The 72,089-nt window shown below is 40.5% G+C and overlaps 3 protein-coding genes, 1 long non-coding RNA gene and 1 other non-coding gene across 5 annotated transcripts in view; 1 reads left to right on the plus strand and 4 right to left on the minus strand.

Annotated features, from left to right (window-relative positions):
- Nucleotides 1-1,606: 1,606 nt before the first annotated feature.
- Nucleotides 1,607-2,406, minus strand: LOC115796963 (uncharacterized). Its single transcript, XR_004021371.1, has 3 exons — nt 2,338-2,406; nt 1,931-1,966; nt 1,607-1,740 (listed from the first exon to the last, which is right to left on the minus strand). It is a non-coding gene; the product is annotated as an uncharacterized LOC115796963 (long non-coding RNA).
- A 7,448-nt stretch (nt 2,407-9,854) lies between these two features.
- On the minus strand, nt 9,855-30,298 carry LOC115797051 (low affinity immunoglobulin gamma Fc region receptor II-like). The gene is made up of 10 exons (XM_030753530.1): nt 30,223-30,298; nt 28,799-29,092; nt 13,727-13,997; nt 13,099-13,331; nt 12,787-12,888; nt 12,572-12,640; nt 12,326-12,376; nt 12,158-12,223; nt 11,984-12,046; nt 9,855-9,907 (listed from the first exon to the last, which is right to left on the minus strand). The coding sequence occupies exons 1-10, from the start codon at nt 30,296-30,298 to the stop codon at nt 9,876-9,878; spliced, it is 1,257 nt and encodes a 418-aa protein (XP_030609390.1). The 3' UTR covers nt 9,855-9,875.
- Nucleotides 30,299-34,471: 4,173 nt separating this feature from the next.
- On the plus strand, nt 34,472-34,545 carry trnai-aau (transfer RNA isoleucine (anticodon AAU)). Its single transcript has one exon. It is a non-coding gene; the product is annotated as a tRNA-Ile (tRNA).
- Nucleotides 34,546-35,397: 852 nt separating this feature from the next.
- Nucleotides 35,398-55,505, minus strand: LOC115797052 (uncharacterized). The gene is made up of 16 exons (XM_030753532.1): nt 54,926-55,505; nt 52,269-52,535; nt 51,472-51,744; nt 51,075-51,353; nt 44,804-45,076; nt 44,395-44,685; nt 43,952-44,059; nt 43,834-43,849; nt 43,652-43,743; nt 43,434-43,484; nt 42,560-42,625; nt 42,337-42,402; nt 37,668-37,727; nt 37,477-37,515; nt 35,799-35,855; nt 35,398-35,579 (listed from the first exon to the last, which is right to left on the minus strand). The coding sequence occupies exons 1-16, from the start codon at nt 55,503-55,505 to the stop codon at nt 35,575-35,577; spliced, it is 2,523 nt and encodes an 840-aa protein (XP_030609392.1). The 3' UTR covers nt 35,398-35,574.
- A 9,661-nt stretch (nt 55,506-65,166) lies between these two features.
- LOC115797053 (Fc receptor-like protein 5) overlaps nt 65,167-72,089 on the minus strand; it is a 10,364-nt gene continuing 3,441 nt past the window's right edge. The window contains exons 5-12 of the mRNA XM_030753533.1: nt 71,254-71,514; nt 69,418-69,726; nt 69,008-69,283; nt 68,603-68,899; nt 67,551-67,811; nt 65,860-66,108; nt 65,539-65,646; nt 65,167-65,270 (exon numbers count right to left, since the gene is read on the minus strand). Coding sequence (XP_030609393.1) covers nt 65,167-65,270; nt 65,539-65,646; nt 65,860-66,108; nt 67,551-67,811; nt 68,603-68,899; nt 69,008-69,283; nt 69,418-69,726; nt 71,254-71,514 — 1,865 coding nt within the window. The remainder of the gene's footprint in view (nt 65,271-65,538; nt 65,647-65,859; nt 66,109-67,550; nt 67,812-68,602; nt 68,900-69,007; nt 69,284-69,417; nt 69,727-71,253; nt 71,515-72,089) is intronic.

The following is a 72,089-nucleotide window of genomic DNA, read 5'->3' on the forward strand; positions in this document are numbered from 1 at the left end:
GTGGTTTGATTGTGTACTTTCCATTGATACTCCCACTCAGTGGGTTCTCCTCCTTCCTGCACCTCACATGTCAGAGTGATCGTCTCACCGCTGAATATCTGAGGCCAGTTGTGTTGTTGTTGTTTTACAGCAACTTTATTGGAAACTGTTTACAGATGTTAACAGTTGAGATACAAACAGAAACATGAAATCAACAGAGAAAACTTAACATTGTATGTTTGCTAATCATGAGTGAATGTTTCAAACTAAATTACTGAACTCACAGGTTATCTCAATGATGACTTCATCACTTATATCAGTGTAGTAAACTGGGTTTCCTCTTCTTCCTCTGCATCTGTAGATTCCTCCTTGAGATACTCTGATAACTCTGTTTGGTTGATCATCTCTTCTGATTTGAACTTCAGTGGTGCTTTGGGTGCGTCTGAACCACTCATATTTCCACTCAGCAGATCTCCCCACAGAGCAGGTCAGTGTCACACTGCCCCCTACTGGTATGATTGTTGTTCCTGCTGTCAGTGTGGCCCTGGGTTTACCTGCAGTTATGAAAGAGAAGGAAAAGATATGCACACATGATTCATTATTGTAAGAGCCATTTTATTTCTTTCTTTGTATTTTATGCATTTGGACACTAGGGGGCACTTACTTACCTTATGAGTTACTGCATTTATACGGAAAGGGGTTCATGCATTCAGTGGCATTAATGGGGAAGCGCAACAGTTTTTGACCATGGTCTGTGTCAGGTATGTTAGTATTGAGTATGTTAAGCTGCATAACTAATGCTCATCCAGACGGACAAGAACTGCATATTGTCTGTAATAATAAAGAAGTGGTGGCAAAATTTGGACTTGTCAGTGTTTGAGCGCACAGCTGTGGAGCACACATCAGAAAAGGTAACACCAAGTATCGGCTTATTGGAAAGCTGATACAATTATAAAGGCATTAAAAAGTGCAAATTCATTATAGTATTTTTCTTTTTTATGCAGTTTAAGATACTTTCAATTTTCCTGGTGTCTCTCTCAGCATGGTGACAGAACTACAGTAACTCAGGTTGCAGATCTGTAAATAAACCCAGTTTAACTGTTTGTCCATTCTCTGACCTGAAGAAGTCACACTGAATGTAAACTAATACAGTTCACTGAAGGACACACAGTGATGGGCTAAGAGGGCTCTGTCTTGTTTTAGTTAAATGTAATGGTTTTGATGTTTCTTCTTTTTGTTTTTTTATTTTATTTAATTGTATCCACAGTTGTTGTTTTACATTAAAACACACACATGTAGTAATGATGATCACAGAGTCTGTGAGTATTTTAGTGCTGTGTACACTGTGAGCAAAGTAACAGGTAAAATACAGACGTCCTGGTAAGTTTCACAGCATCAGAAAAAAGTTTCCAACATTTCAACATTAATTAAATGTATTTTATAATTCAGGTGAGTATTTGAACAGAGATCATAAATTTATGCTATTGGTCACAGAGGACTTACCTGATACAGTTACAGAGACAGTGTTACTGCGCTTTGTATCATGTGAGCTCTTCCTGCTACCAAAGCACTGATATTCACCACTGTAATCTATTGGTAATCTGTAGTCTTTGTTTGTGTTGTAGGGGACATATTCTCGACCATCCTTGTTGAGTGTGTAATACCAGTCAGTGTCTGCTCCTTCATTCATGTCACACATGAAGGTAACAAACTCTCCAATGAAAAAACTGGACCAGTTGGGTTCAATAGTTAACACAGCATCTAGAATCCAACACAACCACAGCATTAACAATCTAACACACTTTAGCTACAATTCGATGGACAATCTCTATAGATGTGTTCCTAAAATAATACATTTAATAAATGGTTGATGATGAGGATGCAGTAGTTTGAGATGAATCTTTACTAAATTAAAAAAAAGAGAAAAGAAAAAGTGAAAGTGTTCAGTCACCTTGAGCGTGTCCAGTGCAGAGGAGCGTACAGAGCACTACAATAAAGGCAGAAACTTCAGACATCATCAAACTAAAGACACACTCAAATATGGCAGAAATAAAACACTTGGGCTTTTAGCAGTGGCTGCTGTGATTGGCTGCATTTTAGATTAAGATGTAAAATACATCAAATGATCACAGATGAAGAAACAAACCTTTCTTAGATAAACTAAAGCAGCTCCACTCTAATCTGAGTCAGTGCACTAAAATCTAATCCAGGCTACAAACAACCATGTTGATAACAAACATGAGAGTCCTCTGTTCAAATGAACTGAAATGCTCCAAATGACTGATACTCTGTTCTTCTCACTGAAACATGTTTATCAGTCAGTATGAATCAAACTATAGAAGTCAGTGATGTACTCACAGAATAGGCCCAGCTCACAGAGCAAAGTGGGTCCCATCCTCACATCCAGCAGCGACACGTCTGAAACCTTCCTGTAAAGAGAAAGAGTGAAGCAGCAGCTACGACACACCAACAACTGTGACAACACAAAGACTTTTTTAACTTCTCTCTGCTTCCTTCCTTTGACTCAGAAATAACACAACTGAGCAGGTCTGACCACAGCATGCGTGACATGTTTATCCTCTCCTGCTGCTGCAGAAACATGTCAGGCAGATTTTTATAAAAAGGCCTGTAATGCAAATATAAACAATAATAGGCTGACAGTTAGTTGTATTATACATGTGTGAGCTTGACTGTGTGGCCAAAGAAGCAAAATGAGGAGATCGCTAATTTTAAATGTGAAGTACTTAACAGCCCAGAAACACAACAAGAACACAACTCTGGCAGCACCTTCCCATACCACACACAAATTGATTGCACCATATATGGACATGGTAAATACTCTTTTCATGAACCATTAGTAGCATTGTCTCAAAACAATTTGTTATTTTACAAATCTCCAAATACACAGAAATATAAAATAAATAAATACTATTAAATAACTATATAAAGTTTCACAAGAATTAATATGTTATATATAAATAAATAAACAGGATGTGGAACAGTTTTTACCCCTGGGCCAACAGACTGTTTAACACTACACAATAATACACAACAATAGCTTCATGGACTCACTGATCACTTCTTCTTCTGACTCTCTCACTGTATTATATTAGTATGTTCAGTATATCATAAACCTCAACAGTGCAATAACTGGCATTTATGCAATACTGTATATTTTGTGTATTTGTCACATATTCATTTTTTTGACACACCTATACATACTGGTTTAGCAGTATTTTTCTTATTTTCTTGTTTAAGTTTTATAAGGAAAGGCACTGAACAGTGGCAGCTGCTTCATTTTCATCATTCTCTGTTTGATTTTGTTTCTATTCTATTCTATTCTGTTCTATTCTATGCTATTCTAAAGGTGTTTGTGCCTCCTGGGAATTCATTTGAACACTCTCGGTGGTGGAGAAAGCTGGAGGTTATACTCTCCTGATGGAAACTTTTTATTTTACTGGTTTCCTGAAGTTTCTTCTGCAAATTACTAACAAATATTGCGCTAAAACTAAGTAGCTAGATTAAGTACATTAGACAATCCCACAAGTGCGCATACCAGCTATTCCCAAATCATCAATTAACCGATGGCAGAATAAAATTGGAAGATGAAAAAGTAGAGAGTTTAGGACTTAGTAATAAGTTTATCGATGATGCTGACAGCGCCCTCTATGGACTGTTTGTTAAGTGCAGTTAAGGGTTTTGATCTGTGGGACCTTTTTCAACTTTTACCAAAATACAAATTATTAGAGCCCGAGCACAGTCTGTGCGAAAGCCCTACTGTAATTGCTTTGGACATTCAAGCAAATTAATTGCTTTTTTGAGGGCCTAAACACCCTCAAAAACTCACGAATTGCCCTAAACCCAACAGGAAGTCCGCCATTTTCAATTAAATGGCTGATTTTAGTGATTTCCTGCCCTTATACTTTCTCTAATAACTCAGAGGTTTTGGATGTCATCAACTTCATATTTGTTTTGTCTTATCTACATACCAGAGGTAATCTAAATTTAAAAAATGGTGAGTTTTCACCAGAGGGTGTGGCCGTGAGACCACAGTGCATTTCGATCATTTGCCAGGATATTTTATTTGCCTGTCATTCAAACCTGCATTATCTAATCTGGATCAAACTTCCGCAATATGATGACGGTCCGCCCCTGAACCCATACATATGATAATATTTACTAACAGTCACAGCGCCACCTAGTGGGTACAGGAAATGTCATGTTTGACACTTTGAGGTACAGCTCCAAGGTGGTTGAGCAGAACCATGTCAAATTTCCCCTGGAAAGCGTTAAGGAGTTGGCCTTACATTTTTTTTCAAAACTGTGAGTTTTCGCCAAAGGGCGTGACCTTGGCGGAATGGCAAAGGTCGATGTTTCGCCATGAAAACACAAACGGCTGTAACTCCAAGTCACATTGCCCAATCTCAATAAAACTTTAGTGGATTGATAAGCCCCCCCCCCGAACACAACGATAAGCATAAAGTTGCAAAATGTTTGAGCACAAATACCATGTTTTTTGCGTAGCCCTGGAGCTACATTTTATCTACATATCTGAAATTGTGCAGGCTCATATAACATTCTAAGACATACAAAAAAGTCTCTTGGACTCATACCCAAAACCCTACAGGAAGTTGGCCATCTTCAATTGATGGTGTCAATTTTTGCCATTTTCAGGCCTGCTATTTAAATCAACTCCTTCTAGGGCATTTGACCCAGTGAGACCATAAAGGCTCCAGATCATCTAGACAAGGAGCCCATCAAAAGTTATTCATGGTTTTGTAGAATATTTAACGGCCTTGTCACACCAGGCCAATCAATTTGGCTTTCGTTTTTCTCCCCTGCCACAAAATTGTTTGTGCACTTGTTTGCACATACTTGGCCTGATTAGCCTAAAAATGTAATTACTCATGTACAAACCCAGGCTGAACCCATTACTATGGATTCAAGGCTATAGGTGCAATAGTAGGAAATGTGTTTCATTTATATTTGCTCATGAGCAAAATGTTTTTTTGGGTAACCACCCATAATAATTACTAATAATAACAGATATATAATTCAGATGGTTTCAAAGTGATGTAGATGTTAAATGAAGAAAGGAGATTAAAAGCATCAGCGAGCAAAAGAACAGACCTTTCCTGTTTCCTTCCTGCCATAGAGATAATCATCCAATAGGCTGCTGCTGCTTTGCAAGGAACCATGAATCACTGATGATAAACTAAAGGTGGCTGCAAAAAATCATGCTTTAATTCTACAATAAACACACTTCCATCTACAATGAATAAAGTGTGTACAGGGTGTACCCGAGGTGAGATAGACTCCAGCCCACCTGTGACCATATTATTTTAGCAGAAAATGGATTCGTGAAGAAATATCTGCAGATAAACAGAGATGTCATACTCACTGATAGTAAATGTTCACAGCAGCTGCTGGTAATCTACGCACTCTCACACAAAAGCTGTAACTAAAAATATGTAATTTTTCATTGTAATTAAAGCCAAGCTTCAGTAATTTAAAGTATCCTATTACATTACTGCAGATTCTGGTTTGGTCCTAAATTCACCCACAGGAAGTGAGCAAAGTGTGAGTTCAGATGAAGTCCGGCCCCCTCTTCCAGCTCACCTCTGTTGCCTTAAAAGTTCCTGTAACTGTGGCATTAATAGAGATGTCGTTGTATGACTGCTATATTTGTGGTTTCCTGGTGCATGTCTTTATATAGTTCTGAAACAGCAGCCCAACAAAGTGACAGAGGTGTGATGGTGCCATGCTAGAATTCACACTTTGTAACCACAAAGTTGAAAATTTCTTATTTTACACTTTATGTGGACAGAAGTTGAAGAGGAAGAAGAAAATGTGTAAGAAAAGACAGAAACATGATGAAGGCTTTGCTGCTTGGGGCCCAGTTACACTTGTCGATTTAGTAGATTTAAACAAACAAATAAACAAAAAAATCAGTAGTTGCATTTAAAGCTTGAGCCATGCATGCTGTGTAGTTAAAGCAACATGATAATTCTCTATGTTCACAATATTGTATAATATAATTTAGGTAAATTATTTCATAGTTATGTTTTACAAATATGAGGCACAACAGCAGGATGCAAGAAAAATTCTGTGGCAAAAACTCCCTAAAATAAATATAATATACATTTAAAGTCAAGAAGCTGCTGTCTTTAGAGTGTGTGGGACTTGACTGGGTTTAACTTTGTAATTAATTAATTATTATTTAAATAGCCATCTGCTATCATCAGAACACGCCCAGTATTAAAATCCCCAGCCAGCAGAGCTGTCCACAGATCACGTCAGAGTCATGCTGCGCCCTTCTGGTATGACTTGTCATCTGCTCTCAGTGAGGCCTGAGGTCTGCATACTGCTCAAACAAGTCCTCCAATCCAAGAAATGATACAGCTCCTACCCTCCAATATGACCCAGAGGAGCCTTTCCAAAATGATCATAAACTGAACTGTCATAAACTGTGGCAAAAACAAATTTTATTAAATAAAATAACTTACATGAGGGCAGCCCCTGCTGCTGTCTCAGTCACCAACACACGGGTCGGTCAGTAAACTCAGTCTGAGCTGTTTCTCCACATTTTTATCTTCACTTTCTGTCTCCTGCAGTTTGTCTGTCAGGCTGCAGCTGAATAATTAGATTTTAAAAATCAAATGTGAAAAAAAAGGATTCAGCTTCATCTGATGAAAATTCAACTTGTGTAGATGAAGACAGCAGACATTATAAAAGAAATTATATATGTTATAACATACTTTTATTTTGTCTATGATGATCACAGAGTGGCCCAAGCTGATTAAAATAACTCGTCAGGCTCCACGCTGTATAAAAGGTATTGTACAGATGTATCACTGGTTTTACAAATAACATATGGGCTGCACAATTTTAAAATGCAGTAAACTGCCTGCCACAAGCCGCTTTGTTTTGTTCTTTTTAAAAATAAAATGTGTGCTCTTAAAACGGTACTCGACAAAAACAAAAGGGTCCACATCTCTGGATAAAATTAATGAACACTACACATCTCTAGTAAATTGCTACAGTAATTTCAAGGCCAAAAAAATCTACCCTTGCAGACAGTTAAGAGCCCAGACTATCATTAGCATTACAGTGGATTCTTTTGTGGCAGGTATTCGCGCAGATTCATTATTATAATACTGTTTTTGTTCTGTAATTGTTGTTTCACTGTGAATGACTGTGATCACTGTGAAATCTGCAGGTTAAAAACTGCATCCAGCTCATTTACTACAAACTAAAAACAAACTGAGTGACACAAAGACTGATACCAAGTTGTGAGAAGGAATGTGTTCTTTACTTACATGAGAAAACTAAACAAATATTGTCATGACCGGGGAGGAGACGGGCGAGGAAGGGCAAACACGAAGGACTCCGGAGACATACATAACTCAAAAGGTTTATTAAAGATGGGGGGAAAGAACACAAAAACCTTTCAGAAGGGAGACGAAGGGAAACCACAGGGAGCACAGGAACACACGGGCACACAACGTCAACGACACGACAAAGAACAGATGGAAACTGAGGGCTTAAATACACACTGGGTAATCAGGGCAAGAGAAAACAGCAGGGAACAACAGGTGAGGCAAATGAAACTAATTACACAGGGGAAGCAAAGCTAAACACAAAGCACAGGGAAATCACACTGGCAAAATAAAACAGGAAGTGATAAACCAAAGAACACGCAGACGAGTCACAAAGGATAAACACAAAATGCTGGGCAAACGGCCCAGGAGATGACAGTACGCCCCCCTCAAAGGCCGGTGTTACACCAAATTCTGCGACCCATCATATTCTGCGACCACAGGGGGCGATAGCGTACATCCCTCTGCATGTACGTGCTGAATGTGAGCTGAGCTGGGTGGCAGAAAATCTTATAAATCGTTTGAACCCCTTCCCAAAAAAGTGCTTGGAAACATTTATTTATCGTTTACCAATTTATTGAAGGATGGGTAGTAGTGGGTTTATGTATTTCAAACGATAGAATAAAAGCATTCAATGCAACGGTCCGTCCAGCTGTGTTCAATGTCAAATAAAAAAACGCATTTCCTTCGTCAATGCGAACGAAATAATATTCCGTAAGGTTTACAATCTCCTGTTTTGGTGCTTACACAGTTTACGTAAATAGTGTCCTTCTCGCTCGTATTCAGCACGTACATGCAGAGGGATGTACGCTATCGCTCCCTGTGGTCGCAGAATATGATGGGTCGCAGAATTTGGTGTAACACCGGGCGTCGGCTCCGGGGAAACGTCTCTTGGCTTCCTCCGGGATCTCGTTCTCCGTGGCCGCGGTGTGGAAAACTGCGGTGTGGAAATCCGCGGCGTTATACCGCCCGGCCCCGGGGATGAATCACGCGGCTGCTGCCGGGGACTCCTCTTTCTCCATGGCTGCGTCGACCGAGGGAAGGAGGGGCCAGCAAGCGGAGTGGCAGGTGAGTGACGTCGCCGGGGACCGTTCGAAAAAGCAGGTCCCCCCAGCGCCAGGCGAGTACCTCTGTAGGGGTCGGAGTCTGCGGGGTCTTTAGTGTGGTCGCGTCGTTCTGTCATGACCGGGGAGGAGACGGGCGAGGAAGGGCAAACATACAAACGGCCCAGGACATGACAAATATAATATTGTGCAAAAGTCTTGAACACCCCCTTTTTTCTTAAAAATAATTTACTTCCAAGGAGCCAGTCTGCTACATTCTACTCTTCATTTACTGTTTTAAGCTTTTCTAGCAGCTTTATTTAGTGTAGAGCTTTAATTCTGTTCTTTGTTTTTGGCGCTGCATCTGGTGGTTGCCTCTAGTCACATAATGTGAGGTCACTCACTTGCAATTTGTATGTTTAGTGTGGTGTTTGTGTTTTACTGTAATTTGCTCAGTAAAAGAGGGTCCCAGGGTCCCAGCAGTGGGTGATTGGCTTCCTGCAGCCTGTACTATGACTGTCTTATTCTTTGCCCTTTGCAGGTTTGCAGGATTGACATGTTTACGGGATTTAGATACAGCATTACTAAGGTTTTAATAAACAGACAGATATGGCACCTAAACCACACTGACTGTTGTGGCCTCTTTATTGAAGCCCCTACATTATTTTAGTGCTGTCACACTCTGCTATGAGATCAGAAGAAAAATAAACATAAATGATGAACATATTTGTTAGTGAGGCTGTTCGTGTTTCCCATAAAATGGACCAGCATCATCATTAAATTAAAACATAATCAGCAATCACTGCTTTGTTTTCTGTTACATGAGATTAATGCTAACTTAGACTTAAAATGGACTGGGAACCCCGACTCACCCCATGCTGAAGAAAGGGCCAGGAGCACAGAACAATTCAAGGTATCATCACTTGCACAATTGAAAGTTTATGAATTGCTTCAGGTCCATAAAAAGAAATGCATCATTAACAAAAAAGGCTCATGAGCAGTCACATCAAGATGAAATACATTAATCCATGTATTCAAATCCATGCAGTGTTCAGCTGAATTTAAAGCTACATTATCAGATACTACAAATCATGTCTTTCAAACATCTTCTTGCTAGATCAAATGTTATTCAATCAAGATTATGTACAAATGTTTAAACAATAAACACAGAATAACTGATTACTTCACATCAAAGAACAAAAACAACAAAATCCAGTATTTTAGTATTAGTAAGAAAGTATTCTAGATGTTTAACTAGAATGTAATACCTCAGAACCTGAAACCTTTATAGTGTGTTTGCTATCATTATTATTACTGCAATAACAAAGTCATAAAATATTATTTATTACAAACACTAATCCTTGTTTAATGTTTTCTCTCTATGGTCAAAACTCACACTGACACTCAATCACCATCTTTCTTCATGGTTTGTGAAACTTCTTCCATATTGTCTCCTCAAAAGAAGATGCTGTCATTAGACATTTCTCCTGTGTTGCTGATAATGACCTGAAACACATAAAAATAATATACAGCTTATATATATATATATATATATATATATATATATATATATATATATATATATATGTACATTGCAGACATTGAGGACAGCTACAAGTAACTTGAAATCCCACAGGCAAATGTCAAGCATGAAGAGGCCTCTAGGAAAGCTGCAACCTCCAAGTACCTGCAGAGAGTAAGGCAAGTACTGAAGAGTCAGCTGAATGGGAAGAACAAGATCCGGGCAGTCAACACCTATGCCCTGCCAGTTGTCAGATACCCTGCTGGGATAATAAGCTGGCCAAAGGAGGAAATAGAAGCCACTGATGTCAAGACAAGAAAACTCCTTACCATCCATGGAGGGTTTCACCCCAAATCCAGAACCCTGATACTGTACGCTAAGTGGAAGGAAGGTGGCTGAGGACTAGTGAGTGTCAAAATCACTGTCCTAAATGAAACAACGAAGATCCATGAATACAGCAGGAAGATGGCCGCAAAGTATCATGTGCTTAGTGAGTACCTCAGGCAGCAGAAACCTGAGAAAGAAGAGGAGGAAGAACAGGAACCATCATGGAAGGACAGGCCTCTGCACAGCATGTACCACCAGATGAAATGGCTGACATAGAGAAATCCTACCAATGGCTGGACAAGGCTGGACTGACAGACAGCACAGAGGCACTAATCATGGCAGCACAAGAGCAAGCGCTAAGCACAAGATCAATAGAGGCTGGGGTCTACCACACCAGGCAAGACCCCAGGTGCAGGCTGTGCAGAGATGCCCCTGAGACAATCCAGCACATACAGCAGGGTGCAAGATGCTAGCAGGCAGGGCATACATGGAACACCATAACCAAGTGGCCGGGAACATCTGTGCCGAGTATGACCTGGAAGTCCCGAGGTCAAAATGGGACACGCCCCCAAGGGTGGTTGAGAACAACAGAGCTAAGATCCTGTGGGATTTCCAGATACAGACAGACAAACTTGTGACGGCTAACCAACCAGACATCATAATGGTGGACAAACAAAGGAAGAAGGTTGTAGTGATAGACGTTGCAATACCAAGTGATGGGAACATCAAGAAGAAGGAACACGAGAAGCTTGACAAATACCAAGGGGTCAGAGAGGAGCTGGAAAGGATGTGGAAGATGAAGGTAACAGTGGTCCCCATGGTAATCGGAACACTCGGGGCAGTGACCCCCAACCTGGGAGAGTGGCTCCAGCAGATTCCTGGATCGACATCTGAGATCTCTACCCAGAAGAACACAATCCTAGGAACAGCTAAAATACTGTGCAGGACCCTCAAGCTCCCAGGCCTAAGAATTTCCACAAGGTTTAAGAGTGTGTTTATGGGAATTTTTTGCAGGACAGTTCAGACACAGATGTTGGACGAGAAGCCCTTGCCCACAGTCTCTGCTATAATTCAACCCAAAGGTGCTCTATCAGGTCAGGACTCTGTGCAGACCAGTCATGTTTCCACACCAAACTTGATCATCTAGGTCCTTCCATTGTGCACTGCTGCACAGCCATGTTGGAACAGGAGGGATTAAGAAGCATTAAGAGTTCCTTTAACTGGAACTAACAAGGTGAGCTCAGCTCCTGAAAAATAACAGGACACCATAATCCCCCATCCACCAAACTTTACACTTGGCACAATGCAATCAGACAAGTACTGTTTTCCTGGCAACCAACAAACCCAGACTCATTCGTCAGATTACCAGATGGAGAAGCTGGAGTGATTCGTCACTCCAGAGAACACGTCTCAACTGCTCTAGCGTCCAGTGGCAGTGGGCTTTACACCACTGCAGCGGACGCTTTGCATTGTGCTTTGTTAGGTAAGGCTTGGATACAGCTGCTCAGGCATGGAAATCTATTTGGCATTATAGTGCACACTCAGTTCTTTGCTTTAACAAAATTAGCACATTAAATCCACAACACTGAAAAGCTATAAAATCAACTCTAAGGCTAAAACAGGTCTGCAGGACATAAAAAAATATAATTAATATTTTGATTATGTTGAATTATTATTGAAATATTATTAATATTATTAATAATATGTAAACAGAAGATGATACAGCTGAATACCTGTGGCTGATTTCGGATTCACATTTTTGTAGTCTGAGCTCTCCTCTGGGTCATCATGTTGCCCTGTTAAGGTGATCAAATGAAACCATTTAAAAACAAACGCCCTCTGTCACATTTAGTGATCACAATTATGAACTATTTTTAGCTTTAATATGTCTTGTTTTGTTCACTCACTTGGCTTGTTAATAACTTTGAGATGAATCACAGATGAGACATTGGCGTAATCACCTTCTCTTTGATCTGAAATAATGTTATTGTTGATTTTAATGATAATCAGTTGTTTTACAATCACACATTTTCCAGAGCTATATATTAATTAAATAATTAAAGTGCATACTGTACCATTTTCAGTGTTTTCAGAGCCTCTGATCGTCTCATAGACAGAACGATCACCTGCAGGTCAGAGAAAATCAGTCACCTCATGTCTGTGATACTAATTTAAACATAAGTATTCTTGCCAGTCACATTTATATTAAATTTTATTGTTTTAACTTTATTTAATTTAACAGTGTTAAAGCTGCAGCAGATGTAATAAGTACAGTCTTGATGCAAACCATCAAAATATTTTAAACTAGATGAAAGACTAACCATGAAGAAGAGAGGAGTACACCTGCTGTTGAGTTTCATGCTGACTGACCCTCTGATCCTCAGCCGAACCTTTATGAAACATTTGAAATAAGACATATGCTTTTACATGGTTATCAATTATACATTACTGGGAAGCGTTTTAAGACCACATGTTGCATCTGTGTATTTCAATATTTAAAGAGTAAAATATCTCATATCTGAAAAAAAAGTCTCACCTTTGCACTTTTTGTACAAGAGGAGGAAAATAAAAATGATTCCAGAAATGAGCCCAACGATCACCAGAATAAGAAATGAAAGGCTTTGAAGACTGGACACAGCTATTGGAAATAAGAAACATTAACTTTTAATAAACTGAAGTGAATTTGGAAGCTGTTTCATTCACATATAACTACATTATTGATGACAAACCATGAAGCCCTCTTTTATGGTCATATTATTGTGCAATAGAGAAGGTACCCACTGCAAACACTTTTGAACAAGCTGTTTACAATAAGCCTTGTAAAGTAAAAGTTTTTAATCCTGCTCACCTTTAACTAACATCCAGCTCTGTGGTGACTCTCTTCCTGAGTATTCACACTTGTAGAAACCTTCATCAGACTTTGACACTGCAGAGATGTTCAGCTCCTCTCGGGTATCATTTTGAATAAGTTTGTCATTGTGGTAGAAAAACACATTGGAAAATATTTTTTGTGTCCTCAAACTGCAGCTCAGACTAACAGAAGCTCCTTCAGTCACAGGATGAACAGGACTCACCAGGATAGGAGCATCAGGATCATCTGTGAAACACAGTTTATGAATTGGCTCTGCTCTGAGCTCTCACAGCAACTTTATGAATGAGGAAATGAAACTGAGTGTCAGTCAACTGGAATAGGCTCCTGGGCTTGTTTATTAATTTAGACTAAATTAGAATAATGCATTAAAATCTTATTGGACTACAATTTTTAAACAGTAATCTTAATAAATAAAGGTCTGATAATGCAGATATTGAATCTATTACAATACATATATAGTAATATATTGTAAATTGAGCACTAATTTATGGGCAGTCAGAGTGCATATTGTGCTGCTAGGGCCTAAATCTTCTGAACAAATGATGAAATTATTTTGATCTGCTTTATCAAATTCAGTGATGTACACCAGGTTATTGGGACAATCAGTAACATACCCTGTAAAGTGATGTTGACCGCTTTGCTGAACTCTCCTGATCCAAACTCACACCAGTACACTGCAGTATCTGACTGTGATGTATTGATGTTGCATGCAGAGCCAGTCATTGGCCAACAGTCAGAGTTCAGTCGGCCGTCCTCAGCGAGCTTCCTCACTCTCCACTCAGCAGAGTTTCCCTCACAGGTCAGTGAGACAGAGTCAGAGGTGAAGTGTTGCACTCTGTCAGGACTCACTGTGAGAGACGCTGCTGAATGAACATCTGGAAACATGCAGGGAGGAGACAAAAGTCAGAAATTTTAAATATTCCTTTATTTTATTATTATTTATTTATTTATTGTATTTTCTGTAAACAAGTTAACAAGATGCACTGTTTAACTATCTAAGAAATTTAGATGCATCTCTCAGGTCCTGTGTCAGGTGTTTGCTGGATTTCATCCTATAACTTAAAGTTACAGTGTGTCAGATCTTCACTGATAGATGTCAGTAGATGGCAGATAGTGCATAATCCTAGCTATGGTGACTGCTATGGAACAAAAATGTTTTAATTAGCCAAGAGAGATCAAAAACATTAAATTGAGACTGTATCTCCTAATGGGTGCGGCCGGCGTGTTTCCTCTACTCTTTAAACCGGATCCCAATCTTCTCTACAGTTTTTCACTATCTCTGGAAGGCTGTCAGTTCACTGTTTACCTCAGCTGTCAATGCTGCATGAGAAGTGTCCACCTATATTTACTCTTACGCAGATGTTTTTGAAGCTGTTTTTGCTGCTATTAGAGAAACTGTCTGTGAACAAGATGCAAAACCTTTTGGACTCTGACACAAAATGCAATTAGACATAAGGGAGATGTCCTTCCTACCCACTATATACAAATATGGTGGGGAAACATGGCACCTTCCACAAACTGATGCCTGCTTCTATGTATTTATGATAATGCCTTACTTTGTTGAAAGACGTAATTAAACACTAGTCAGTGTGTATTTAAACTCCAAAGCCAACAGTTAAATCAGGAAACAGCTGGGTCTACCCTGGAATATTTTCAGTGTTGGCCTGGTTGGGAGGAATGCACTGCAGCTGCCACTGAAGGCAATCCTCCTGGGGTACAGACAGGAGAAGGCGAGGCAAGGCCTCGAGCTGAAGGACTCATCGGATCCATCTGTATAGGAACACCAAGGCACCAATTCGACCAGGTGTGTTGAAGCAGAGACACATCTAAAACCTGCAGGACAGGGGCTCTCGAGGCCTGGAGTTGAAGAGCCCTGAGCTAAGATGAGTAGGCATGTGGCATGACATACATGAGTGAGGCCCAGAAAGGGATAGGCAGAAAGACCAGGGGACCAAAACACCTGCTACTAGTAGATACAGCAGTGATTTGAGACTGTAAGACCCGACTGACCAACCTGTGCAGCACCTGGATTGACTACAAGAAAGCCTATGATTCGATGCCGCACACATGGATCCTGGAATGCCTAGAATTGTATAAGGTCAATGGGACCTTAAGAACCTTCATCAAGAACTCAATGGGGATGTGGAGAACAACACTAGAGGCCAACTCCAAGCCCATCGCACAAGTCAACATTAGGGTTTAATATTTTTCCCGAAAATGACATGAATCAAATCCCGGGAAAAGACGAGCCATTTCCCGGGAATCCCGGGAAAACGTTTTTTTTTTTTTTTTTTTTTTTATTTTAATTAGGCCTTCTGTAGCCTGTGTCAGGCTTAACCTATTTTGATATTGTAGAGGTAGCTTTCCAGCTATGTCCTGTTATGCCCAGTAGGGGGCAACGTTGGCTTGATTAATGCAATAAAACCTACGTCTCGGCATTTGAGTGCTCGAGCTATGCGGTGTTGTATCGTTCCTTAACACTCCCTTAACAAATATAATTTGAATATTCCTGCATTGTACGTGGAATTATACCAAGATATTTTACAATTGCTGGTGAAAAATAATACGGTTCATCTCCACACAGCATTGATAAAGGCTCAGCCACTTGCACTGTCCACAATGCACACTGTTCCACCAGTGGAACGCTGTAATAGTCATTGAAAAGTTAACTACCATACTACACTATAACATGACATAACACAGGGCCTTGAGTAATGCACTACGACTTGGTCATTGCCATTCTGGCAACAGCAAATTTAAGGGTTAAGGGTTAAAGTAGGTTCGTTGTGAATCATCTTTTAAAAAACTGGCCAATCCTTATAGCCTAAAAAATATACATTTTACTCAACTCCATTTTAAAAGCGAAATATGTTAAAGTAATCTATTTCATGATACTTTCTTCACACATTGGGCCCACATCCTAATTCATGATTGTTAGTAAGTGGCTGCAAACGAGGAAAAGAAACACTCGAAGTTAAACAGATATTTCTTTATTGGTCAGGGCAGGCATATTTTATAGGCTATATAATGCAATATAACAATATAAAATAATATAAAATTATATAATACAAAATACCTTAGGCTAAACACATTGCCTACGATTTCAACAAATTAAAGAGGAAAAAAATACAACTGTGTAATACCTCTATTAAAACGCTTGAGATGAAGGCTGAAGCCAGCCTTAAACGGAGGCTGAAAATGCCTGAAATGAAGAGAAATGCTTTTCGCATTAAGCAAACCCTTCCGAAGCTTTCTTTTCTTTTCTTTCACGCGTCTTTTTTCCCAGTTTCCCGTCTTAACGTTTCCCGGGAAACGGGAAATGGTTCTGATTGCATTTCCCGGGAATCCCAGGTCCCGGGATTAAACCCTAGTCAACATTAAGTGTGAGATTTACCAAGGAGATGCTCTGTCCCCGCTGCTGTTCTGCATTGGCGCGAATCCCCACAGCCAGATCATCAACAAGACTGGCTACAGATACCGACTACGGAATGGAGCAAACATCAGCCACCTCCTCTACATGGATGACATCAAGCTGTATGCTAAAAATGAACGAGATATTGATTCACTGATCCACACCACCAGGATCTACAGCAGTGATATCGGAATGTCATTCGGACTGGAGAAATGCAGTTGGATGGTAACTAAGAGAGGAAAAGTAGTCAGAACTGAGGGGATTACACTACCAAAAGGCAACATTGCAGACATTGAGGACAGTTACAAGTACTCTGGAATCCCACAGGCAAATGGGAACCATGAAGAGGCCTCTAGGAAAGCTGCAACCTCCAAGTACCTGCAGAGAGTAAGGCAAATCCTGAAGAGTCAGCTGAATGGGAAGATCCAGGCAATCAACACCTATGCCCTGCCAGTTGTCAGATACCCTGCTGGGATAATAAGATGGCCAAAGGAAGAAATAGAAGTCACTGATGTTAAGACAAGAAAGCTCCTCACCATGCATGGAGGGTTTCACCCCAAATCCAGAACCCTGAGACTGTACGCTAAGTGGAAGGGAGGTGGCTGAGGACTAGCGGGTGTCAGAACCACTATCCTAGATGAAACATCATGAATACATCAGGAAGATGGCCACAAAGGATCATGTGCTTAGTGAGTACCTCAGGCAGCAGAACCCCAAGAAAGAAGAGGAGGAAGATGAACAGGAACCATCATGGAAGGACAGGCCTCTGCACGGCATGTACCACCAGCACATAGAAGAAGTGGCTGACATAGAGAAATCCTACCAATGGCTGGACAAGGCTGGACTGACAGACAGCACAGAGGCACTAATCATGGTAGTACAAGAACAAGCTCTAAGCACAAGATCGATAGAGGCTGGGGTCTAACACACCAGGCAAGACCCCAGGTGCAGGCTGTGCAGAGATGCCCTTGAGACAATCCAGCAGGTAACAGCAGGGTGCAAGATGCTAGCAGGCAGAGCATGCATGGAACGCCATAACCAAGTGGCTGGAATAGTATACAGGAACATGTGTGCCGAGTATGACCTGGAAGTCCCGAGGTCAAAATGGGACAAGCCGTCCACTTTGCATCAGGGATCAGGGAGGGCGCTATGCTGTAGTTACGCGAGACTTTGTGAATCTCGGCAGTATCATCTATGGCGTCGTGACTCTATCTACAAACGTCTGAGTGATTAGCTTTTTTCCCACCAATTTATAACTAGACAGGCTTAAAACTAAGAAATATAGGTAGTTTCTTAGCTTAACTTAAATCATTTTCAGTAATCTGGAGGACGGTGAAGAGGATCTGGACAGTTTGCTGCATTATATCGACTGTGTTTTGAGCGAGTTGTTTTGGGGAAAACTGACAAGACACCGACTCCATCCACCAGCAAGGCAACTCCGTCCACAAAAAGAAGCTGCCCTGAAGATTCCCCAGAGGCGATATCGCCACCTACCACCAATATTGTGGGCATTTTGAAGTCCATAAACAAGAAGCTGTCAAGCTTTGATGCCCGCTTGGCCCTGGTTGAAATCCTTCACAAGGAGTTTCAGGCCCTGCGGGAGTCAGTCGAGTTCAGCCAGCAGCAGGTGGAAACACTCGCTGCGGAAAATGCTGTCCTCAGAGAGTCGGTGAATTCCCTCACCGAGGAAATGACCCGGCTCTCAGAAGAAAATAAGAAAATTAAAGAATTGGTTATTGAGCTTCAGGGCCGCAGCATGAGAGAAAATCTTGTTTTTTCAGGTATCTTGGAGAAGGCAGAGAGTTTATCCAAACTCACCTGATGCTCCCGGAGGACACCGTGAAGACCATCGCATTCCATAGAGTCCACCGCCTGGGAGGAAAGCGACCCGGAGCATGCAGACCCAGACTGATCGTGGCCAAATTTGAACACACCAAGAAAAAAGAGCTGGTGAAGAGCCGCGGCCGGGAGCTGAGAGGGACAGACTTAAGCGTTAACGATCAGTTTACAAAGGAGATACTGGAGTGATGCAAGGTTCTGTTCCCCATCCAGAAAAAATTCATGCAGTGAGGCTCCCGGGCTGTGATCACAGGTGACAAATTGTATGTAAATGGACAGCTTTACCACAAAAAACACCACGCCATGGCTCTACTGATCATTCAAGTGATCTGTGTCCACATTAATGCTTTTTTCTGAGGTTTTCTTTTCTTTCTAATTTCTCTGCAGTTTTCAAAATGTATATTCAATTGTCTAAATAGGATCATTAATGCCGATTAATCAGCATAGTGCCGTGATCGTTTGTTTGTTTGTTTTGTTTTCCCCTCTTCTTATTTCGGTCTTATGTCACTTTTTTCACGTCTTTTTTCTTTCTGCACTCAGCAACATGTTTATGTCACTTGCAATGCTACAATTTACTACACTAACACACAGCGCAGATGCACACACAAACATACAGAGCATATACACACACACACCAGCATACAGTGCATACACACACACACCAACATACAGCACATACACACAAACACACACACATCTTTAGTGAGAACACAACAGTCCATCAGTTAGTTTAAACATGAGCACACTCACAGATTTGTTTCATGAAATGTACACGGGGCTGGTTCGAGGGAAAAGAGACTAAAAATTTTTAATCAGTTAAAAGACTTAAAAGCAGATTTTGTTATTCTACAGGAGACACATGTCCAAAACATCTGAACACACACTCTCCTCTCCACAGTTCCCTCACATGTACTCAGCCTGCTATAACTCCAGACAAAGAGGTGTAGCTATATTAACAGGAAGATAAACTTTAACATTAGCAACACTACAATAGACCCTGAAGGTAGATTTATAATACTTAATTTATCTATTCACAATACAGATTTATGTATCGCTACCATATCCACGGGTTACAATATACAGCCTACACAAAGCTTAAACAATGCGTGCCTTCCACATGTAAACACGTAGCAGTTAGCAAGATGACAGCTGCGTGTCTCCCCGATCACAGCCTTCAGCCAGTTCAGTGTTTCTGTTTCAGTGATCTGAACACTCTGATATCCAGATAAGTGATATACCTTCCACAGAATAGCTGCTGCATCACTACATGATTTCCCTAATCCGCGATACAGGAACAGCTGACTGTCTCCACCACTCCACATTCCTATAGTATGACCCATGCTAAGTGCTTAGCTTGGCCGATGCTCTGGCTCGGCTCTACATCTGCTTTAAGGAAAACAACGTCGCCTTGTTTGTTCAGCATTACTTTATTGATTTTATTGCTTTGAAGGTAATCTGGTGCTCTTATAATTACGTGATTCCCCGTCATCAACACCTTCGGAAAAAACAAGGCAATTTATAATGTCGATGTAGCTGACTTCAGGCCATAATTTCATGTCATTTACACAAGTGACGGGTGAGGCATTGTTATCTCGCTGCTTTTTAAAACATCCTTGCAATGTATCCACCTCCGATGTGATACCATTTAGGCCAGGTAAAAGAAACTGCAGTGTCAAAATGTTTAAATGAACAGCAAGTGTGTAAGCCCGCAACTGTAAACAACAGCGCAAACGGAAGTAAAATACCAGCTTCTGCTATGAATTATGGGTAATGGTGCGAAGTCAGGAATACTGTGGGTATGGACCAAATGTTGATGACCCCTCCTTCTTTCATGCTTTCTTCTCTTCACTCTCTGATCATTCTGACACCACACTTGCAATAGGAGGAGACTTCAACCTGGTACTTAATGCAGATATTGACAGGCTCAGTACAGCAGTGAGTCAAAGGAACTGGCAGTCTGCAGACATTCTTAAACAGTACATGAAGGATTTTGGTCTTTGTGATGCTTGGCGCTCACATCACCCCACTCTGAGAGATTTTACTTTTTTCTCTCCAGTACATCACTCTCACTCCCGCTTAGATTACTTTTTACTTAACAGCTCCATGATGATGGATATCACAGACACTCCGATTCATCCTATCACTATCAGTGATCATGCAACGGTGACTATGTCTCTGACACAGAAAAGAGTCACACCACCAATCAGGAACTGGAGACTTAATACATTATTACTTAAAGAACAAGAATTCATTAATTATTTCAAAAAGGAGTGGGCAACATATTTAGAACATAACGATCTGCCAGGAATATCACCATGTGTTCTTTGGGAAGCAGGAAAGGCAGTAATGCGGGGCAAAATAATATCTTATTGCTCGTATAAGAAAAATAAAGAAAAAACACTTGTGCTAGAACAGAAAATTAAATCTTTAGAAACTGCCTATGCTTCTTCACCACAAGAACATATAATTAATAACCTGAGGAAACTGAATAATTGATAAAAGGACACAATTTATGTTGCAGAGGCTGCGTTTAGAAAACTTTGAGCATGGAAATAATCTGGAAAGTTCCTGGCCAACCAGATAAAACTAAATAAGGAGAAAACAGCTATTTTTTTCTATTAAAGACTCAACTGGTAACATTACTTATGACCCACAACAAATAAATAACTCTTTTAAAGACTTTTATGAAGCCTTATATTAACCACAGATTAATCCATCTGATACTGAAACTGAAGAATTTCTTAACAATATAAATCTAACAAAACTAAATGACAAACAGGTTGCAGCTCTGGATTCACCTCTTTCAATGTCTGAATTCCAAGAAGCCTTAAAGCAGGGGTGTCCAAACTTCTGGTGCCCACTTCTGGTCTGCGAATTGATGTCGAAAATAACATACAATTTGGCCCTTTAAGTTACTTTTTTGACATTTTGCCTTCCCCTCCAATTAAGAGGGTTAAGCTTGGGAATTGACAAGCTTCTCTTTTGAAGACTGTCACACTGATAGATAAGTTCTCGTCTGTATCTGATTACTCTAACAATTAGAGTAAACCAACAGTTTTGCCTCTGAATTGTAATTTCCATAACACCTCTAGGACTCCACTAAAGTCAGGAAATATTAGATATTTAGGCATAAATTTTTCCGCCACGCTCTCAGACTTGGTACAATTAAATCATACCCCCTTATTAAAAAAAATAGAGGATGACCTCACACGTTGGAATAGTTTACCTATATCACTCATGGGGAGAGTTGCCACCGTAAAAATGATGGTTTTACCAAAAATTAATTATCTATTTTCACTGATCCCAAATAAACCTTCTCTTCCTTGGTTTAAGTCACTAGATTCAAATGTCTCAAAATTTTTATGGAAAAACAAACTGTCAAGAATAAGCTTAAAAACTTTACAAAAGCCAAAACACAGTGGTGGTCTGGAATTTTATTACTATTTCTTAGGCAGTAGATTGCAGTACATTTCAAGGTGGATCAAATCAAATTCATTTGACAACCCATGGCTGGATCTAGAACAGGCACTTTGTGGGAAAATAAAAATCTCGGATCTACCTTTCATTAGCCCCAGTATTAAACAACATAACTGCTATAGAAGCCTTAGTATAAACACCTCTCTGACAGCCTGGTGGGAATTTTTGAAAATAACTAAGTCTTCACTTATCCCCTGTAAATTAACACCCATTTGGTGCAATCCAGATATTTGTCAGAAAAAGAAAATGCTGAATTTTCCGTGATAAGGGTGTAAATTATTTAGAACATATTATCCAAGACGAAACCTTATTACATTCCAAGAACTTATATCAAAATATAGAATTGGCAATGGTAGATTTCTTGAATATCAACAACTTACGTCCATCTTACAGGGAAGATTTAATCTCAGTCAACTGAATTTAGAAATGCCTACATGGGTAACAGAATTTCTTAACCTCTGTACGCCAAAATTGTTGTCAAAATTATATAAATTATTACTAAAAACTGATGATTCAGTTTCCCTCCCAATTGCAAAATGGGAGCATGATCTTTCTGTCAACCTGGATCAAAACTTATGGACAGAAATATGTTTAAATATCTTCAAAATGACTAAAAGTCCCCAAGCACAGCTTATACAATATAAAATTCTCCATAGAATACACTATACTGGACAAAGGATGTTCCAAATGGCCTTACACACTCAAACATATGCACTCACTGTACAAGCAATTCAGAGGAGAATTATCTACATGCTTTATGGTCTTGTATACCTGTTCAGAAGTTCTGGCAGAGGGTATGCAAAGACCGATTCACATGGTTTAGCTGTCATGTCCCAACTTCCCCCAGACTATGCATCTTAGGTGATGTCAGTGAATTAGTTATGGAGTCAAATACATCACACGTAGTTTTTACCGCCTTGTGCATCGCTAAGAAAACTATCCTCATGAATTGGAAGTCAAAAAAAAAAAACTGTATTACTCAATACAAAAATTTCTTAGTAGATCATGTTAGTTTAGAGAGAATGTCTGCTTCATCTAAAAAGCAATTGGAGGAATTTGACTCTCTTTGGTTTCTACTGATCAGCTCCATTACTTAGTGGGGGTGGTTAGCTGTGGGCTCTGCTCCTGGTGTGCTTTGTAGGCGGTTGGGGGAGGACTCCGGGCGCCTTTGCGTCTGGTAGCCTCCTGAGACTGGAGTCCTGTGGTGGCCTTCTGGTGATGTCTGTGTGCTTGTCCTGGTTGATGTGGTGGGGGCTTGGATGGTGCTGCCTTACGGTCCTGGGGTGTGGGCCGGGGAGCTTGGGGTGGTGGGTGCCAGCCCTTGGCCAGTTGGCTGGTCTTCCCTGTGTGGCTCGGGGGCTGGGTCTGGGGCCCGGGCCCTGGGGCCGCACCAGCTCCCGGTGGGTCCCCCCCGGCACCGAGGGGGGGGGTCTCTCTGCTGTCCTGGGCACACCACCAGGTGGGGTGGGTTGCTTTGGCCTGCATCGGGGTGTCTGCACTTTTGGGGTTCTGGGGTGCCTGCATTGTGGGGGGGCGCGGTGTGTGGGGGTGGTTGGAGGGGACAGGGCTCTGTATTTCCAACTCAGGCCAGTTGTCCTGTCGCTTGTTTGTGTTTATTATCGAGTGAATGGGTGTCTAGTGGGAGCGGGCTGCCCTCTGCGGTGGGGGCAGTGGCACCGGTCTCAGGTGCTGTGGTGCTCCGGGATGCTGTCACCACGGCCTCAGCTCACCTTCCCCCTGCACTGTGCTGGGGTGTGGGAAGTCGGGGTGCCTATTGAGCCAGTGAACAGCTGACTCTCTTCATCCAGGTTACCTCATTTCTTCCTGGTCTTATGCCCCCCCTCTCCCCTACTTCCCCCTTCCCATACACACACACACACAAACACACACACACACACACACACATACACACACACACACGCATGCAGAATACACATCACTCACAAATGTAGGGTCTTGGAGAGGCCATGTGAGGACCTTTGGGGCAGGCTTGTTACCCAGAGGTTGATGAGATGGGGCCATGGAAGTGGCCCCATTCAGATCCTCATTACTGTCTGTCCCCAAATTTTCTTTGCACTTTAGACATGGAGGGTTTTGGGGGGGGCAATGTGGGCGAGCACTGACGACCAACAGTTGGTGCTTATGGCACAACTGTCCCCTCAATTTTAACTGCACCCTATACACCTGATTCACTCACAAATATAAAAACATACACTGACAAGGTGGGGAGGGGGAGGGGTGGATGGGTCATCTCGCATCCCAATTTCTTACACCTCGAGCGGTGTGTGGGTCAGGTGGTTTGTCGCGGACCGGGATGGTGGCATCTTGGGGTCACTGTTGGCCCTGGGGGGGGGGGGGGGGGGGGGGGGGGGGGGGGGTCCACTTGGCCCATCTTCGGAGGGTGAGTAGCTATGGATGAATGTCTGTCTTTGTATGTGTATCTGTGCATAAATGTGGATGTGGATGTGCATGCCTGTTTGTATGTATGGCTGGACCTGGGTCTGGGCCTTGTGCCCTGCCTCCCGGCTGCTCCTCGCTGGTTGCCTCCTCGTCTCCTCCCCCCCTGCCCCCCTGGGGTATGGGTGCCTTGGGGTTCCTGGGTGGGGCTGATGTTCTGATGTGGGTGTTGACCTGCTCCCCTGAGGGCTGTGGCGCGGGGCTGTGTTGCTTCTTCGACGTGTGTGGGGGGACTCTGTCAGGCAGTCCTTGGGTTCTCTGGGGCCCTTGCTCCTCGACTGGGGGCAGTTCTGTCTGGGACCTCCCTCTCCCGTCTGCTGGGGTGGGTGTGCGGTTGTCTCTGAAATGAGCGGCCGCAGGTCTTCGTAGGTCTTGGTGGGCTGCTGGTGGCCTGGGTTTCCTGGGGCTTTCTCTGCCCGCCTCTAGGTTATGATGGGTGGAGCTGCGGCATTCTGCCCTCATTGGTAAGTACATCTCATGAAACAGACAGAAACACCCACCCAATCACAACACAACAAAATTGTTGGTTTGTGTAACCATATATTTTGGCTCCAGCAGATTCCTGGAACAACATCCAAGATCTCTGTCCAGGAGAGCGCAATACTGGGAACAGCTAAGATACTGCACAGGACCCTCAAGCTCCCAGGCCTCTGGTAGAGGACCCGAGCTTGGCTATATATATATATATATATATATATATATATATATATTATATATATATATATATATATATATATATATTATATATATATTATATAGTTATATATATATAGTTTTACATTATAGTTTATTTTAGTTAGTTTTCAGAGTGGCTTTACTTGTTTATATTAGTTTTATTTTTGGTTAAATGCTTAGTTTTAGTTTAGTTTTTGTTAGTTTTAGTTGTTCATACTTTGTCAGGTGCAACAGTGACAATTATGTAATAAAAATTTGACAAAGTATACCATTTAAAAAATTGGATTCAACAACCAACTGTTCACAAAATAACAGCATTATGTGCTAAGTATGTGGTCAGTGCAGTCTCCCTCCAGGAGTGCTCTACACCCCAGCACTGTCCCGACAAATGTCGTTTGTTCGCTGACATTTGTGAGTCGTCATATTGATGCTTTGATCATTATTCCTGGTTGTTATTCTCTGACTGATAAATTCAAACACGAAAAGTAGCCAGAAACGCATAAGGTCAAAACAGGTTAATCACAGCATTGCAGGCTGCATGGACCCAACAAGTAGTCACATTTCTCCAGCGGTGCATGCCATTACTTTGCAGACCAATGCAGTGAGTGCAGGCACGCACACAATTGCCCAATGGCACTCCCAGCTTGAACTGCTAGAGCGGAAAAAAAATTATTGTATATCAATCCACAAGTCTTAATAAAATGACAAACATGAAAACAAAGGTCATATAATTTCAGTTAGTTTTAGTTAGTTTTGTAAACTCACAATACAGTTTTAGTTAGTTATCTTTTTTCTTTTTAATTATAGTTTTTATTTAATTCAGTTAACAAACATATTTATTCAATTTCAGTTCTCGTTATTTTGTTTGTTTTCATTAACTATAATAAATCTGTTTGTTACAAAGTTTACTGGCCGAAAGGAACCAGCTTGGTGGTAAGAGATAAGATACGATAAGATAAGATAAAACTTTAATGATCCCACGACGGGGAAATTTGCGCATTACAGCAGCTCAGTACAGAGAAAAAATGAAAAGGATGAGTAAGAACAAATAACTAAACTAAAACTAAAATAGAATAGAATAAAATAAAATAAAATATACACATATACATAAGCACTATATACATAAATATATATATATATATATATATATATATATATATATATATATATATATATATATATATATATATATATATATATATATATATATAAATATATATATCAATGTCAATGCACACATTTACATATACACACACATCAAAAACACTATATACAGATATCAAAATATTACATACATTTGTAGCCGGTAAGGTACATAGCATACACGGTATGCATTATATGGGTGAGTGTAATAAATAAAATGTATCTGGACTGTAAGGATAAAGTGATGGCAGAGGAGGTAAAGTGTTCAAGTGACTCAAGACATCATGATGCGTTATACAGTCTAACTGCTGTTGGGATGAATGACCTGCGAAAGTGCTCCTTCCTGCAGCGAGGATGTTTCAGTCTCTGACTGAAGGAGCTGCTCAGCTCACCCACAGACTCATGCAGAGGGTGATGGGGGTTGTCCATGATGGATGTCAGCTTTGCTAACATCCTCCTCTCACCCACCACCATAACAGACTCTAGAGGACATCCCAACACAGAGCTAGACCTCCGCACCAGTTTGTCGATCCTGCTCCTGTCCCTTTCGGTGCATCCACCCCCCCCCAGCAGGCCACTGCATAGAAAAGGGCAGATGCTACCACTGAGTCATAAAAGGTCTTTAACAGAGTCCTGCAGACACCAAAGGACCTCAGTCTCCTCAGCAGGTGTAGTCGACTCTGGCCCTTCTTATACAGGACGTCTGTGTTTGTACTCCAGTCCAGCTTGTTATTGAGATGAACACCCAGGTACTTGTAGGAGACCACTGTCTCAATGTCCTTTCCCTGGATGTTCACCGGTGCTGTAGGGGGTGGCTTCCTCCTGAAGTCTATAACCATCTCCTTCGTCTTGCTGGCGTTGATTTGCAGTGCGTTGTTCTCACACCAGCCGACAAAGTCACTGATGACCCTCCTGTATTCCTGGTCGTTCCCATCTGATACACATCCGATGATGGCCGTATCATCTGAGAATTTCTGTAGGTGGCAGTGGTCTGAGTTGTACCTGAAATCTGAGGTGTACAGACTGAACAGAAAGGGTGAGAGGACAGTGCCCTGTGGCGCCCCCGTGCTGCAGACTACCACATCAGACACACAGTCATGGCACCTCACATACTGTGGTCTGTTGGTGAGGTAGTTGATGATCCATGCCGTTAGCTGACTGTCCACTCCAGCTCCCTCCATCTTCCCTCTCAACAGTACAGGCTGGATGGTGTTGAAAGCACTGGAGAAGTCAAAGAACATGACCCTCGCAGTGTTCCCCGCCTGCTCTAGGTGAGAGAGGCATCTGTGCAGCAGGTAGATGGCGGCATCGTCCACCCCGATGCCGGGCTGGTAGACGAACTGCAGTGGGTCCAGCGCTGAGCTCACCAGTGGGCGGAGGTGATGCAGGATGAGCCTCTCCATGGTCTTCATCAGGTGAGAAGTCAGGGCCACAGGTCTGTAGTGGTTGGACTCCCTGGGATGTGCGATCTTTGGCACTGGAACTATGCAGGAAGTCTTCCACAGTTCAGGAACCCTCTCCGGATTTAGAGTCAGGTTGAAGATGTGCAGGACCACCTGACAGAGCTGGTCTGCACAGTCCCTGAGCAGTCTGGAGCTAATTCCATCCAGACCCGCTGCCTTCCTGATCTTTGTCTTCCTGAACTGACTTCTCACCTGATCAGGTGTGAGGTGGATGTGAGGCTGGCTCCGCTGTGGGTGAGGGTGAGGAGAGTGCAGGCAATGATGGTATCACGTGGTATGGCTAAACTTGCATGCAATTGGTCAGTGGGTTTCCTTGGATGCTTCACCACTACTGTAAGGACTGTAAAAGCTCTGCTGGTAAACCACAAAAAGCACTCAACAAGATTTTAAGTGGTCATTTCTGTTTTGGGATTAGGCTTGGGTCGGCATGAGACATCATTTCAGTCCAAATCCGGACCGAGGTCTGCCTATTAGTGACCTCTCCTTTAAAACAGAGCGAAGCAGCAAGCAGGGTAGATAAAGAAGGCAGTGGAGAGCAAAATGAAAGGCGTTCATCTCCGCTGAGAGCAAGAAGAATGACATAACTTTCAGCTACCACAAATGTTTTGTTTTTTTGTTTGGGGGGGTGAATGCCTGACACTTGTTTTGTTGTTTGTCACTTCTCCAGTTTCCTCTGTTCTTTAAACACTGGTTCATCTGGTTCATCCCTTGAATCAGGTGCTTTTTTTTAAATCTCTGAATGATTCACAGTTGAATGTGCCTTAACAAACACAATAAACATTCCTCAGAAATGGTTGGTACAAAGACTAGACTGAAAATAAGTGAAAAAGCTGCCAATGAAAGGATCTTCAGAAAGCCTGGAGAACTATTGCTCATGACCACACAGAAGTCTGTGTGTTTAGAAGCAAAGTATATATTTAAAAAAAAACAAATGAAAAAAAAATGGTTACCTCGGGACTTTTGCACAACACTGTCCATATCTTTTTTTTCTTCCATGCTTGTACCACAATTGAAAAGAGAAAACACTTTTGTTTTAAAGAAAAGGACAAGAAAATTAATTTTAGCTTGATGATAGTGAGAAATTTAAAGACAGAATCTTCTCTTAATACAAATTCATTTTCAGTGGACTGCATCTCAGAAAGAAAGCTATTGGTGAATAACAATGATGTCATAACATCAGTTTATTGAAAGGACAGAGAGAAAAACTGACCTGCAGACCAGACAAACTTTGGTTCACTGTGATCAGTGTGATACTCTGGGTCTCCTCTTCCAGCTCTACACACATATCCTGCTGTGTGTGTCTGTCCATCAATGATGTAGGAGTCCTGTGCAGTCCCATCAGGTAGCAGCTCATAACTGTAGGATTTCTCTGATAGATCAGGAACAGCTTTATACCAGTAGAAGCTCCATCCTGCAGACGGATGTTCAACCTCACAGTTCAGAGTTACTGAGGCTCCAGGACTCAGCCATGATGGAGACACAGTGAGGACAGGACGGGTTTCATCTGTTGGAAAGCCATTTTCCCATAATGAAAAAGTAATGTACATATGATTATTCCTAATCTATTTCACTATTACATTTATTTCTATTTATAAATTACTGCTTTCCTGTTTTCTAAATGATGCTTCTGTTGAAGGTACCACCAAGCAATAGATTCAGTGTGGCCCTGGGTTTCTCATTTCTGTCAAATGTAGTAATAATGAATTAAAGAATCCATTTCAAAATCATGTCAAAAAGATGTAAAAGAAATCACACAAAATGCCCAGAATCTATCTTCACACCACTTGGCTCTGTAGATAACTTAAAGAATTTGGATAAATGTCACAAATTTTTGATCCATAATGAGCGACAAACGCAGAGCTATTTGTTGTGTTCCTCCCCTTATTTGCTTATTTCTGAATGCCAACTTCTGCACCAGGCATGCTCACCTATGAAGCCTTTCCATGACTACAGAGTCAGTGCCCAAGATAAAATCTGCTCTATGCATCTCCACACACACACACAAACACAAACAACGACAGGTAATTCACCAATGACTGGCAGCTGCAGCCAACATGTTCTGTCTACAATAATTTTCTTGAAGAAAAAAGGAAGGACACGCACATCCAAAAATTAATTGAAGGCTGGGTGCTGGGCCAAAAAATATAACAAGGAAACAGAGAAAAAAGGGCCTGCACACCGGCAAATAATATTTAATAGGAGACAAACCTTAACAAACGAGTGATATTTTGTGCCATAAATTTCACTTTTCCCAATAATTTTCTTCCTATTGAAATGATTTTACCCCCTCGCCCTCGATTCTCTGCCATCTACTGCTTTGCACTGATGCTCTGTCTTTCTGATGACCTTGACTTCTACTTATAGTGATCCTCAGGGATCAGAATACATGTATCTGTTTTTTCTGTGTATTTATTTCATTGTTGTACTCAAGCGATGGATCAGAAGATCAGCATAGCCCTTCCTACACCAGCTGAAAATTCATTAACAAAGTGTCTGACAAACTATCTACAATGAGCTGCTATCAGTTGCAGCTCTCTGACTAAAATGTAACACGCTTTGTAGATAATTTCATTCCTCCTGTGCTGACCATTGTGACATTTATAAAATGTAGATCACACAAGAAACATGACTTACTTGTTACTAACAGTGTGAAGGCTTCACTCCACTCTGTTGAAGAATATGAGTCATCTCTGCGTCGACTCTTACACATGTAGTCTCCACTGCTGGACTCAGAAACTCTGAATGTCCAATAATAATTGTGTGTCCACTGTGTGGTTTGCCTGTGTACTTTCCATTCATAGTCCCACTCAGTGGGTTCACCTCCTTCCTGCACCTCACATGTCAGAGTGATCGTCTCACCGCTGAATATCTGAGTCCAGTTGTGTTGTTGTTGTTTTACAGCAACTTTATTGGAAACTGTTTACAGATGTTAACAGTTGAGATACAAACAGAAACATGAAATCAACAGAGAAAACTTAACATTGTATGTTTGCTAATCATGAGTGAATGTTTCAAACTAAATTACTGAACTCACAGGTTATTTTAATGATGACTTCATCACTTTTATCAGTGTAGTAAACTGTGTCTCCTCTTCCTCCTCTGCATCTGTAGATTCCTCCTTGAGATACTCTGATAACTCTGTTTGGTTGATCATCTCTTCTGATTTGAACTGCAGTGGTTCTTTGGGTGCGTCTGAACCACTCATATTTCCACTCAGCAGATCTCCCCACAGAGCAGGTCAGTGTCACACTGCCCCCCACTGGTATGATTGTTGTTCCTGCTGTCAGTGTGGCCCTGGGTTTATCTGCAGTTATGAAAAAGAAGGAAAAACAACACAGGGATATTGACACAGTAACTCAGGTTGTAGATCTGTAAATAAACCCAATGTAACTGTTTGTCCATTCGCTGACCTGAAGAAGTCACACTGAATGTAAACTAATACAGTTAGAGGGCTCTGTCTGGTTTTTGGTTTAGATAACACAAACATCAGTCACCTTAAATGTAATGGTTTTGAGCATCAGAAAAAGTTTGCATGAAATTAATTAAATGAACTCTGTGTTTCATAATTCTGATGATTATTTGTACAGGTATCATACATTTATACTATTGCTCACTGAGGACTTACCTGATACAGTTACAGAGACAGTGTTACTGTTCTTTGTATCATTTGAGCTCTTCCTGCGACCAGAACACTGATATTCACCACTGTCACGTCTAGATGTAATTTGAAATCTGTAGTCTTTGTATGTGTTGTAGGGGACAAATTCTTGACCACCCTTGTTGAGTTTGTAATACCAGTCAGTGTCTGCTCCTTCATTCATGTCACACATGAAGGTAACAAACTCTCCAATGAAAAAACTGGACCAGTTGGGTTCAATAGTTAACACAGCATCTAGAATCCAACACAACCACAGCATTAACAATCTAACACACTTTAGTTAAGATTCAAAAGCAATCTCTATAGATATGTTCCTAAAATAATGAATAATAATACATTTAATAAATGGTTAATAATGAGGATGCAGTAGTTTGAGATGAATCTTTATTAATAAAAAGAAAGAAATGAAAAAGTGAAAGTGTTCAGTCACCTTGAGCGTGTCCAGTGCAGAGGAGCGTACAGAGCACTACAATAAAGGCAGAAACTTCAGACATCATCAAACTAGCAATAGACAAATGTTCTAGTTTGAGTGAGGGTAAGCTAATGCCACTAGTCTTTAGCTCTATGTCAATGGTAGCCTGGGCTAAAGCACAGGTTTTCATGCATGAATCTGTTATGACTAAACACTGATGTCATTCCCTTGATTCTTTTCAGTCACAGTTCTACAGTAAAAAAATGGGTCTCAGTAAAGCCCAAAAAGACCACGTCACGCCGACCTGTCATTGCTGGATCCATCAGTGTTTAGCTCACTGTCTAGGTTAGTACTCAACATTTAACTGAGGGCAGAAGACATGTTGATAACAAACATGAGAGTCCTCTTTTCAAATGAACTGAAATGCTCCAAATGACTGATACTCTGTTCTTCTCACTGAAACATGTTTATCAGTCAGTATGAATCAAACTATAGAAGTCAGTGATGTACTCACAGAATAGGCCCAGCTCACAGAGCAAAGTGGGTCCCATCCTCACATCCAGCAGCGACACGTCTGAAAACTTCTACAACTTCCTGTAAAGAGAAAGAGTGAAGCAGCAGCTACGAGGGTGTGACTGTGACAAAAACAGACTTTTTTAAACTTCTTCTTTCTGCTTCCTCCCTTTGACACAGAAATAACATAACATAACAAGGGATGAGTACAGCATGACTACAGTGTTTCTACTCTTCTGGTGCTGGAGAAACATGTCAGGCAGATTTTTATTTTTAAAATTCCTGTAATATGAATACACTGACAAAAAAATCAGTTAATAAAATGAAAAAAATACTGGACTAACTTAAACAAACAAACAACAAAACTTACTAATTCACAATACACTTTTGTTACTGAATAAATATTTAACTCAGCTTATTCTATTGCTTTTCAATTAAAAATAACATGTTTTCTTTATTCTTCAATAATCTTTAATAATCCATTCAGTTTATTCTTTTTTTTTATCCAACTGGTACTCACTGATTTCTCACCTTTGTACAAGACAAATGAGGAATCAAAGTGTAACTGGAAAACCTTGATAACTGTAAGATCCTCAGCACAGTACTCAATGTCAAGAGGAAATATGACACAGAGGAACCCAAAGAAGGAAAGTTATATAAAGATAAAGGGAGGAAGGATGTAATATAGGATTCTAGGTTCGCGGAGCAGACAGAGTGTGAGATGAGGAAAGGGAGACAAAATGACAAATAAGAGGGAAGAGAAATAGAGAGAGAAAAATGAACATGAGGTTAAGAGTATATCTGCTTAGGTTGACTAATAGCCAAAATTTTGAATAGGAGGTAAATAATAATGTAATTAATATCCAAGTACCACTTATACCTGAGATAAAACTGTGAAACCTTACAAATAACTGCATTTCAAAACATTACATTTTATAAACAGTATCCCATTAAAGAAGGAAGGGAGGAAATGTTTTCAGACTAATATTTCAGTTTTTGAATTGTGTTGTTTGATTTATACAGTGTGTAACCACGCAGTCCCTGACAATACTGTCCATTTTAACAATTCAAATGAGTTATTTTCATTGTTAAGTTTTGAGGATTTTTGTGAAAAACACCACTTTCCCAAAGCCAGAGTCCACAACAAGGACAAGGATTGGTGTTTCTGTATCAACTTATATCCAGTGCATTTTCTATGAAGAAACTAATGGGTATGGATCTGTTTGAAGCTTTCAGATTGTAGGCTCTGCATCATGCACTCAGCTTTCTAACAATGAAAAACACCATGTAAAATAATCTCGATTTTTTTTTTTCAGTAAATTTGCACATTCCTACCAATCCTACCAGTACTGATGGTGTGTTATGAGGAACTGATGTCGTCCTGCTAAGGACAGCTACACATTTTTGAAGCAAGTTTGTTATGACCTAGGGACCTATTCCAGAAAGCAAGTTGAGCTAAAAACTCTGAGCCTGTTAACTCTTTAATGAGAGAAACTCGGGTTTTCAACTCAGTCAGTTACCATGGTAACACACTCTGTGACTATAACCTGTGCTGGCAGGTTTTATCCAGCAAACTCTGAGTGTCTCTCTGACTCCTCCCCTCCTGCTGCACCCGAACCACCTGTCTGACACTCCCATTCATTCCCTCATCCATAAAGTTGCTGTCAAAGCGATTACAGGGGCAAATTCATTTGCAGATGTTTATGTTTTTACAAGCACTAAAATCCCAGTTAGAAATTAGTTTTAATTTTCTGTACATAACATGAGCACTTTTGCAGTCATTAACTTGTCAAGAGACAGCGATGATGTCAGGGATTTATAATCAGCCCAGCTGCAGCTGTCAGACTGTCAGTTCCTGTGAAATATTTACTCTGCATTACTGCAGCATGACTGTTTAAGTCTTATCATCAGCTCAGTAATACAGATCTGTATTAAACATGTTATTATTAATAATAATCAAATAAATACATAAAGTCACAGCTGGAATAAAAGGTTTGAACACTGACACAGTTAGATGTTTATATCTACAGGGGGATTAAAAACATTAATGAAAAATGAAGGTGTGTGTTGGTTGAACTTACCACATTCATTCAACCAAGTGATTTCTCATAGATGTTCATGGGACACATACGCAAACATGACGTGCTACAGTTTCCACTGAGGTAAGCAAAATTGATCCTGCTTCCAGTGACAATATCCAACTGTGGCCACGTGATGGCAGTAATGTAAAGAGCGCTGTTTGAGATGAAAGACTTAACTCTGGCATGTTGTAATTGGCAAATAATTTTAGGTTTCATTAAGGCCGGTTAGCTCAGTTGGTTAGAGCGTGGTGCTAATAACGCCAAGGTCGCGGGTTCGATCCCCGTACGGGCCAACCTGTATTTGGGGTGGCTGTAGCTCAGTAGGTAGAGCAGGTCACCTACTGATCGGAAGGTCAGCGGTTCGAATCCTGGCTACTCCAGGCTACATGCCAATGTATCCTTGGGCAAGATACTTAACCCCAAGTTGCTCTCCGAGTATGAATGCATGTGAATGATAGTTAATTAAAAAGCACTTAGCTTCGTAAAAATGGAAGTGCTTGTATGAATGGGAGTGCATGGGTGAATGCACAGGTTGTATAAGTGCTTTGAGTGCTCATACTGAGTAGAAAAGCGCTATATAAGAACTAGTCCATTTACCATAAGCAAGAGTGCCACAGCTAACATAAAGTCCTTCCCCCATTTTGTGAAAAACAGCATCCCATGTGATCATGAGTTTCTTCCTGCCTCTGTACCGCTCATAATTCCAGCTGGTCAGGGTCATATTAACACTTTAGTGACTCCTGGTCAGGTCATGTTTGCTAATGAGTCCTACATTGTAAAAAAAACTAAAAGATGTGGCTGATAACAGTGATGTGTGACGTAGATCTATTAGGTGTGATGAAGCACACAAACAAGAATGAGTGTGTAAACATGAAAAAACACACAAGAATATAGATTGAAGAATATATAGTTTATATAAAACTCTTTATATGATACACATAATCAGACAACACAAACCTCTGTTGGCAGCTTACAGAAGGTAAAACCAAACAAACAAATTGTTATTAATTCCTGAAACTGTTAAAGAAAAACAAGCTTTTAGAAATATGTCAAATGATACTAAATCCATTCAACGGAACAAAAATACTTAAAGCAATCTGCAGATTTAAAGAACACAGAAAACATCTGTAAATGTACATGCGACAGTACATGCAGTTCAATAAGAGCTCATGTCAACATGAAAAAGATCATAATCTCAAGGCAACACCACCATTTGGTGCTAAAGCTCTAAAGCTTGTTAATAATACAGTCCATAATTACATTTATATGAAATACATTTCGTTTTGTCCTCCATTCAGTTGGTTTTGCAGACACGTATCTTATTAATCTGGAAGAAACAATGCAGGATTATCAATGATTAACGGTGATTTAGGACAATTTATTTCCTTTAAAAATCATTTTTATTTATAATTAGAGTGACGAATCACAATACGTGGGCTATTTTATTTCTGTACAGTGTTACTGCAGTAGCTTCTTAGTTCAAACCATTATCCAGTTTTCCTTGGTGTGTAAAAAAAAAAGTGTAATGAGGTATTACTTTACTTACCTTTGTCATTCTTGCATTCAGTTTTATTGTAGAAGACCTGAGCATACAGCACATCATCTAACCAAGGAGGGACAGGTGATCAGGATAAAAAGGGTGGAGTTAGTTCAGTGAGGACTGAGGGAAGTTCTCATTCTATTAAAGGTGCTGTGGCTCAGCACAGCATGTAGACCAGGGCTCTTCAACTCCAGGCCTCGAGAGCCCCTGTCCTGCAGGTTTTAGATGTGTCTCTGCTTCAACACACCCGAGTCAAATATAGAAGTGATTAGCAGGACTCTGGAGAACTTGACTGCATACTGAGGAGGTAATTCAGCCATTTGATTCAGGTGTGTTGGATCAGGGACACATCTCAAACCTGCAGGACACCGGCCCTCGAGGCCTGGAGTTGAAGAGCCCTGATGTAGACTATAATTTACGAGCTTAAGCTGCTGGACAGGATAGGTTTAAAAAAACATTTTTTTTTGCTGTAATTTTTTTCTTTCTCTGTTGTTAGTCCTCATTTCAGTATTGGATCAGTTCAATGCTCCTCCACCCCTGGTCACCAAGGCCAATGAAGCTACAATCTAAAGGCCCTTTCACACCGGATACGTTGGGTAAAAACGACACGAAATTCTGAATCTTTCAGATGCGAACCTGTCGTGTAACCTACATACACACCGGACGCGTTGCGTTTTTGCGACTAAATCCTCCTCATATAATGCACGATGAAAAACAAAATGCAGTCGACATCAAGCGATGATGTAATGAGGCCCTGATGTTTCTAAACAAGAGAAGGAACAAAGAGAGATTCTGGGTTCATCCAGCTCATAAGAAAGCAGCAGCAGGGAGAGTTTCATGGTTTGATCCCGGAGTTGAAGCTGCATCACGGATGCTTTCATGCATATTTCAGCATGTCAGTGGGACAGTTTGAGCTCCTGTTGGCAGAGTTGGGATCACATGTGAGGAGGCAGAGGATAATATCAGAGAGCCGACTGACCCACAGCAGCGTGTAGCTGTGTGTCTGAGATAAAATATTATGATTTTATTGTTCCCACATCACTGTATATTCAGTACATCGGTGCGCGTTTTGAGCTATGACCTCACATGTTGCTAAATGCAGCGCTCTGATTGGTCAGACCTGTTTGTTCGCTTGCGAAAGTCAGAAAAATCGAACTTGATCTGAAAAAATAAATGCCTCAAATTCGTCCTGTGAAATGACGCGGTCGGTGTGAACGGCTGCATTAAGAACAGGAGAGTCCGAAAAATATTTTTAATGCACGAAACATTCGCACGTAATTTACGCGTCCGGTGTGTAAAGGCCTTAATGAGAGATATTCCTGCACTAGCCCGTACCATCACCATTTTAAAATGAGGAAGTCATGATACAGCCTAATCAACACAGAGTCCTCTCATTTCTTCACCTTTTATTTCTGTTGAACATCAGTTAAATTATGTTTACTGATTGAAATTTCACTGCATTAGATATTAAAGATTTTATTTTTGTGGCATATAACTTCAGGTAATATGCGAAAGAACCCACATTTAATGTTATAAAATTACAATAATGGAGTCTCTGACTGAGCAGCTACAAACATCAACTGGGGCAGTGGTTAAAGTTGAATTAGGATTGAATTTGCTTCCTTTAAAATGTATTGGAGTTAATCATTCTAGTGATGAAGCTATTTTATTTCTTTACACTTACCAAGAGCTGTTTCATCAGCTGCTGCAGGAGCCAATTTTCCTGCAAATAAAGAAATGATCTATCACAGATGATCATCGGTAACATCTTAGTACAAGCTGATAACTACCTTTAAATTATACAGTTTTACCTGGTGTGTTAAAAAAATTCAAACAAGAAAATAAATAAGTTACTTATTTTATTAGTTTACTTACCTTTGTCTGTCTTGGTTTTAGCTTGATTGTAAATGACCTGAGTACACGACAGGCTGTTATCTAAAAGAGGAGGGACAGGTGATCGTGAAAAAAAGGGTGGAATTGCTTTAACTTTCTTTGTATTTTCTATTGGTCAGAACGCCACTCATCACATAAAGTGACTGAGGGATGGTCTCAGTCTATTAAAGGTGCTACGGCTCAACACAGCATGTAGACCAGGGGTGTCAAACTCAATTATATGAAGGGCCAAAATTGAAGACACAGTCTGAGTCGTGGGCCAAACAGAATTAAAAATCATTTTAATCAGCAACATGATTTGAATGGTCAGAATACAGCAACTTTTTCCTCAACACATTAAATAAAATATAAAATTATATTTTGTTTTAAAAAAATGACATCAGGAAAAATGAGAATATTTCAAGCTGCTAATTTTTCAGGTAAAAATTGTGATGTGAATTTTTGCGCTTCATATGAGGAAAAACGCTGCATAAACTGCGCAGTGTGTCCAGTTTATCAGCAAAAAGTGCAGCTGCAAACACAGCGGTGGAGACCTGCTCTAATTTCCATCCCTGAAGCTGCAGGGACAAAGGTGCCGTCGTTTGCAAACTTTTACTGTAATAAACCCTGTATTGGATGTGAAGCGCAATTTCTCAGCTTTCAGAAACTGTTTTTCCGACAGGACAAACAGTCGCGGAATTACGGTAATTCAAAATTCCTTTGATCAGTCGGCTCAGCGGTGATAAACTCATTGTTAAACAGCTGTTCGCACCAGGAAAAGGCAAGTAATGGGTGGCTCAGCAACGATTGCCGGCACTGTCTGTGTTATGGTGCTGATGACGCCTTGTGTCTTTAGGACTTTGCTGCGCGGCATTTCATGGTGTGTGAGCAGTGATGCACTGTCAGCTGTGCAGGTCTCCATCTGCATCTTCTCCCATAACTGTCCCACCAATCCGCTCTTTTGGTTGGACACACGGTTTACCTCCGATGTCAGTGATCAGGTCCTCCTGTTTTCCACTTTTCCTTTGGCCATTTTTGGGGGTCAGGCTAGCTTATATGTCACTGTAAAAAGTGCTGTCTGCCGATCACTGATCAATGAGTCATTGGCAACACAGATGGGTTAGCGCACAGGTCTCGGCCTGCAGCACCTGTTGCGGTGCATTGTTGGATTTGTAGTATAAGTAGTGGGAGCGCTGTTCGGTTTTTGTCCTGGTCACGGAATCCTGGACATTTGGTTGGAGTGCCCACTCCGGCTCAGGGATGAATTGCTTCCTCAGGTGGAGGAGTTTAAATATCTCAGGGTCTTGTGCACGAGTGACGGGAGAAAGGAACGAGAGATCGACAGACGGATCGGTGCAGCATCTGCATCATTGCAGATGCTGCACCGATCTCTCATAGCGAAGAGGAAGCTGAGCATAAAAGCGAAGCTGTCAGTTACCGGTTGATCTACGTTCCTACCCTCACCTATGGTCACGAGCTATGAGAAGTGACCGAAATAATAAGATAGTGAATACAAGCGGCAGTAATAAGCTTCTTCCAGAGGGTGGCTGGCCTCTCTCTTAGTGATAGGGTGAGGAGTGTGGCCATTTGAGAGGGGCTCAGCATAGAGCTGCTGCTCGTCCACATTAAGAGGAGCCAGTTGAGGTGACTCGGGCATCTGACTAGGATACCTTCTGGGCAGCTCTTGGGTGAGGTGTTCTGGGCATGTCCTACCGGGACGAGCCCCCGGGTTAGACCCAGGACATGCTGGAGAGATTATATCTCTCTGTGCTGGGGAGGAACACGATCCCATGTGCAGCAGAGGAGGGCCACCCTGCAGAGCAGCTCAGGTGATTGACCCATCTGAATGCAGAGCAGGAACAGGAACAGGATGCGACCTCCAACCAGTGCTGCAGTGGGTGGAGTCTGGATAAAGGCCACAGTGGAGCGAGGTTGCTGGATACTCACCTGCCATTAAAGGACTGTTTGAAAAGTTTACAGCTCTCTGAAGGAAGGATGGAGTGCTTCAGAGAGCCTGGAAAGAGCCAGCTACAGGGGAGAACAGGTGGTGGTCCAAAGGGCTTTGAGAGATTCGGTCCTAAAAGCCAGTCATGAAACAACCGGGGAAGGACATTTTCCAGTCTCCAAAACCCTTCGTCGGCTTCTTCAAGGTTTCTACTGGGGGCAGCACAGCTTCAGCAGCTAGCAGTGGGAGCCCCAATGGAGAGAGTAGCAGTGGACGTGATGGGACCCTTTCTACGCACAGACAGAGGGAATCGTTATGTTCTAGTTGCCATGGATTATTTCACAAAATGGCCAGAGGCATATGCCATACCCGACCATGATGTGGAGACTGTTGCTGACAGGCTGGTGGAGGGCATGTTCGCCATGTTTGGGATGGCGAAAACCATCCACAGTGACCAAGGAAGGAACTTTGAGTCAGCTGTTTTCTCTGTCATGTGTGAGCGCCTAGGAATGCAAAAAACCCTGACTACACCTTTACACCCGCAGAGCGACAGGCTCGTTGGGCGCTTCAACAGGACCCTGGCAAAACAGCTTGCCATCCTCACTACAGAACACCAGCATGATTGGGACATGCACCTCTCATTTGTTTTGCTGGCTTACAGGTCCGCTATACAAGATCCCACCTTGGGCACACCTGTCCTGCTTATGCTGGGGTGAGAGCTGCAGACTTCAGCAGAAATGGCATTTGCGAGGCCCCCAGATGCTCTGGCAGTCCTACTAGGTACGGAATATGCCAGGAGGCTTCAGGACCGGATGGAGTCGGCGCATGCTTTTTCCCGTGACCAGCTGTAGAAGGCAGGGATGAGACAGAAACAGGATTATGCCCTGAGGGTCAAAGGGAAAGACTTCAGGGTTGGTAACCTTGTGTGGGTGTACAGCCCAAGGAGGAAGAATGGCTGCTGAGATAAGTTGGACTGCCACTGGGTGGGGCCTTGTGAAGTGTTAGAGAAGCTGGGGAAGGTGGTGTACAGGGTCCAGCTGCTGACTAGGGGGAGACAAGTGGCCCTCCACAGAGACAGGTTGGCTCCATACAGGGGCGAAGCGCACCCAGTTCAGTGCCCTGGGCCCCAGTCAACCCCCCAGATACTACTTTTCCCCCGCCGAGGTGCCGGTGCTCATGCCAGTGCTGATGTTGGTTTCAATGAACCTGCAAAACGCTTAAGAATGAGCCTGGATTTCCACCGTGCTTTGTGAACTGCTCCTTTACATATGAGTGTGGGCGGGTTCTCATCTGGACACGAAAGCCGAAGAGCACCAACGTAGGAGAACATGCTCCCCTTTCTTGTGCTGCGCACACTCCAAACCAAACTACTGCAGCATCTGTGTGCAGCACAGAGGGAAACACAGACAGCAATTATGAGCAAGACAACAAGTACGCACTTTGTGTCCTTTTATCTGTGATATGAACAGATACAAAGCAGCAAGTTCAGCCTTAGAGCCCAACCTAATTCACAGCCATGAAAATCGCATCGCTTTTCTCAGGTAATACACACCATGCAGTGAAATAGCAGTAGAAAGTCACGCCCTTCTGCCGCTTTCTTCACGCATTCTTGGTTCGAAACCAGCTAGCTTGGGCCCGAGTTGAATCCATTTTTCGGACAAGCACCGAGTGTGTTCGCAGTGGAAAAAAAACACTGAATGGTTCAAATACTGGCACCGGCACTGGAGCCCTGTCAGTGGAAAAGAGGCCACAGAAACAAAACAGCCACACCCCAAGACTCACCGACTGTTTTTCCTTTTATCACCCCACAGCACCCTCTGCCCTTGCACCCCTTCCCAGATCAGCAACAGGGTGCTGTAGGACTGCAGACACAGCCCTGTGTGTCCACTACAAGGAGGCCACAGAGACATGCAAGGGCCCCAGGTTACCTCAGAGACTTTGTACACGATCCCCCAAGGCGAAGGTTTTATTAAGGGGGGCAGTGTAGCAATTCTGTTAGTTAAAGTTAGATGCCATTTGGTCATGATGTTCTGTGATTTCCCACTGTTCTGCAGTTACCTGAAGGTGTGTATGCACACGAGGAGAGCGAGAGTGAGAGTTCCCTTTATTGTCTGTTGTTTTATTGGCGTTGTTGCAGCCCACAGCAGCCCTTTAGTTGTTAATAAAAAAGGCAACCTTTGCTGGCAACCTCTCGTCATCTTCTTTAACGTCCTGACGGACGCTACAACATTAAAGATTTTATTTTTTGTCCACATAACTTCAGGTAATGTGGGAAAGAACCCACATTTAATGTTAGAAAATTAAGATTGTCATGAGTTTTTTGCTAGGTGCAAACAATAATAGAGTCTCTCACTGAGCAGCTACTGAGACAGTTGTTAAAGGTGATTTTAGGATAGAATTTACTTCCTCTAAAATGTATATGAGTTCATCATTATAGCGACAAATCACAATATTATAAGCAATTGCATCAGTGCAATTTATGACATGTATATTTGTACAGTGTTGTGCCTTAATTGTAATCATAAGAATTTACATGTATATACTTCAGAATAATCTTTTTTTGGTTTTTATGTTTTTTAATGTGTTTTTAGTTTTAATTAATTTAAATTATTAGAGTGTTTTATTCTTTCAATATGATAAACAGTTACAGCTGTAACAACAGAAATTTCCCTCTGGGATCAATAAAGTATCTCTGATTCTGACTCTGGTTTATTTCTTTATGCTTACCAAGAGCTGTTCGCAGTTTGATGTCAGAATAAATTGTTTCATCAGCTGCTGCAGGATCCGATTTTTCTGCAAATAAAGAAATGATCTATCACAGATGATCATCAGTAACATCTTAGTACAAACTGATAACTAACTTTATTTATACAGTTTTACCTGGTGTGTAAGACGAATTCAAATGAGAATGCAAAAATAAATATGTTACTTCTTTTATTATTTTACTTACCTTTGTCTCCACTGGCTTTAGCTTGATTGTAGGAGGCTGTTGATTGTCCACACAACCTGCTGTCACCTAAAAGAGGAGGGACAGGTCATTAGCCTATTTCTAACAGTTTGGTCAGAAACATGCACATGATTAGACCCCTGGGGGTCCATTTCTAAGGTTCTAGTAGTGCTCCTCCAGTTTCTCCTCATACAAAGGAGCAGGTTCAACAGCTCACTTCCTGGTATCTCCACCACATTCTGCTGAGACTGTGCTTGGACCATTTTTGCAACAGCATGTGTGAATGTGTCATCCTGAAGGAGATGGCCTACCTGTACAACCTGAACGAGCTTCAGGTACTGTTTCATCAGTAAAACTATTCCCTTTTTCAGGGTTGTATTGATGTTTCCCCTCCAGTGCAACTGTTGTCACTTTTATTGGCATCGTAGCAGGTGAAATGAGGTCACAGTTGTTTGTGCTTCCTACTTGGACAGATTGATATTCCTGAAGTTGAACTGACATTGTGTTACAATGTAATGAACAAGTGTTTAATTTGTTTTATTTATTTTTTATTAATAAACTAATTTTTTCAGCAGTGCACATTGCGACATGCAGCTTTTATCTGGTACTTCCTGGAAGTACCAGATAATAGTTCCCTGTTAGAAGGATCACATGAATGAATGAAAATACTATTTTTACTTAATTTAGATGCTGCTGTCCCATAAAAGCATCTAAACCACTTTATTTTATATTTTTATAAATATATTTTTACCTTTCATTGTAAAGTTTCAAGCTCAATCAAAAAATATGTGAAATCCATGAATTCAATGACAAAGTATTTATACATAGATGAAGATCATATACTCTGCATACATATATGCCACTGTATATACTTTACCATTTTCTGTGTCATTGTGGTCTTTGATTGATTTAAAGAGACAAGCATCACCTACAAAATACAAACCAATGTTAGATTAATAATAAAAAATCTCTGACCAAATCCATATACACTGTATTCCAAACATGTAAATCAGACAATGACATTGTTTGGTCTGAGATTGCAACAAACACACAAGAACAAAAACAATCAAACAAAGAAAACAAAGAAAGGCTGACCTTGGAGAGGAGAAGTGTGTTGGTTGTGTTGAGCTTCATCCTGGTTGATCATGTGGTTTGTAGCAGAGCTCTGATTTGTGCTCTGAGTCCCGCTGGAACATAAAATGAAGTAAAACAGCAGATTTAATAAGAAACATAGGATTTAATTCTAGTGTGTTAAAATGATAAAGATTTGAACCAACCTGATAGAACTTGATCCTGTAAAAAAAAAAAAAAAAGTGCATGCAGCATTAAGGAAACATCTGTGATTCTCAATAATTAGATTGTGTTCAATTTAATATCAGAAGGAAGTGATCTCACCCTTTGCCAGTTTGAAGTGACACAACAGCCGAAGAAGAATCAGTAAAATACCACAAACAAGTCCAATGATTAAGGGGACAAGAAATGAAAAGCTTTCCAACCCGCCCCCTGCGGTAATAAATAACAGGTTCTGATTAGATGTTGTCATGGTCTGACTCAAGAGCCATGACAAATAATAGGAGAGACACAATGTGAACCAATGTTTGCCAATTTGCTAATCAAATAAAACAAATAAACCAAAACCATAATTATCTTCATGAGGTGTGTCAGTGTTGCCAGTATTGATTTCATCCTTTTACTGAGTTGATGGGAAAACAGATCAGCATTACTCTGCTATACCAGCTGAATGTTCGTTACTACAGTAGCTGCAGCTCTCTGACTAAAAATGTAACATGCCTCGTAGACCATTGTGACATTTGTAAAACATTGATCACACAACAAACATGACTTACTTGATGCTGACACTGTGAAGGCTTCACTCCACTTTGTTGAAGAATATGAGTCATCTCTGCGTCGACTCTTACACGTGTAGTCTCCACTGCTGGACTCAGAAATATTGAAAATCCAGGAATTATTGTGTGTCCACTGTGTGGTTTTTCTGGGTCCTCTCCATCCATACTCCCACTCAGTGGGTTCACCTCCTTCCTGCACCTCACATGTCAGAGTGATCGTCTCACCGCTGAATATCTGAGTCCAGTTGTGTTGTTGTTGTTTTACAGCAACTTTATTGGAAACTGTTTACAGATGTTAACAGTTGAGATACAAACAGAAACATGAAATCAACAGAGAAAACTTAACTTTGTATGTTTGCTAATCATGAGTGAATGTTTCAAACTAAATTACTGAACTCACAGGTTATCTCAATGATGACTTCAGCACTTATGTCAGTGTAGTAAACTGGGTATCCTCTTCTTCCTCTGCAGCTGTAGATTCCTCCTTGAGATACTCTGATAACTCTGTTTGGTTGATCATCTCTTCTGATTTGAACCTCAGAGGTTATTTCTGTGCGTCTGAACCACTCATATTTCCACTCATCAGATCTCCCTGCTGAGCAGGTCAGTGTCACACTGCCCCCTACTGGTATGATTGTTGTTCCTGCTGTCAGTGTGGCCCTGGGTTTATCTGCTGTTATGAAAGAGAAGGAAAAATTATGGACACGTGATTCATTATAAAGGCATAAAAACCTACAAACAATCATCATTTTCCACTTGCAGTGAAATCTACAAAATTCTTCATTATCTTCTTTTCTCATCAGTTTGTTCTCCGCATTATAAGATACTTAGAATTTGTCAAGTGTCAATAAACAGACATCTATTATTCCCAATTCCAACACCTTGAATTAAATTTGGAAAAACATTAAAATCATGACAAAATAAGCTTCATACAATTCACCTCACTGAGGAAAATAACTTCAGTGGTTGTAACATTTATTTCACATAAGGAATATTTTCAAATTTTACACAAAATACACCAGATACTATGTTCACATAGGGCTGGGCGATATGGACCAAAAATAATATCTCGATATTGTTTAACTGAATGGCGATATAGGATATATATCTCGATATATTTTCTTCCCAAAAGGTATTATAACATTTGGGTTGTGTTCAGTGGTGAAGAGGAGGCAGCAGAAGTGATCATCAGACAGTCAAAAACTCACAGCCACACTGGTACTGGGAATTCCACAGTGTTTGTCCTTTAATAAACACATTCTTCACCAACCTTACAAAACCCGTTTGAACGGCTGCTGCATTGTCATAGATGAAATAAGCTCCTTTTTGTTTATTGACCAATAGTAGAGGAGCTGGAGCAAGAAGGCAGCTCTCCTCATTTGCATAATGAGGCAGAGCTGCCTCATTATGCAAATGAGGAGACGAGGAAATGTAAAAAGAACAAAGGCTTGTATAAGAAAAAGGTAAAACAAAATATATATATTTCTTGACGAAAACATGTGTAAGAAGAAGAAGAAGAAGAAGAAGAAGAAGAAACAGCCTTTATTGTCCCACAGAGGGGAAATTTGGGTGTAACAGCAGCCGCAGTTATTATAAATATAAATAAAGATATAATAATTCACACTATTAAGAAAAGAATATATATAAAATCAACAAACAATATTAACCTTAATACTACTAATAATAACACTATATACAATGTACATGATGTGCCTGTGTGTTGAACCTTAACAGGCCGGACTATTTACAGTATATTATATATTATCCTACATTGTGTAGGTTATTGTGGTTTTTGTTGGGAGCAGTGATGGTTATAAAGTCTTACAGCTGCTGGGAGGAAGGATCTGCGGTAACGCTCCTTTGTGCATTTAGGATGCAGCAGTCTGTCACTGAAGGAGCTTTCCAGCTCAGCAACAGTTTCATGCATGGGATGGGAGACCTTGTCCATCAGTGATGTTATTTTGGTCAGAGTCCTTCTGTCTCCCACCACCTGCACTGAGTCGAGAGGACATCCTAGGACAGAGCTGGCTTTCCTGATGAGCTTGTCTATCCTCTTCCTCTCAGCTGTAGACAAGCTGCTGCTCCAACATACTGCTGCATAGAAGATGGCTGATGCCACCACAGAGTCATAGAAGGTCTTCAGGAGTGTCCCCTGCACTCCAAAAGACCTCAGCCTTCTCAGCTTATTGTTTTCTCAAGGAAAACAATAAAGAAAATATATACAATATATATATATATATATATATATATATATATATATATATATATATATATATATATATATATATATATATTCCTGCTTTTATTTTTAATTATGTCAGTTTTGGTCCTTCATATAGATGTACATGAGAAATTGCTAAAAAATAAACCACTGGTATATTTAAATAATAATGCTCCTCACATAAATTAATGCTTTTTTCTTCATAACAAAAGACTCACAGCTGTGCTATTAAAATGTAAACAGAAAAGATACAGAGCAAAAATAGCAAAAGGCTGACTTATTCTTTAAAAAGCCAGTCTGCAGTGAAGTAGACTTCACCAAAGTGCTTCCTCCTGTGTGTACTCCATCTAGTACTGTGACACAGACTGAATGAACAAAACTCCATCCTTCAGTCAGCAGGATTTGAACCAGCTCAGCAAATCCATAGATACATGCACTGAGGTATCACAGCAATGCGGCGTCGTATCCACTGGCTGCATCATGAGGACACGAACAGACACGCTTCTGCTATTAAGGTCACGTGACTTACGGTACAAACCAACTTCTGCTGTGTATGGCAGCGCTCTCTTACCTGCAGCCAGGGGCTCTTGGGGGTCCGGGCGATGCCAAAGTGTACGACCGGACACAGTAAGAAGGCTGTATGTATACAAAATACGGCGACGAGGATTTCAGGTTTCCAAAACTCTCCGACCTCTCTGGAAAAAGTCGTTAAATTTGTCACTAGTCGCTTTTGGGGAAAAAAGTCGCCAGTGGGGTCTGAAAAGACACTAAATCTACCAACAAATTCACTAAAGCCGCGTTTCCATACGGAACGACTCAATGCGGGTCGACTCGGCTCGCCGTGATTTGATGGCATTTCCATTAGAATCAGGTACACTTTGCCGGTCCTTTTTCCGTACTCACTCACCCGAGGTTCTGAGCGATCCGAGGCGGTAGGGAAAATGTGACGCGGAGGACAGCATACCACTGATTGGCCAGGGAGTGTCATCACTAGCAGAGTCATGAAAGCGACTCCTTCACCAGAATTAAGCGTGCCATTTTTAAAACCTGACAGAAAGAAACTGGAGGCACGCAAAACACCAGTTGAATGCTCAGACCGGCAGTTTGCAGCGGTAGTTTTGCAACATGAGAGCCACCTGAAACACTCACACAGCATACATATATTAAACTTAACAATGATAATCTTCATCCATTAAAACATTGTACGGGGTACTTATGCATGACGATGATATTAAACTGGCATTAGCTGTTAGCTTGCCTCTATCTCATCTATGGTTGTGTTGTGTTTTGAGCCGCATACGAGTTACGTCATGAGACTACTGCCCGCGCTGATATATCGATTCCACCCACACTGTGGTGTATGGCAGGCCATTTTAACATAAAATCCGATTCACCACACTTACATTCCAGATATCTAAAATTGACTAGACGTATTAGTAAATTAAGATATCTCTATTTATATTTTGACTAGACAAAATACCTATTTGAGATATCTCTAATTACATTCTGACTAGTCGGAATGACGGCAGATTTACCATTCATTTGTATGGCGGCTTCAATTCAAGATATCGTCAATGAATTACTGGCTATCTGAAACTCACATTTCAGATATCTACCATTAAATTATGACTAGTCTTAAAGTGAATTCGAGATATCTTGTTTTTTATTCTGACTAGTCATAATTCTAATTTAAGATATCTTAAATGTATTTTTAGATAGGCGATATATAGTTTTGACTAGTGCAAATTAAATTCTAGATATCTTGAAAGCAAATAATGACTAGGCAAAATGCCTTTTAAGATATCTCAAAATGAATTACAGATATCTTGAATTAGAAGGCTTTTCTATTGAAGATATCTTAAATTAACAGTCTGACTAGTCAGAATGACGTTTGAAATATCTTGAATTATGGAGCATTTTGGCGGAATATTTATAAGGCAGTTTGTTAAAACAGCCTGCCATAAAATCAGAGATTCTGTGCAGATTTCTTAAGCAGTCTTTAAGTACACGATTCTCGCGCTCTCCACATATCCCATACTGAGGAGCTCTTTCTATATTGTTGCATTTTATGACAATTTTGTCCACAACGGCCTGCACCATTGCAGCCACCTGAAATTCTACACAGGCAATTTTTTGGACAGCTCAGCACAGCACAAGGGGGCTTACATGCAATCGATAAATTCAGATATCTAAAATGTAATTTTGACTAGTCATAATTACGTTTGAGATATCTTAAATTGTAATTACGGACGCGTGACCCGTCAAATGACGAATCCGGTGACGTCATTTGAGATGGAAACACAACAGGACCATGCCGAGTTGTGTTGACTGAGTCGACCCACGCCAAGTCGTTCCATTGGGAAACACAGCTTAAGTTGGGAACACTGCCATACGGTCGCTTCCTGCATGATTAACGGGTGAAGCAGAGAGAGGCAGGGCAATGTGAAGCGGTGCGGAGGCAAACTGGGAGAAGAGAAAGGTGAACTGGTGGAGATACAAGTATCATTGTAATGTGAACTAGACTATATTGATATAAACGATATTGTTTCATCTTATATCGTGTATGAAAATATATCGATATTTTTTAAAAATCGATACATCGCCCAGCCCTATGTTCACATCACTTGGCGCTGCACACCATTTAAACTGTTTTAGACAGCCATCACGGTCACTTTTTCTAGGCTGGTGAATAGGGGTGGTGAGGATGGCAGCAATAACAACAGTAACATTATTTTGATGTTTTTTTTTTTTTTTAAACTTTATTTTAACTTTCCTCCCTCGATTCTCCTCCATCTGCTGCTCTGCTCTGATGCGCCATCTTTTGGGAGTGAAAAATATTCAGCCATAAATATTTTCAGTAAATCTCAAAATTTTTAATAATTTTGTTTGTTTGTAGGGCTGCATAAAACGATTATTTTAGTAATCGAGTATTCTATCGATTATTCCAGGGATTAATCGAGTAATCGGATAAGAAATACTTTTTTTTATGAACAGTTTATCTGCATATTTTAACTTCCGTACTGCAGTTTCATGTGAACAAACAGCGGTGAATGGAGCAGCTACAAAGTTCTCTTTTCTTCACCTTAACACTTGCTGATCAGGTGCTTGATAAAGGACCTCCAGCTGTTTCACAGATTTAATGGTGGTTACTAAAAGAAAAAGCTGCTGTTTTGGACGCTGGAAAAACGTTTCCTTTTTCACTACTTGAGCTCACCGTCCAGCTTCGCCTCTTTGCGCTTGCGCAGTTAAAACCGCTGCCTGCTATGAGTGTTTTGAAAAACTAGTGGCTGCGGGAGCCATGGCGCATGTGTGAGTAATGGTGTAATGCTTTGTATTCACAAGCATTCTCGAAAATACGTTTCTACTGCAGGTCTATATTTAGTCACTAATAGGGGATTAAAGTATAAAAAATATTTTGAAGGAGCCCCTCGGGTCTGGGGGGGCGGGCCTTCCGGTACCGAACCATCGCTAGTGCTAATGGCCCGCGCTCGCTAGCAAACCAGTTCTGGTAACTACAGCTGAAGTAAAGACAAAAATAGCAGCTGAAATTCTCAGCGAGCACAACACACAGACACACAGAGAGCAGTGGAGGCGTGGAAATGCATGTCAGCGACAGTTGCCACCCGTCCCGTAAAGTACGGAACACGGCATGTTACGGAGCCGTATTCCACGGAGTCCCGTAACATACGGGGTTCTGTATTTTACGAGACAGGTGGCAACTCTAGTGATGATCCACTCTGTGTTAAATGAAATCCATCGCAGCGACAGAGAGCTTTTTAGAATGTGTGCTTGTGTATACGTGAGTGATTCACACTCCAGTCCAGTAGGTGGCGGTAATGCAGTTCTATGTTGGTTTGCCAGCCCCCAATAAACCCACAAAAAAACGTCAGCACTAATGCTGCTAATGCTAGTGAGGAGCGCCGCTTACACCGAGACAGCTGAGCGCTGCAGAGTTTAAACGAAGCATCGACACAGTAAATTTGTGTCGATAAATTTTTAGAATCGATTTAATCGAGTTAATCGATGAATCGTTGCAGCCCTATTTGTTTGTTTGTTTATTTTTAAGACATCAATATTGTTCTCAGATGAAAGGCAGGAATGACTTTAATTTTTTATTTTTTTTGCTTGTTTTTATTGAAATTGTAGCTTTGTTGTTACTTGCGTGGCATATTTTGAAGGGGTCAAACCTCTTTTATAGTAAAGGGAATTTGAAATAGCAATACCTTAATTAAAATAGTTTTCATTTAATTGTTTGTTTCATTAGAGACTGAGGTGATAGGACAACATCCATCCTCCCTACACCAGCTGAAAATTCATTAATAAACTGACAAACTGTCCACAATGAGCTGCTATTAGCTGCCACTCTGACTAAAAATGTAACATGCTTTCATTCCTCCTGTGCTGATTGTGACATTTGTAAAATGTAGATCACACAACAAACATGACTTACTTGATGCTGACAGTGTGAAGGCTTCACTCCACTCTGTTGAAGAATATGAGTCATCTCTGCGTCGACTCTTACACATGTAGTCTCCACTGGTGGACTCAGAAACTCTGAATGTCAAATAATTATTTCTCCACTGTGTAGTTCGCCAGGGTCCTCTCCATTCATACTCCCACTCAGTGGGTTCACCTCCTTCCTCCACCTCACATGTCAGAGTGATCGTCTCACCGCTGAATATCTGAGTCCAGTTGTGTTGTTGTTGTTTTACAGCAACTTTATTGGAAACTGTTTACAGATGTTAACAGTTGAGATACAAACAGAAACATGAAATCAACAGAGAAAACTTAACATTGTATGTTTGCTAATCATGAGTGAATGTTTCAAACTAGATTACTGAACTCACAGGTTATCTTAATGCTGACTTCATCACTTTGATACGTGTTGAAAACTGGGTCTCCTCTTCCTCCTCTGCATCTGTAGATTCCTCCTTGAGATACTCTGAAAACTCTGTTTTGTTGATCATCTCTTCTGATTTGAACTTCAGTGGTTCTTTGGGTGCGTCTGAACCACTCATATTTCCACTCATCAGATCTCCCCACAGAGCAGGTCAGTATCACACTGCCCCCTACTGGTATGATTGTTGTTCCTGCTGTCAGTGTGGCCCTGGGTTTACCTGCTGTTATGGAAGAGAAGGAAAAACAAAGCAGGGATATTGACACAGTAACTCAGGTTGTAGATCTGTAAATAAACCCAGTATAACTGTTTGTCCATTCTCTGACCTGAAGAAATTACACTTAATGTAAATTAAAGGTAGCGCTGCAAGTCGGCTGCATAACCTCAGGACACCTGTCCCCCGGATGGGTGCTTTGTTAATTGCAATTTCCAATGTGTGAACCTGTTCACCCACATGGCAATAAAACCTTCATTCATTCAACTAATACAGTTACAGGGCTCTGTCTGGTTTTGGTTTAGATAACAAACATCAGTCACCTTAAATTTCATGAAACATTTGATATTTCTTCTTTTTCTTTTTTAAATGAAATTTTATCCACAGTTGTTGTTTTACATTGAAACACACACATGTAGTAATGATGATCACAGAGTCTGTGAGTATTTTAGTGCTGTGTACACTGTGTTATAATTTAGATGAGTATTTGAACAAAGATCATAAATTTATACTATTGCTCACTGAGGACTTACCTGATACAGTTACAGAGACAGTGTTACTGCGCTTTGTATAACGTGAGCTCTTCCTGCGACCAGAACACTGATATTCACCACTGTAACCTGTAGATGAAATCTTTATTCTGTAGTCTTTGTGTGTGTTGTAGGGGACAAATTCTCGACCATCCTTGTTGAGTTTGTATTCCCAGTCAGTGTCTGCTCCTTCATTCATGCCACACATGATGGTAACAAACTCTCCAATAAAAAAACTGGAACAGTTGGGTTCAATAGTTAACACAGCATCTAGAATCCAACACAACCACAACATTAACACACTTTTATGCACTATAGGAGGAAACATCTGTGTTCATACTGTATGTTAATATATTGGCAAATAATTAGATTCATGCAGCAGGCTGAGATGAATCGTTATTACTAAATAAAAAGAAAGAAATGAAAAAGTGAAAGTGTTCAGTCACCTTGAGCGTGTCCAGTGCAGAGGAGCGTACAGAGCACTACAATAAAGGCAGAAACTTCAGACATCATCAAACTAAAGACACACTCAAATATGGCAGAAATAAAACACTTGGGCTTTTAGCAGTGGCTGCTGTGATTGGCTGCATTTTAGATTAAGATGTAAAATGCATCAAATGATCACAGATGAAGAAACAAACCTTTCTTAGATAAACTAAAGCAGCTCCACTCTAATCTGAGTCAGTGCACTAAAATCTAATCCAGGCTACAAACAACCATGTTGATAACAAACATGAGAGTCCTCTGTTCAAATGAACTGAAATGCTCCAAATGACTGATACTCTGTTCTTCTCACTGAAACATGTTTATCAGTCAGTATGAATCAAACTATAGAAGTCAGTGATGTACTCACAGAATAGGCCCAGCTCACAGAGCAAAGTGGGTCCCATCCTCACATCCAGCAGCGACACGTCTGAAGACTTCGACAACTTGCTGTAAAGAGAAAGAGTGAAGCAGCAGCTACGACACACCAACAACTGTGACCAACACAAAGACTGTTTTAACTGCTCTCTGCTTCCTTCCTTTGACACAGAAATAACACAACTGAGCAGGTCTGACCACAGCATGTGTGACATGTTTATCCTCTCCTGCTGCTGCAGAAACATGTCAGGCAGATTTTTATGAAAAGGCCTGTGATACAAATACTGAACAATAATAGACAGTAAGTGGTATTATACATACGGTATGTGAGCTTGATTGAGTGACCCTAGAGTCAAAGTGATGGGATCACAAGTCCAAGACAAGTTTTAAACATGAAGTTTATTTTAAAGCCCAGAAACACAACAAGAACACAACTCTGGCTGCACTTTCTCATGGTATACATGTGCTGATTGCACTGTATATGGACACGTTAAACACTCTGTCATGAACTATTGGTAGCATTGACCATATGTGTTTTCTCATATCCAGATACAATTTTTTCATAAACCCATATTCAGTCCTCTCATAATACATTTATTAAGGATTCTGAGAGACTGTCAACTCTTTTTCTTTGTTAGGTGTAGTTTCAGGTTTTTATCTATTAAAATTCAAGGCCACCAAAACCTCTGAAATGTTGGGTTCTTAAAAGTATTTCAAATATTTTGGAATAACTTTATTAGAAGACTTCATTAATGCCTTAGAGCTTGACCACAGTCAAGCTCTAAGGCATTGCTTTCTTCTGCTACTTCTCTGCTTGTTTTTCAACTTCCTGTACCACGCACACTGATTGCAGTGATAAGGGCATCAATGTATTAAACTTCAAGGCAGACAGACTGCAACTTTGAAATGCAGTTTTCTTGTTTTGTTTTTTTTAAACATTTCAGATACAGGAAAAAGTGCATTAGAATTCCTTTTTTGCGCTCTGGTTTGTTCTGTCGGAGCTTCACTACCAATAACAATCACCCTGACAAACACTGCACTACATAAATACATAATTTAGAGGGGTTCAATCTGCTGTAGATGTGTAAATGAAGAAAAATGATTAAAAGCATCAGCAACCAAGAGAACGGACTTTTCCCATTTCTTTCCTGTTACATATAGTCATCCAGCAGGCTGCTGCTACTGCTGCTACTGAGCAAGGAACCATGAATTTGCTGTCACACAAAACTTTTCAATTGCTTCAAGTGTAAAGTAAATATACTTCTGGTGTGGTCCTAAATTCACCCTCAAGAAGTGAGCGAGCTTAAGCAAAATTAAAATGGTTTCAGAAAAACAGAAGCGAGTGTAAAGCGAGACGTAGTCCTGCCTGCTCGGCTTACCCTCTTTCTCTTACAAGTAGCTGCCATATTTATAGAGATGTCAGCGTTTTATTTTTGCTTTTTGTTTTTTTTGTTTTTTTGCTTTTTGTTATCGCACTCATTAACCACAGCGTACCAAAGATTCATGGGAAACTTTCGAGAACTTTAAAATGGCAAGCTGTTCAAACTTTAGCAGACAGTAAGTTTCAAATGCAGACTCAAATGCAAACCCACTGAGATAAAAGTGAATAATAATAATAATAATAACTTAGATTTATATAGCATCTTTCAAGAAACCCAAGGACGCTGAACAAAGAAGGAAAAAAAAATTGAAGGCCTTTTTGAACAGGTGATTTTTCGACAGTTTCTTGAAAGTGTCCATTGATGGGATATTGTGAAGCTGAGAAGGGAGAGAGTTCCAGAGAGTAGGGGCTGCCACACTGAAAGCTCTGTCCCCAAAGGTGTGGAGGTTGGCACGAGGAACAAAAAGCAGACCCATGGCTGAGGACCATATTGTCCAAGGCTGTTTGTATGGGTGCAAGAAGTCGGACAAATACTGAGGGGCCAAAGCACTGAGGGAGTTGTAAGTGAAGAGAAGGATCTTGTACACAATCCGAGACTTTACTGGGAGCCAGTGTAGCTTAATAAAGGTGGGGGTGTTGTGTTGCCAGACCTTAGTGCGGGTTAGTAGGCTGGCAGCTGAATTCTGGACATACTGGAGCCTGTCCAGGGCTTTGTCGGAGATCCCGAAAAACACCCAATTGCAGTAGTCCAGCAGTGTGGTGAAAAAGGCACGGATAAGGGTCTCTGCTATAGAATCTGTAAGTACAGGCTGGAGTCTACAGATGTTCATAAGGTGGTAAAAGGCTGTTTTAGTGACTGATTTGATATGATTCTTGAATGAAAGCATGGAGTCTAAGACAACACCCAAGTCATGAACATATGATGAAGGTGAGATGGGGGAACTATCTATGTCAATGAGTAGGTCTCCAAATTTCAGAAGTAGGGGTTTGGGTGCCATAACCAAGAGCTCTGTTTTATTACTGGTGAAAAGCTAAATGCCGCTCCTGCTTGCTAATTGAGTAGTGGGGCCTAAGTATGTAACCAGAAAGTGCCTCTAAAGCCTAGGCAGTAATCACAGTCTTAGTGGATGTGTAGTTACATTTCTCAAGGTGCATGTCAGGTTAGCTTCAGAGGGGATTTTCGGTTATGTACATAGGACCAATGCAAAACTCTAAATCAGGCCTTATTAGACTGATAATTTTTGCATATAATCCAAAAGAGTTATAGTTACATATCATACATTTAATGTGTCCCAGAGTGCCATTTTTAACCACTAATGGGTTTGCAGAAATCAAAAAAGCATACACAACAAAAATAATCCAGATGTTTTATCGATCAGCTGCTAAAAGCACTTGCTATGTTCGAATATCAGCCACAATGTTGTGAGCATAAATTATTATGTTTTTAATGCAACAACAGGAAGTGACATCATCTTGTTGGGCACTGTAGTTTTTTTCTTGAAGGCCTTTCATAGCTCCACTGGTGCTGAAAAGTAATGTTTGACTATGGCTTTGTGAATACAAGTGTAACTGCAACTGTAGATTATTTTAGTAATTGAGTATTCTATCATTATATTATTATTATTACATTGATTAATTGGATAAGAAATAATTTTTCATATTAACAGCTCATCTGCATATTTTAACTTCTGTACTACAGATTTTTCTCTGTGTTAAACAAACAGCGGTGGATGGAGCAGCTACAAAGTTCTCTCTTCTTCACTTTGCTGATCAGGTGGTTGATGAAGGACCTCCAGCTGTTTCCCAGTAAAGGTTTTAATGGTGGTTTCAGGAAATAGCACTGCTGCTTTGGAAGCTAGAAAACCATCTCCGTTCTCTCCACCTGAGCTTACTGTCTCAGTAAAGGCTCCGCCTCTTTGCGCTTGCTGCAGACCGACTACACGTAAAACTTAAAGCATATAAACTATTCTGACCGAGCCCCTTGGTACTGAACACTGGGGGTGGGGGTCCTTCCGGTACAAAACAATCACTAGTGCAAATGGCAGCGCCTGCTAGCAAACTGCGGTTATAGCGATCCGTTCCTGTGGCTACAGCTGAAGTAAAGAAAAAAAAAAAATACCAGCTTTAAATTCTCTGCACAGTGAGCACAACACACACACACACACACACACACACAGATAGAGAGCAGTGGAGGCGTAGAAAAAGTTCTCAGCAATGATCCACTGTGTTGAAGGGTCGCTTACACGGAGACACCGAGCTGCAAAGTTAAAACGAAGCATCAAAGCAAAAAATTTGTGTAGAGGATTTTTGATGAATTATCAAGAAATCGTTGCAGCCCTAAAATTTGAGTTAAAATTTCAATTTCTGTATCAAAATACATAAAGGTTGGTATTTACCTTTCATTCTGGGAATTTTTTTGTTGAATACGTAATTTTCATTTGATCATCAGTTATCCTCTCACATCTCGCGTTCATGCCAGTTGTCATTTCGGTTTCTGTAGCCCGCTAACTGCCCGTGCCCTGTGGTACATTGCAAATTGCAGTGAAATGATATAGCCGCAAGCAGTAATAATAGCAGCGAGGGCAGGGCGGAGTCCACAGGGTGTGCTCCTGTTTGCTAATTGCAGTTAAAACATAGTTCCAAAAGTGAACAAGTGACATCCTCAGCCCGGCACGATGGCGGCTTAGCAAGGCGATGGCGATCAACTGCTAGTGAGAACACTGTTGACTTTAATGTTTTGACACTTGAAAAAGATTTTGATTGTTGTAGCGTCTCTTTCATAGGGAAGTCTGTGTTATGAAAAGTACCTCAACTGTTTTAGGAACTGCATTAAGAGTGGTGAGAATGACATTCCTGCTGTGCGAATTGCACCAAAGCAATTGAGAGAAATGAACGAACGGTAGCTCGTGTGGAGTAAGATAACTGTCAAAAAGTTATCTTACTCCATAAGCTCGTACCTTGTACATTAACACACAGGACTTCCCTGTGGTACCTGACTTCAGGATCAAATTTAAGTGGCTTCCTGTTAAATTGCGACTGGAGCATTCTTACAGTGGTGGCTTCTCCAACAATTAATTTATTTTCAATTTTATAATGAATGAAAGGAAAAAGACAGTTTATTAACTAGCTATACACTTTGCAATTTGATTATGAATAGTCTTAATAGAACAATAACTTTTGGCTGGCAGCGCAAAATTGTTTAACAGGAAATGAACAACATGAGGGCTGAGGAAGCCATCACTCATTTGCCTCAGCTCATTTGACACCTTGGGACTCAGACAAGAGGTGGTTTGCTGGAGAGCTGGAAAGTTGGTTATTTTCTGCAGAGAATTTAGTTTTCCCATTGCAGAAATGTGCCTGTTGGTGCTAACGTGAGAGCAGGAGAGTGGGAAAAAAATTTTGGCAAATATCCTACATGAAATGCAAACACAATATCATTATGATAAAAGCATTCAGGTTTATAGAAAGGCGCCAAAGAGTTGAAGGAGTTTCCTCCACATTTAGACACTGCAAAAATCTCCTCATGCACACTGAAGGATGAGGAGTCTGTTCAGGAACACTTTGCTCATCTGACTGAAGTGTTCAGTGTTATTGACTGCCCTGCAGAGCTGGGAAACAAGATTACTACCTCGGGCGGCCACCAGTTTTATCAGTCGTCTCAGGGGAGAGATTAAGAGAAACTGTGTTTTGTAGGAAGAGACCAGGCCAGATGGTAAAAGGACTAGCTCTCTTAAAGTGCTTTTTTACTCTAATTAAGCATTCAAAGCACTTTATATAGGTGTGTTACAATCCCCGATTATGCGCCCAGTTGATTTTTCCAACCCGCCTGCACACAGAGTGTTCAACTATGGCACAGGGGTCTCTCAGCAATTAGGGTTTTCGACTGGCTTGCGAGGGGTTATTTCCTTTGAATTTCTGGTATTACATAGAGGAATTTCTCCTCTTCTGCCTCGTTTTCATTTTATTTTGTTCAGTTTAAGATTTCAGTCCACTTGGTCCCGTCGAAGATTTGGCTCCAATTCAGTCGACATAAAGTCACACTTCAGATGTATGGGATTGATTCAATGGTATGTAGGAATTTAATCCAGGCTTTTTTCCTTCTGTTGATGAAGTTTCATTAAAATCCGTAGATGCAAAAGTGGTTTTTGGAGTGCCAGAATTTAGGAGGTCTGACCGGCTGGTTCATGGCCACCAGAAAAGCAATGAAAATGCATATGATTTCTGCCCGATTAAGCCAACACATATTCATGAAATCCCCTATATATTGCATCATCGTGCTGTAAAAACATCTTAAATTGACAATTATAATTTCATTTATTAATTTTATTGCATTATATGCTCAATGATCTGTGATTTTTTTGTAAGGATATTTTATGATTAATCACAAAATATTTGGTTTAAAAATTGTACTGACATGTCCTTACTAAAAATTAATTACATTCCAAATTTCATTTGATTCTGTTGGGAAATATGGAAGTTATGGCCATAGGTCACAAACTTTCTTCACTTAAGCAGTTAAACAATAGGAGATACAGTAATCCCTCACTTATCGCGGGTGTTACGTTCCAGGACCACCCGCGATAAGTGAAAATCAACGAAGTAGGGATGCTATATTTATTTTAATGCTTATACAATATTTTAGTAGTTATACACTATTTAAAGTTTTTATAAACCCTCCCCACACACTTATATACCAAATATATACATTACTGTACAACACGTACTACGCATGTGAAGAACGAGTACTGCAAAAACCCGCGAAACAGTGAAAATACCGCAATCAATATTTCACACTAATATTGATTGAAAACCCGCGAAACACAGAGCAAACCGCGAAGTAGCAAGGGACTACTGTAATTGTGTATTTTTTTCACTTAAAATGTCATAACTTCCTTATTTGTAAACCAATTTTAACACGGATGTGTCATTTTGTTTGTATTTAAAGGCTCTATCCAGCGGTGTGAATTTTTCAACCATTTGGGAACTTTTTGGGAAATTCTTTTTGTAACATACCTGCTTTATACTGTACGACAGGTTTGCATTCTCCCAGTCACACACATTCATGTTACGCCCCTGAAGGGGAGAAATAATCCCAAAAGTGATGAGCTGACGTTTCCTAACTCAGAACTTTTACTGGAATGAATTATTTCAAAGGTATACACAATTTACAACTCCATAAAATACATTTACATGAATCTTCACAAAATGGTTGCAAGACTCGAGCTACCATAGGCTAGGTTTAACTCTTGAGTGGGACTTTGCTCACACACACACACACACACACATGAATGCTCAGAATAGTAGTATATATAATAGAATAGAATCTTAGTAGCATCAAACTGTAAACATACCTGAAGTTGAGAAATAATCAAGAGATGTGAGAACTTATACTCGGATGAGGAGAAATCAATCAATCTTAGATGAATAGATTCAGACCACTTAGATAATGATAATGCTTTTTAAACTTAGCTCATAATGATAAAGAATGAAATAAGCAAATCAATTATAAACTTTTTAAGTTCAACCTTTGGCATGCAGATTACACTGTACTAACTGTACTAATCCTAACTTGATGCAAACTTGTGACAACTGTCTGTTCAGAGCTGTGAGAAATACTCCTGCTGCGTGTCCTTAATATGATTTACAGCCTGTCCACTAGTGATGTGTCCTTCTGTGTCGAGGCTTCGAAGCGTGTATCGAGTAACTGAGGGAGACTTTTGTGAAGCGCGTATTGAGGCTCGTGTTGGTGACGTGCAATGCTCGCAAGCAGTACCACGTGACTGATTCAGGAAACGATTTCAGCGTGTGATTCGAAATATGAGGGGCAGCGAAACGCAACTGCTCCCCCCTCACAGTTTGTGGTATTGGGGACTAGTGCGCGTTGGTTTGCAGTCTATTTGAGCTGCTTCTTTTTTGGTGATGGAACCAGCCAGAAACAGATTTCCCTGTCTGGGAACATTTTGAGCTGATCTCTCCTAATAAGGCATGCGCATAGTAATAAATTATTACCCCAGCTTCATCTGTGAAGGGTATTTTCTAAAGCCGGTGAATCGTTTCAAACAAAATAAACCGCCTGAAGCCAGCACTGTGGCAAAGCTGTTATTTCTAAATAAAAACGAATAAATAAAATGTCCTTAGTGGCATGAGCACAGTTACAAACCATGTAATACAGTCACATTCACATCACAACTCTCTCCCAATTTATTTCCTCTTTCCCTCTTGACCCCGACATTGTATCATAAAGAGACACCATTAGTTCAGGATTTATTTATTACCATCACAAAAATCATTTATTCTGTTCAAAGCTTCATGCACCAAAGCCTTGGTCCGATTATAATCACTCTGCTTGTTTTACATTGACTGTCCATTTGATGGCGCAGTAGAGCAAATGAAGCTCCGTGAAGCTTCGACCCATGGGTTCACTGATTGAATGGAAAGCGTCAATGCTTCATCTCACCATCACTACTGTCCACAGTCCTGCACTGGACTGTGCAGCACAGAGCATTGAGACACCTCAGGGGCTTCTTCCTCTTTTCTTTGTCTTCTCAGCCCCCACCACGGTTTTATAAGGATGTAATTATAAAGGCATTATACATATAAAAACTGGCATTTTGCACATGATGTGACTTTTCTGTCCAAATAAAAAAAAAATCTTGTTTTTATAGATTTGGTTTTTATTTGTACATTAGAGTCACATGACCTCCAAAATGCCCATTTTTATATGAGTACAGAGCCAGAAGCAGAAAGCCAGCTTAACAGAGAAGGTTGATAACCACCATTGTGACACCCATAATCTCCAACTTTAGGACTTTCATAGCATACCCCTCTGGTCCTTAGTCTTTATCATAACCTTTGTTTTCCCTCTTGTGTGTTCTGGCTGTGTTCACTTTGCTGCTCCACTATTTGGGTTTTGTTGGCTTGGATTTTCCACCTGTTTAATTGAAGGTGCTTTTTAAAGTTTGTTTCCAGAGTCTGCATCTGCGTCCTCATTCTTGCACTTCTTAACAGAATGTTTTTGCACGTCTTTACCAGATGGTGAAATTCTGGCTCCAAGTTTGGTCATAAAGTCATGTGCAGGAAGTGAGTGAGCTGAAGGAAAACAGAAAAAAGTGTTTTGAAACAAAGGTGGGTGTGAGGCGAGCTGACATCCTGCTTCCTAGAAATTCTTTTTGTCCTTTTAGCTTTCAGTAACCACATAGTGGGACAGTTTCTGAGGCTCTTGGGAAATGCTGAAACAAACTGTAGTTAACCTGAAGATGACAAACTGTTCCAACTTCAGCAGATGAATTTAGTTTCAATATAAGGTGAAATAAATGGACATAAAACTGATGAAAGGATCACTTATTTTAAACGTGTTTAATAAGAATATGACTCTCTAGTTCCACTGTGAACACCTGGAGTAACCAGATTTTCTAACTCTTTCAGCCTTTAACATCCAGACCACTGTGACTCTCTGATTTTTAGATAGCAGAACAAAATTGTAAACACAGCATTTGTAAGAATTGTAAAACTGGTCAATAATCAATTGTTGTAATTGTTATAAAATTGAGAATTTCTTTTACACTTTTATTTGGTCCAGTATGGCAGAAAATTCAATATGGTCAAAATAACCTCAAAGGGAATTTTTAATTCTACTTTATTTATGTCATTTTGGAAAATTGGACATAAGGCACAAAAGCAATAAGAGCACCATCAATCTTGATGTTTTGGTGGCACTAGAGTACGTACAGGGGAAAGAAAAAAACTGCAGAAATATATTATATACACACTATTATAACCCTCAATGTTGACACATTTCTTTCAAAAGAGCAACACAATTCTTTTGTTTTCACAGTTATAGCTGACAGACTGCAATTCAAAGTGGTCAAAAACATAGAAAAGGTGCATTCATTCAAATCCATACAGTGTCAATCACATCATTCATTCTGGCACAATGCAGATCAGAATATATAATGTATTTAATTTCCCCCACTGCATGGAACATTATACAAAGCTGTAAACTCAGTACATCTCATCATTTGTGATTTTAAAAAAAGAGCATTAAGTCTATATTATTACATACTAATAAACTCTGACAGGAACACACAAACAAACACATCCTATGACTGTTATAGTGTGATGCTATGATACATTATATTGTGACACCGTTCTAATCTGACTTTGTATTTGTATACACCATACAGACAGGGCCGTATTACCGACCGGGCGAGTGGGGCTGGCGCCCCGGGGCCCATGGATCCAGGGGGCCCAGGGGGGGGCCCAACAACAATCCAGATACCGATGTCGGTATCTGGATCCTCTATTCTAGGATCTTCTTTAGTTGTACTTCTTTAGTCTATAAGGGTTAACTGAAATGGGCTGGGGGGAGTGACAGCAGTCAGAGGGCCCTCGGCCACAGGACATAGGAACCAGAGGGCCCCTGGGCCATGTCGTACAGCAACCAGAGGGCCCCTAGGCCACGGAGGACGGCAATCAGAGGGCCCCTGGGCCACGGGGGATGGCAAAGGGCCCCTGAACCACGGGATATGGCAACCAGAGGGCCCCTGGGCCACAGGAAACGGCAATCAAAGGGCCCCTGGGCTATGCGGTATGGCGACTAGAGCGCCTAGGGGGACAGCAATCAAAGGGCCCCTGGGCTACAGGATATGGCAACTTCGACTGTTCTTGACTCTGCCAATTACGAACTGTGAAGGGGAACGGTCATTCTCCAGAATGGCTCGAATAAAAAATGAGCTCAGGATGAAAATCGTCTGAACTCCCTCTCACTTCTTGCAATTGAATCACAGTTTGTGCAACAGCTGAACTTTGATGAGTTGGTAGATGATTTTGCACGAAGGAAGAGCAGAAAGAGACTTTTGTAGGGGAGTGTGTGTCGGGGGGGTGGGGGTGGGTTGGTATGGGCTCGGAGCAGGAGGGGGGGAGGGGGGGCCCTTGCAATCTCCTTGCCCCGGGGCCCAGACCCACCTTAATCCGGGCCTGCATACAGATGCTGGCACTCACATCTGTATGGCAACATTTATACAAGTTGAATCAAGATTGGTCCATTTGTTTAGGAGGAGATAGGAAACATCCATGTATTCTAATCATTATAGTATAATTATGATTCTTTGCTGCTCTCTTCACTGACCTGTAAGACAAACACAAAAACATAAAGATTAAGGATGTTTTGTGGTGAAGCCATTTAATAATTCCAAGAAGAAAAGCTCACAGTGTGTACCCTACATGGTAGCATAATTACCATAATGACCAGCTAACAGGTGTGTGTGTTTGTGTGTGCATGACTGTTGTGAGTATACCTGCAGTTCCCGTCTTCACATCAGTGTAATGAGTGCGTTCAGGTGGTTCATGATGCGCACCTGTAATCAGATGAATCCACAAAAGAATATAATTAATAAACCTCTCAGTACTGGAGGCCAAGACTGTTTTTTATTTACATTGCACGTTTTTTGCATACTCACGTATCTTTTGAAAGCTTTTAAGCTCAATAAGAGAGTATGTGGCTTCGAGAGATTCATCTGCCTCTGAAATGTACAGATTTTTAGTTACACAATTATAAATTCAAACTGTTCTTTACAATTCGAAAGATAACACACGGGCACCCAAGTGGCTTAGTGGTGAAGCTGGCGACCACATACATATGCCGCGTTGCAGTGTGGGCGGCGTGGGTTCGAGTCCCGGCCCATCGCCAATTTGCCCGCGTATCTTTCCCCCATTTCCTGTCTCTCTCCACTGCCAATAAAAGCCGCTGTGGCCAGAAATGCAAAAAAAGGTAACACGTACCATTTGCACTGTTTGGTTCCAAGTGACCGACTGTTTCATAGAGGTGAGAATTATCTTTAAAAAAAAAAGTCAGGGTCAAAGTATCATTTTAATGTAATGAGAACAAATTTTTGCATCTCTAATTGTTCTTTGCTATTTGAACAATAACACATACCATTTGCATCCTCTGCAGTCCCTCCTAAAGGATCGACTGTTTCATAGAGGTGGTGAGTACCTTAAAATAAAACACAACCCATTTTTGTTAACGTGCAAAGTGAGATTTGTCTGCCTCTGAAATGTACAGATTATTAGTTACAAGATTATAAATATGTCACCTGAATTAGTCTCTTTAACTCAGTGTCTTCCAATTGATTAATTGTTTCATAGAGGTGAGAATTACATTAAAAAAAAAATCTATATCTGCATCTCTAATTGTTCTGTACTACCCAAAACATACCGTACCATTTGCATCATTTGCAGTCCCTCCTAAGCGATGAATTGTATCATAGAGGTAACGATTACCTTATAAAAAAACAGGGTCAGAGTGTCACTGCGGTGCCATTAGAGCAAATACACATCACAGTTTTGTTAAAGAGCAAAGAAAAAACCTTTTAAAAAGTTTGATTAACTCTGAATAATTGAAAAACAGGACCAGAAGATATTTTCACAGCATGAACCCACAGTGGTGCTGGATGTGTTGTAATGAAATGGAACAATAACATTTGTGGATTAAAGCTACATTTCTGTGAGTAAAATCTGGTTCAACTCGGATCTTTTTAATTGTTTGATCACTTTTCCAACTTTTTAAGAAGTTCTAGTCTTCTGGATTTTTGCCAACAGCAGAACCTAATAAATGCTAGAGGTGATGAAGACTTAATAATATTATTAATAAAGTTTGATTTAAGTTCTGACCGTGCTGAAGAGAGTAGTATTCAAGAGCTCGATTCTGACTGACTCGAGGATTTGTGGTGGCGTGCTGACTGTAGATCTCTGACTGGATCGGCCTAATGATAAAATTACAAATGCACAGTTAATAACATGATAAACACAGTACATTTAATACAGTAGGAAAAATACTGTCTATTTACAGTGGGGGAAAAAAAGAAGTGTAGAGTTTTATACCAACCTGGAGCTGCTTAACTCTGTCAAAAAAAAAGAAAATTATTTTTAATGTTAATTTAATTGTTTTACTGCTATTTTGTGCTATAAGATCACAATACATGTGCATGTGAACAATTAAGAGTCTGTAGATAGTGAAGGAAAAGGTCTCACCCTTAGTCTTTCTATAGTGATAAAACAAGAGCAGGAGAATAATGAAGAGAAAGACTCCACAGACCAGCCCAACAATCAACCCCACAGCAGATGAAGGTCTCAGTGTAGCTGTTGTGATTGTAACAGTATAACATTAACAGTAAGTATTAACAGACTTCATGTGAAACATTTTTTTATGAATATTCTCACAGAAGTAGAGTCAGGTGACTTCAAGACAGAAAGAAATAAACATCAACATTCACAGCACATTTTCATTAATATACTTTATGGTGACCATGAAAATCATTTACAAATATTCATTAAATCTTTGATCCTGCTCACCTTTAACTAACATCCAGCTCTGTGGTGACTCTCTTCCTGAGTATTCACACTTGTAGAAACCTTCATCAGACTTTGACACTGCAGAGATCTTCAGCTCCTCTCGGGTATCATTTTGAATAAGTTTGTCGTTGTGGTAGAAAAACACATTGGAAAGTATTTTTTGTGTCCTCAAACTGCAGCTCAGACTAACAGAAGCTCCTTCAGTCACAAGATGAACAGGACTCACCAGGATAGGAGCATCAGGATCATCTGTGACACAATCAAACATATTGTTTCAGTCAGATCAGCTGATGACCTTCAGAAAAAAAGTGAAGGTCACCAAATTAACATGAAGCTCTGATCTCTGCTCTTCTGTGTTTAAGAACTACTGTACGTCTCCTACAAATAAACTTTTACTAAATATGCAGCTAACCTATAAATTATACAGTGAAGAGTTCATATCATAAGACCTGGAGTATTATTTCACATTTCCAACTAAAAATCGTGCAATAATTCAGTCGGTAACAGTTGAGGATCTTTGGGCTCTGTGGATCAGACTTGATAAGAGAGGAAGGATGAGATTTAAAATGAAGTAAGATCTAAAAAAAAAAAAAAAAAATCCAGCCAATGATGTAATGTGATGTTGACCTGATCTGATGATGTACAAATGCTCCATTCCTTGAAGTCACAGCAGTGCTGCAGGGCTTCTTCAGTAAATGTGCTGCACACAGCAGCCTTTAAAAAATGGCACCAGCTGCTGCTTTTAATATCAGATCCATCAGATGGGTCGATAAGGTACACGAGGTAATCATGCAAAACTTCATTCAATCACAGTCTTACCACAACAAGGAAATACTGTGTGTGTGTGTGTGTGTGTGTGTGTGTGTGTGTGTGTGTGTGTGTGTGTGTGTGTGATGGTTTTCATTCAAACTGTTGATGTTGAAGTGTTGATTAGTTGCTGCCAAAGATGAGAAGATAAGCTTCGGCATGTCAGCTCTAAAGGGGATGTTTAACATGTACACATCAATGTGCTACAATATTTTCAATTTTAAAAAAGTGCAAAACTTTCATCCGTAAAACAGAATTTCATGTTGTAGTTCCTGCAAACAGAACTGAAGTCTCCACAAGCTGAAGTTATTTCAATAATTACTGAAATTGTTTTAAATTGGTTGAACTGAATTTTTTTTCTTTTTGTTTGTCACTCATTTTTGATAAGTACTTTATAAGTACTTTATGTATCTGACCAAGTCAGATTTCACATATTTCACTGCTGTGGTAGTGGGGTATGGTGTTAGCTGAACTGCAGTGAGAGGTGGTGCAGAGTAGTTGATGGAGCAGAGCCGGGTGGAGCTGATTAGCACAGATGCTGCAGATCTGCTGATCAGCTGCTTGTTTTTATGCAGTAGCTCAGACCAACCACAGTCTGCTGTTTTAACTGTACTCTGCTGTGCTGGATTTATACAGAGTGTACAAGTTTTTTTTTATATATGTCCATCCACAGTGTGTAAGTAAAACAAACAGCATTTATTGCTCTGAAATCTCTCTCACTGACATTCCTAAAATTGCCTAAAATTCCCAATTTACATTTGCCAGACAGATTTGCTTAAAATATAACAGAGTAGTGGGAAAGCACTCATACCATCAATGTGGTAATGATTAAAATACAAAGGAAAAAGATAGAAAAAGCACATGTATTATGTATAATAACATACCCTGAACAGTGATGTTGACTGCACTGCTGAACTCTCCTGATCCAGACTCACACCAGTACACTGCAGTATCTGACTGTGATGTGTTGATGTTACATGTGGATCCAGTCATTGTCCTACAGTCAGAGTTCAGTCGGCCGTCCTCAGTGAACTTCTTCACTCTCCACTCAGCAGAGTTTCCCTCACAGGTCAGTGAGACAGAGTCAGAGGTGAAGTGTTGCACTCTGTCAGGACTCACTGTGAGAGACGCTGCTGAATGAACATCTGGAAACATGCAGGGAGGAGACAAAGCTCACAGATGTTAGGATTAAAATAAAATGACACCATGTAACTCTCTCTTTTTCTGGCCATCTTTCAGTGTTTTCTTCATATTTGTCAGAGCGGTTAACAGGCCTGACTTTTTAAATTTTTTACTTCCTATTTATATCATGTCTGTTGAGTATGTCAAATAATTTCAAATGTCACATATCTATTTTCCCCCACTCTATCAAATTAACTAAAAATTAAAAAATAAATACACATATAATGACAGAAAGACAGAATTAAATTCAGTTTGGCTTGAACATAATTAGAAATTAAAAGATTCTTGGGGGGGGGGGGGGGGGGGGGGCTTTGAAGGCACACAGTCATTTAACCCTTTAACCCTGAATGCATCATCTGTGGCACAGCGTACTTCAAAAGTGCCACCATTCACAGACTCCTGGCAACAAATACCATTTATACCCCTATATGGATGTGAAGTGCAATTTCTGGGCTCTCATGAACCCTTTGAATTTTCCCGATAGGACAAACGGTCGCAGAGTTACAATAAAAAGCCAGATGATCAAAGTTCAGCCAACTCATTGATGTTACGCTACGTCTTAACCAGCTGATCGTGGCTTGTAAAGACAGGAAACCGGCGCTTCATCGGCGATCGCCCGACGTTAAAGGGTTAACTGTCATCACAAACATAATTTTCAGTGAACTGCATCTCAGTGAAGGACAAGAAGGTTTGGAAAAAATAAAATGATGACATGACATCAGCTTATTGAAAGGACAGAGAGAAACAAACTGACCTGCAGACCAGACAAACTTTGGTTCACTGTGATCAGTGTGATACTCTGGGTCTCCTCTTCCAGCTCTACACACATATCCTGCTGTGTGTGTCTGTCCATCAATGATGTAGGAGTCCTGTGCAGTCCCATTGCCATCAGGTAGCAGCTCATAACTGTAGGATTTCTCTGATAGATCAGGAACAGCTTTATACCAGTAGAAGCTCCATCCTGCAGACGGATGTTCAACCTCACAGTTCAGAGTTACTGAGGCTCCAGGACTCAGCCATGATGGAGACACAGTGAGGACAGGACGGGGTTCTAGTGGGAAAAGATTTTCAATTCTGATTAAACACCACAAGAAACACATTTCCAACAATTTACAGCCTGTTTATATTGTCAGGTTAAAGGAGCTTTGACTCTACTTACTGTCAGAAACTGTCAGTGTGACTGAATCACTCCACTCTGTTGTTTTATGCTGTGAACTTTTCATTCGGCCCTTACAGCGGTAGTTTCCACTGTTGGATGATGAAGCAGATCTAATCCTGTATTCATTTTGATTTTCAGGTTTTCTGTAGCTGCTTGTTTCCCATTCATAATCCCACTCAGTGTCTCCTCCATGGATCTCACATCTGACAGTGATCGTCTCTCCTCTGTATATCTCAGTCCAGTTTGGATGCAGAGTCACAACAGCTTTGTTTGACACTGTTAATGTTCAAGAAAGAACAACAAGAACACATGAATGACAAAAGATTTGATTTAAGGCCAGACATCTGGTGGTAAACACATCATTTTCTTAAATCATAAATTATTTAACACTGTGTTAAAATTGAACTCACCAGGTTTCCCAATCCTGACTGACTGACTGTACTCTGTGTAGTAAACTGGGTCTCCTCTTCCTCCTCTGCACCTGTAGAGTCCTTCCTGTGAGACTCTGATTTGTCCATTTGAGCGGAAAACTGCATCTTGTGTGGTCAGAGGTTCAGAGTGTTTCTCATCTCTGTACCAGTAGTATTTCCATCCAGATGATGAAGATGATGATGATGATGATGATGATGATGATGATGGGTTCACAGAGCAGGTCAGGGTCACTCTGCCCCCTACTGGAACAGCTCTCTTATCAGCTCTCAGTTCAGCCTTTGGTTTAGCTGCAGTTCAGTTTAGAACAAGAACAGAACAAGAAAATGAATCAGACTGTGGTGACTCGGCTGCAAGGGAGGGGTGGTGCAGTGGGTGCAGTGGTTTCAGGGGCAGTGCCAAAGGAGGCTGGCTGGCATCATCTAATTATTCCTCTCCTATTTCACACAGTAGCTGGAAAGAAGGTGTGTGGGGATTAGAGGAGCTACAGCTGACAGCAAGGAAGTCTGAGCAACGTTGGTGTGTGCTGGAAAGCAGGTTTGTGAAGCTGCTGAGCCAAAAAGAATAAAATCCTGGGTGTGAACTGCAATAAGTATGTTGGGCATCCACAGCAGCCGTAACATTACAGAGACCAGTTTAAAGAAATGGATGGAAATATGTGAATAACAATATCATCAAACTTTAATGATGAATCTAAAACAAACTGTATACTACAAGTAGTACTAATCTGCACAATGTATGTAGTTTATAGTTATTATACTAAATGTGGCACCCAGGACATCGAATGTTTATAAAGTACATCCCCCAGTAATTTTTCATTTTATTGAGGCTGAAGTTCTGTTTACTTTTCTGTTTTAATGTTCATATGGGTTGTGACACCGAAAAAATAGTAAATAATTCACCTGCTAAACTGGAGTGCAGTACACATGCCTCGCCACCAGATGGCAACCGCAGCACTAAGAGGTCAAGTGAGCTTAGTTGTACAGTTAGTAGATGAAGAGCGCTAACTCTGTACTGTGGTGTGTTGTGTTAAACTGGTGGGTGAAGTGCACAAAACACATAATCTGGATCAGTATACTGTTGTCTATTTGCAGGACTGTATTTTTATGAGTTCAAGTTGTTTTGTATGTAGTTTGAATTGAATGGAACATGTTAAGTCATGCTTGCTAAAATGCTAACCAAAGTCAGTTGCTTATGCTGTTACTGTGCAGTAGTAAGCACACTTTCAACCCCTTATGGTATTATTTGTTAATGTTTAGATCTGTTCCCTTATATTTTAATGGTGCTAAAGTTGATGACTGTAATGACACAAGTTTACTTGTACAGTTAGTAGACAAAGAGCGCTAACTCTGTACTGTGGTGTTTTGTGTTAACAGAATAAAGCAGCCTTGAGCATGCCATTCAGCGCCCCCTTGTGATGCGTGTAACATAAAAATTAATAAGTTATTAATTTTTCAAATGTTATAACAAAATCAAATATGACCGAATAAACAGACTAATATAGCACGACATCCAGAGGGTTCTGTTTGTCTTGTTTTTTAAAAAAAAAAACATGCTAACAACAAACTAAATGTATCATAATACATTGTTGAAAAATGTAAAACTCCACATGTGCAGCCACATAAGGAAGACATAATTTCAAATTTCAAACTCAGAAAAGCGATCAGTGGATCAGAGAGGTCATTTTTATTAGTCGATATGGTGAAGCAGCTGAAACTTATTGTGAAGCATTTCATCTTACAGTTTTATTCTATTGTGGATGATTTTTTTCTTAATTAAATAAAACAGATAATGTTGATGAAATGAATCCAACTTACATGATACAGTCAGTTTGATGGTATCACTCCACCCTGTTAACAAATAGTTCCTTCTGCCCCTGCATCTGTATCCTCCACTGTCAGACTCAGCAGCTCTGCTGATTTTGTATTCATTGGATGTTGGAGGTGTGTTTAACTTGGCTGGACTCCATTCATACGTCCACTGAGTTCCTCCCTGAATCTCACATCTGACAGTGACTGTCTCACCGCTGAATATCTGAGTCCAGGATGGCTGCAGGATCACAGTGGGCTTAATGGGAACTGTTCACATAAAACACAATAAAAATAAATACAATCATAAACAAACTGTGATATTTATAACATTACAGCAGAATGACTGTAAAACATTTGATTCACAAACTGTTTGGCAGACTGAACACCAGCATCTGTACTCTGCACTGTCAGACTCAGTAACTCTGCTAAATACACACAAAGTCTCATTATGATGTAATCTACATGTTGACCACATTAATGTTGACTAAAACTATCCAATTATGAAGCTTAACTTTTTGGAGCAGCTGTGGCCTAACTTCTGGTTCAAAAGACAAAAGTGGCGTCGTCCAATCAGCGATATCCCAGGTTTTCCCACTGGGACCTACCTTTTCCGGTTTGTTAATGTTGTTGTGTTTTTGTAATTTGTAATAGTGCTTAGTTAATGTTGTTGTGGTTTGGACTTTAGGGCCACCGTAGTTACATTACTGTGGTACTGAAAAATGTAATCACATTACAATAATGCGTTACTTTTGAATGCATCACACCCAACGCTACCGACATCTCCAAGTAACTGTGTGAACAGGCAAAAATGACCTAATCCGCCTCTACTCCCTTTGAGTAGA

The sequence above is a fragment of the Archocentrus centrarchus genome, chromosome 18 (genome assembly GCF_007364275.1).
Source record: "Archocentrus centrarchus isolate MPI-CPG fArcCen1 chromosome 18, fArcCen1, whole genome shotgun sequence".
Taxonomy (NCBI): domain Eukaryota; kingdom Metazoa; phylum Chordata; class Actinopteri; order Cichliformes; family Cichlidae; genus Archocentrus; species Archocentrus centrarchus.

Bases quoted from the DNA above. Each gene is read 5' to 3' on its own strand.
- LOC115797052 (XM_030753532.1), bottom strand. From the start codon at position 55,505: ATGGCACCCAAACCCCTACTTCTGAAATTTGGAGACCTACTCATTGAC. The intron at 52,536-54,925 runs GTGTGGCAGCCC...GTTGGATTCTAG, and splicing joins CTTTGGGGACAGAGCTTTCA to ATGCTGTGTTAACTATTGAA. The intron at 42,626-43,433 runs GTAAAGTATATA...CTCCTCTTTTAG, and splicing joins CCACAATGACACAGAAAATG to GTGACAGCAGGTTGTGTGGA.
- LOC115797051 (XM_030753530.1), bottom strand. From the start codon at position 30,298: ATGTGTAAGAGTCGACGCAGAGATGACTCATATTCTTCAACAGAGTGG. The intron at 29,093-30,222 runs GTAAGTCATGTT...GCTTTCCAACAG, and splicing joins CTTCACACTGTTAGTAACAA to ATGAAACCCGTCCTGTCCTC. The intron at 12,377-12,571 runs GTTAGTCTTTCA...TCTGACCTGCAG, and splicing joins GTACTCCTCTCTTCTTCATG to GTGATCGTTCTGTCTATGAG.